Raw genomic sequence first — 72,089 nt, 5'->3', positions numbered from 1 at the left:
AGTATGAAGTTGTCGTGCAGATGAAACAGTTACTGTTTTGGGATAACATTATGTTGTATTACACCTAGAATAATAGCAAATTATCAAGATCCCTTGATATTTACAATGATCCAATTATCTGCTACTTATAACTTCCAAATTTTAATCTTTAAGGGAGAAATTTTCCATGATGAATATGTGATCCTCAGGCTATCTTTTTTTCTGGGTATGAAGAAAGTGCAGTCAAATGTTTTAGTTTTTCTTGGAACCCATTCAGTGGAAAAATAGACTGCTAATCCCATCGTGACCATTTCTCTCGCATTCCTAGTTTCTGATCCCATCCCAGTTTTCCCCCTCCCAACCCACTGTCCCATCAGCACTTCTTCCTTAGTGTGGTAAGACTAAGACTGAACAGGAAAGGAATGACTGTGACTTGGAGATGATGGAGAAGTAGGAAAGAGCAAGAAGGTTAAGACAGGCTGGGTGAGTATTTTGAGAGGGGCTGGTGAGAGCAGGCTGGGAGTGGGGAAACTGGGAAGGGAGCAGAGACTGGGAGTGCTAGAGAAGTGGTCATGGAAGGAAGGCTGAGAAGAAAACTAGAAATTAAGCAGCATCCTGAGATTAGCGGGACAAAGTGGCTGTGCTTAGAAACCTGATGGGAGTGGGGAGAAGGAGCAGATACTGTGAAAAGAGAGAGTTCCTTGTGAGGAACATAGGGAAGGAGACTGGCATTGTGAGACCCTGGGAGGCAGAGAGAGAGAGATCAAACAGGGAGCCAAGCATGCTGAACATGAATATGGAGATAAGAAAGGCAGAATGAAGACATTGAAACTGGGGTAACAACCTCAGTCTGAATGCTGGGATAGGAGGGCCAGGGGACTGGACTGGTGAAGAACAAGGCTGGAGGGGCAGACTAGGACTGAATGCATATGAAAACAGAAATCAGGGTGAGAAACCTGAAGAGTGGAGACTGGAAGTCTCTGGCAAGAAGAGACTGGAAGAATGAACAACGGAGACATGGGACTACAGCAGGCAGAGTTTTTGAAGAGACAAGACAGAATAGGTCAGAGCAGAGGATTCTTTTGGAGGTACCTGTGTCCACTGGAATATTCTTTCATCATGAACCTGGATTAGGGGCAGTTTTTCTGGGCTTCTTTGTACCTCTGCTGGTTGCAAACATCTATAAGAGCCATTAGCAAACTATTTCTTGCCTTCTGTGTTTGCAGTTAACTTGAAGGGTGAATATGTTACTGTATTAGCTCAAGTATCTAGATCCCTGCCCTAGAGCTAAAAGTCCCGACCCTGTCGATGTGTATGTTGTTATGAGTATATTGCCACCTGGCAGAACACCTGAATTGTTAGTACAGAATTTAAGAAATCACAGAAAACTTTAAAGGAGTTGCAAGTTTGAGTGTTAAGAAATGTCAGTGTGTATGTGGGCTATACAGCCCTGGTCCAGCCCCTGTCTCTGGTGTCCACTTGAAGACAGAGTGGGGTGCAGGCTTGCTCCTTCAACACACTCATACAGAAGGGACAGAAGAGCTGGGGAGCAGAGGACCTGACAAAGCTGTCAGGATTGGCAGAGCTGGTTAAGCAAACCTGGGGAACTCAAGCAGATTAGCAGGAAGGCATTTTAAAGGCAAAACAGAGGCTGAAAGACTTCCTCCCTTCTCCCCTGTTAAGTTTGGCCATAGATTGATGTGGGGCTAGGACTTCATGCAAACAACTGAAAAAGGAGAAAGAGAAGGCCACTGAGGAATTTAATGGGGCAGGATGCTGAAAGACAAACCTTATAAATTGGTAGATTAGTGTGTGCATTTACATCATTGTAAATGGTCCTGAAAAGGCAGTCAGGTTTTTTACTCGTTTTTTACTTTTAAAGCCTGCAGACTTTTATCTTTGTAGATAAATGGATAAAGGTAAATTCCTTGTCTCATAAAAAGTTCATCAGGTGAATGATGTAGTTCTTTCAAAATGTCATCAGTCTTCCTGGTCCAAGTGGTATTCACAGCAGGTTGTCAGCCAGTGGAAGTCAAAATGCCAACTCCCTTTGAATAGCATAGAGGCAAGACATGTATAATTGAATCTCTTATTTTCATTGTTGAAGCACTGATTTTATCCAGGCTGCCCATGTGCTGCACTTGCTAATCTCAGGGGAAGACATTTGTGATTTTCTAAGGAAGCTTTAAAGACCTTAAGTTCATATGTTGACAGTGCACACATCCGGGAGGTCCCACCGCATCATCTGGTCTGATCTTGTGTCTGTAAGAGGCTCTTCCCTGTCTGTCTATTACTCTTGTGCTGAGGCTGGTAACTCAACTGAAGTCTGTGTTTAAACAATACCTGCCAGAAAAGCACTGAAAGACTGGAAGTCCAGCACTTCTCTTGGCAATTTGTTCCAGAGGTTTATTGCCTTCTGTGCTAAATAAGAATTGCTCCTCATTCAAAATATGAACACATCTGGCTTCATCTTTCAGCCACTGGTTGTTGGTTCTGCTAAAATCGTCAGTCTTCTAGTACTTCATACTTTTCCTTCATGGAAAAATTTTTCTTCACCAACACACACTAATCAATAAATTTTCAGTCTTCTTTTATGACTAAGCTTCTTAAAGGTCTTCTCAAAAGCTTTTCTTTCTCATGTTTAGGTACTTTTTCTGACTCTTTTTGACAGCTTCTAATTTTGAATAGAACCATATATGCCCTATGACACTTGATGTCTGTGTTCCGCTACTTGCCATCCCTGTATCGTAAATCCTTTGCAGAGTCCATCTTTATAAAACACGGTTCCTCATTCAGTAGATACAAACTGCATTCCTTGTTCCTGAACCAACTTCTCATTTGGCCCTGGTAAATCACACAGGGATAAGAGTTGTTCATATATGTTCCTGATTGTTCCATATGCTTCTCCCAATTTCATTTACTGCTACATCCATCTTCATGTTCTGCACCCATTTTGTCTTCACCAGAAGTGGCTGTTGGAACACAGCCACCACTATTCAGAGAAGGATTCAAGATTTGTTGGTCTGAATGTACAAAGGTGCTAGTAGGAACACAGCCCTGAATCCTGTTCAGTTTGAAGGGGATACCTGTGTCTGCATTTTGCATTAAACAGTTGTATGATAAAATAAGAGAAGAATCACAGACTGCTGTTTCACCACTCATAGCCTCTTAGCAGTGAGGCTGCGTAAGAGCAGGTTCTCGATTCCCTTCATGCTGTACCCCAGGAATCTCTCATGTTTCTACACACTGGTACAACTTGACTAGAGAGGGTGGAGTGTGGGATGCAGGGAGAAATCCTACATGTTAACCCCTAGCCTGGTAGCTGAGGTGCTTTCCTGGGAGACGAGGTTTGCCTTTCCTTCAGCTAAGAAAATGGATCTGGGATGGGGTCTTCAGTTGCTGCACAGCTGAGTAGAACAGGAGATTAGTTTATAAAGAGGACAGTCCATTAAATTGTACTCAAAAGTGCTTTTGGGTGTTGCCTCTTTGCTGGACACCTCTCTTACTCCCTCAACTCTTGACTCATACAAAATATCACACGATGCATGCATCTGGGGAAGCTCTCCTCTGCCTCTGCCTGGGGCTATTGCTGGTCCAAACTGGATAGATTCTTCATATTGTATTTCATTCTAAAGAGTGTGAAATTTATGTTTCAACATTTTAAATAGTGTAAAATCCAACTTTTTCTACAAAATTGGAACTCCATCACTCTATCTTTCTCCCTTCAGGACAAATAAAATGAATAATGGTCCATGACTGTAGTTCCCTCCAATATTTCTTTGGTTTTCCTTCTCTTTTTGTTCAAGCATTTTTAACTGGAGAGTGAACAGGGTCACAAAAGAAAGACCAGAGACCTCTAAAGTTTCCAAATTTAAAATGGCAAATTTAGTGTCTCATTTTCATAGGTTTTCTTGCTCATGGTTTCCATAAAGCATGCAATGGCAGGGCTGTATTCAGGCATCACTTACAGCAGCTACATGCCACCCACTTTGGTGGGTTTTATTCCTAACTTTTAACCCTTCTGATAAAACTTCCTTGCAAATCCTGGAAAGGACTCTTCAGTGATGTCTTAAAATTTCAACTTGTTTTTGGCAAGATTGGTTCATCAAGCAGTGACACGTCAGACCTTTGCAGAGAAAGAACTGTATCTATCAGTTTCTGGCAGACTGATTCACAATGTTGCTTGAAATGTGAATTGTATTGCTAGACTTTTCCAATGTGACTGAAAACACATTAAATAGGAAGCAAAATGGAAGGATCAAAACACAGTGTAGAATCCTTCTTTTCAAGTGTCACTTGTAAATCCAAGTATAATTCACCTAACCTTGCCGGCTACAGAGGAGATTTCCTTCCTTCCTTCCTTCCTTCCTTCCTTCCTTCCTTCCTTCCTTCCTTCCTTCCTTCCTTCCTTCCTTCCTTCCTTCCTTCCTTCCTTCCTTCCTTCCTTCCTTCCTTCCTTCCTTCCTTCCTTCCTTCCTTCCTCCCTCCCTCCCTCCCTTCCTTCCTTCCTTCCTTCCTTCCTTCCTTCCTTCCTTCCTTCCTTTTCATTCTTTTTTCTTTTCCTTTCTTTGTCTCTGTCTCTTTCTCTCCTTCCCTTTTCCCCTCCTCCTTTCTTTTCCTTTCTTCCTCCCTTCGTCCTTTCCTCCCTTCCTGCACTCCTCTGTCCCTCCCTCCCTCCCTTGTTCCTTTCAAAAACTATTAATTCTGGGTAAAAGGAGGTAGTTTTTTAAATTAAAATTGGCATAGGGAAAAGTAAAATGTCCTGCCACCTCTCAGCCTCAGTTCTGAGGATCCCAGGATTGTACAAAAATAGGTTTTGAAAGCACAGAATTAGCTTAGAAGTTTGAGTCAACTGCTATAGATACCAGTGAAAAGTCAGGTCATGATGACTAAAACTGCTCTGTAACAATAATCTCAAAGTAATAATCAAAGTCTAACTCTTTGCTCTGAAAACCGTGGCTGAGCTCCCGGACTGTGGTTTGGGACCTGCGTGCCTCTGGCTGCTGGCAGAGTGCAGCCGCTGGTGGAGGGTGCAGGACACAGACAGTGGGAACCAGGCAGCATCTGCTACTCCTATGGGGTCTGCAACACCTCCTGGCTGCTGTATGCCCCCAGGCCAGCGATGGACTTCACTCAAAAGGAGCTTGTATCAGAGTCAGCATTAATGCAGGTGAAAGCACTTGAGGAAAGCAAGCCCTCGAGCTTGAGACCGCTGAGCCCCCAGAACTCATGGCGGAGAAACCTTGTTGTTAATAAGCTTTCAGTCCAAACTCTTTCCTGATAACAAGGAAGTTACTGGAAGGTTGTACTGAGCTCAGTGGCTGGGAGGACCCCAGATGCAGAGAGAGGAGTAGGGTAGGACCAGTGCCAGCCTATGGCTGGACACATTTTGGTGCCTGTGCCAAGCCCATTCCAACCAGCGTCTGGCCAGCTGGGGTCTGTAATCCACACAGGTGGCTTTAGAATCCCCTTTGCCTTGGGAATAAGCTGCATTGGCACTAACACCCATTTATCACTCACATGCTGCTCTTATGGCTGAACTTCACAAGCCATGGCAACAGACCAGGTGTCCTCCCTCCTCGGGCTCTTCACCCCTTGCTGAGGATGAGCCTGGGAAAGGCACTTGTTTCCTTGCACCACTGTTTGGGTTCATGGGTGTCACCTCCTTACCGCAGGAGTTCATGCTGCCAGTCCAGGGACATCACTGGCAGCGTCTGTGGACTTGTTTGTCTCTGCCAGAGAAACAGCACCTTTCTTGCGATTGCAGTGAGATGCCATGCTGCCCTGCACACCCTGCTAAGGGCTAGGGACAGGTACTACTTATGTGTGATGAACTCCGTTCTGTGTGTTTGTGGTAGATATGCCTTCTGCTTTGGCTTTCTATTTCTGATGCGTAAGTGTGCTCCTAGGGTTTTGGACATGGGCAACCATGGGGGATTAATGCCTTCTGGCTGGAGGGGAGCTGGCCGGGCCTCATTTCATCACACCACACATCCCACTGCCCCACTGACTGTGTTTTCCCAGATGAACCTTCGTGCACAGGAACTGCCCACAGGGTTGGAAACGTCCTGTTGCTCAGATCATCGTCTTGCGTCTCAGATGATCTCTCTCTGCAGCAGGGCATGACAAGAACTTCAGGTAGCCAGCAACCCTGGTGAGCTGGTAGGTGCAAAGGACTGCAGGGTGAGTTCATGAAGTTTTCCTCCTGCCTTTCATAGTCAACTCACAGGAATTAATGCATTGTAGAAGATGGCAGCTGTGTCAGAGCAGTACCAAAGGGCTACATGATTTAAATTCTGGTAGGATAAACACCTGTCAGATAGCTCACACTAATCAATAAATGTCATCTAATAACAACAGAATCTGCCATCAGACATGAACTCCATCCATGAGACATTCACCTTGGATTTACAAAAAACCTTGTGAGGCCAGCAGTTGGGCTTGTTACATTTCTTGTGCACTACAGCTCTGAAATTCTTGACTTACTTCTCTGTGCATGTCAAGGCAATTAATGTATTTTTTTAAATTTCAGACTAGGTGAGTCCACATATACATAGCAATGAAAATTATGCCAATAGAGTCACATGGAAGGAAATATAATGTTAACTTGATCCTGGCTGTGCTTTTTATGCTTAACAAGAGAAAATCAGGAAATAAGGAGAGTGTTGGATTTAATTTTGAATTTCCTGGCCCCTTGCTGTTGTCTTGAAGATAACACCATCTAAACATACAGGGTCTTAAAAATTTAATTTCCTTTTTCTATTTCCTAGTTCCTATTGCTCAGGCTTTCAGACTTCTATTGTGGCTCCTCCTGAAGTAGAGACTTTTTATAATTCTGAGTGTGTTTTCTGATTCACACTGCATTTACATTCCTCTTGTTCCTTTCCACTTTGCTCCTGATCGAAAGCTCTCTGTTCCCGCACATCGAGTCAGCCTGTGGTGCTAGAGGGAAGGCACAGAAAGGAGAATTTGTTGATACTGCCAGACCTTTTGTATTTTCCTTTTCATTCTTCTCTCCGTGTCACTGAAGATGACTGTTGCCCAACAGGGCATGTCAGTGAGCCTTACGTAGGGCATGTTTGATCTCAGTGTCCAATATGCTCTGCAAGAGCAAGAAAACCTCTTTTTAGAGGTCAAAAATAAACCCCATCTGGTCATTACACCTTGAGACCAATAGGCACAAACACAGATGCTTTCCTGTTATGTGACTGAGCCCACCGATTTAATTTCCAGCTGCTGCCACCTCAGTGGAGGAGGGACCTCTGTCAGAATTCTGGCCACAGCTGTGTCCTTGCTGTCCTTGCTACCTGGGGGCTGGCAGTTGCTCATGGGCCAGGGAGCTCACTTCACATCTCACAATTGTCTGCAAAGAAAGACCAGCAAATTCAGAGGGATTCTGGCAAGGAACACGGTCGCCCCATCCAGGCCTCTTTGAAGATTTGGAGTTTACCCTTGCTTGGTTAAAATACAGGGTCCACAGAGAGGAAAGTGTCTGCTGTCCTCACACATTTGTCTCATAGTCTGTGCTTTTTTATGGTGACTCCTTCAGTGATTTAAACCTTCACAATGTTTCCCATCATTAGATTTTTTATATGATCCATTCTTTTTATTGATGCTAAAAGGGCATCACCTATTCTTTTAGTGTGGCCTGGCAAGCAGCACTCTGCAGAGAAGGAGATAAAGCCACATTTTCATAACGGAGGATCTTTTGCTAATTCTAGCCAGGCACACTACTTCCCACTTAAAATCTAAAACAAATTAAACTAAATGGCTTGGTATATGTGGAAGTTATTTTCTAATAATGGCTAGGTATTCTTGTTTATTATTTATGTGCATATAATTCCAGTAGCAATTAACATCTTAATGAAATCTTTATATAGTATGATTTTTTTAATGAAAACACAATTGTGAATATGATTTGCTGCTCCTAGCAAACCAAGCATAATTAGATCCAGTTTAATAACGTGCAAAACTATTAACACATGAAGAATGTACTCTGAAAACATTCATGTGATAACACAGGATCATCAGAAGAAGCTGAACTTACTTTTCCCAAGGAGGTCCTGCAACACGGATGAGACTGAGATGCTCTTGCAGTTACATCACACTGATCCCATTGGTGAGACACTCAGGCGTTTATTTGCAGAAAGCCTGTGCACTGTGAACTTTTATTTACCTTTTCTTGCCAGAGGATTTTACCCCTTGAGCAAGGGATAAAACCACCTTCAAGTGTAGATTTCAGGAAACTCAACATTCAATGGGAAATTAAGGTCTTGTTTGGTTTGGGGATTTTGCCATATTATATCCACTGGTGACAGCCGCTGATGGGGCTTTGTCAGCATTGTTCCCAAGTGCATACAGGCAAAGCTGCTATTTGCACTGGTGGAGATTAGCTGGCCCCCAAACAGGAGTAAATTGCACAAATGCAAATCACAACTTGCTGAGCCTTGCTGACTTATGTCCCTGCCCATGACAGGGTAGGGGGTTGGACTAGATGATCTTTAAGGTCCCTTCCAACCCAAACCATTCTGTGATTCTGTGTTTCTGTGACTTGCATAAAGGGTTTCACCAGTGTCAATACATTGGGTCTGCAAGTGGAGCATTTCTCCAGAGCAGCTAAAGGCTAGTGGCTAGCACGTATTTGGATGCAATATATCACACATAAAGCAGAGCAGTGGAGAGGACAGGCAAGCCATGAAACATGCTTTGGGATGTCTTGATGTACACACAGGCCAGGTGACTCATGGCCCACCACCTTCCCTCCCAGAGTACCCAGAAGCCTCTGCAAAACTTCTGATAAACGTGTCCCCAAGATGAGCTTATAGCAAAGCTTTCATGAGGCAAAGCTTTCCAGGTTCTTGTGTGATTTTTTTTTAAATAAAATAATCATCCTGTTCGGCTCAAACTCACACCAGGCAGACCAGGAAAGGACTGAGGTGAGAATCCTCTCTGGATGCCTTAAGAGCTTAGAGGCCATTAGAGGCACTTTAGCAGGCTTTGGTCAAAGTTAAATCCAGATGGGCTTTCTCTTGCTGAGATCCATTTTGCTATGGCCTCACAATTTTTTATACATCAGGACTCACATTTTCCAGTGTGGCTGTGTACAGCTGTTTTTACACACCTAATTAAGCCCAGAAATGCATGTTTAGTGGTCTAGCGATGACAGAACCACCCAATAATCTTTAGCACTTATGTACATATGAAATGGTGCATACAACATCAAAGCTGTGTACACACATTAAATAATTCATCCTTATAATAACTGCCGGAGGCGGGGGGGAAGAGTCATTAGGTAAATAGCTCATCCCCATTCTTGCAGCAAGTCAATGGCAGAGTCAGGGTTAAGTGCTGTGAGGTTTCAGTGCTGAGTTTTGTGCTTCATCTATTAGCTCTCACTTCTCTGCGGTGGATGTACATAGCAGCTCATATGTTATTTGGAACATTTCCTACTCCAAGACATTCTCCTGTGGGAAGCAGCTACGAGTCCACATGAACAAAATATTCCATAAAAATAAACTAGCGATCCCTGGGTTGGAATGGCTGGTGCTGTCGAGGAGAGGCAATGCTACACAGATTAGCGATGCTGCTTGAGTTGCTTGTGACGCTAACACCCACAAATGTGTTGTGACACTGGGAGGCCACGCACCCACGCACTCCAGCGGTGGGCAGGGGCACCCGGGTGCAGGAGCATCGGGGAGCGTGGAGCAGAGGAGGGTTGGGTGCTGGGCGGTGAAGAAAAACCCAAACCAAGATGAGTGTGGCAGCCATGTCAGTGGCTTTCTACTCTGCTGTGCTCACGATCAAAGAGTACAGCCCTACCTTGGTTGCCCTCCTATTAGCCGTCATGATCAAATTCAATCAGCTGTCACCAAAAATGACATAAAAAGTGACCCCCAAATCCCTTTCAAAACATCAGGGTTTTGAGACTACTGGGAGCAACCTTCCCCCTCCCTCAGCCTTCAGCCAAAGTGAGCAAATGGAACACTACTGGAAAACTGAATTTCTCTGTAGACATCCTGTAGCTTTATGATCAGGATGCAACCTCTTACATGGAATTATTTGCACGGTTCAGTTTTGTGTCACATGTGTAGGCTTTTGTTTGTCTCTTCCCCTGAGCGGTGAGGTGTACAACACCTATGAAAAAGCCCATCTGCAGATGGCAGCTTTCTGAGGCTGGTAGAGACAGTATCCAATGCTCTGGGAAAGAGCCAGCTCAGATGCAATAATAATCTGATGTTTCACTGGCTGAGGATGGTAACTCTTGCTATTCTGCTGGCAATTTGCAGGGATATGGTTCTCCACATCGTGTGTTTCTAACAGACATGGCTATTTTTCCAAGAAGCCTTTGGACTTCAGACATTATAAATGTGTTGCTGTTTTATTTTAATCTAGGTTGCCATTTGGTGTAGTTATCTTTCTGCTCAATACAAGTTTACTTGTGAAGTTTATATTGCCCCTTTGGGATGTTAGCACTGAGTCCACATATTCTTTAAAAAGACACTTTATCTTCAAAGAAAACACCCTAAAATTCCGGTACATATTCCAGAGCTTCATACAGCATACAAGAGGCTCTGGAGAGACCTAGATAACAGGGACCATTTTCTATCTAGATATGTTTGGACATTCCTTTATAGAGCATGTGGAAATATATTCCATTTTCAGATAGATACGCCCTCCTCCTGTAACATGAGTCAAGAGGAGAAAGCCCACACAGTTGTTTTGGTTACTTAGGAACTTCCATGCCTGATTAATCAGTTTCTCTCCTCTGCTTCGAGGAACCTAATTGAACTTGTCATTTTATTCCTCTGAAATGTACTCATAGATTAAAAAAATTCTGGTATTTCTAATATTTATTTTCCACACTGCAGTTGCCAAACGTACCTCCCTTGGTGATAATATAGATTGGCTTCCATATTAACTCAGATCATCCTGTACATTTTCTGGTCCTTGCCTATGGGGAATGGAGCATCTTCTGCTCTTTTGGTGCAGTTTGGCAGGAACTGAGCCCATTCTTATACCATGGGGTCTTCCATATCAGCAGTGCACCTCCTTCTCTTGCTCCCACCGTATCTTTTCCCTCCAGCATCTTCCAATTACAGTATTCCTCCCATTACCATTAAATTTAATATAATCCATCAAGTAGTCCCAGAGGGGATATCTTTCACTTTGGATTTATCTGCTAATAGACACATGGTAGCAGATGATCTCTCGCTCTCTCTTTTCTGGGAGATTATTAATTACTAACACAATTTTATCGCAGAAAACTGACAGTCTCCAAACATAGTCTCATATCTTCCCGTTTCATTTAAATTTCTCCAGTGTAAATTACTGCCTCACAGTCCTGGTTTCTATAGGTACTCATGGCATTCCAGCATTATTCATAAAAAAATAGAAATAAATTATTTTATGGGTGTGTTTCTTCATCCTTAGATCCCCATTCATCGTTTGATTCTATTCTCTTTGGCGCATTTATACACTCATTTTTCACAGGTTTATAAATGTTGCAGTGGGGGCCTTGGATCTAATTCTCAGCTATAGGCATAGGCCTCCAATCTAGATGAAGAGCTTCTTAGGTTTAAGGCCAGAAGAAAACATTAGATCATCTGTTCTTACTTCCTGTATATCACAGGCCATTACATTTCACACAATTACCCATGTATTGAACCTAATAGCTTCTTTGGCCGAAGTACATCTTCTAGAAAGGCATCCAGCCATGATTTGAACCTCTCCAGAGATAAGAATTCACAGTCTCCCTTGAGGATTTGTTCTAGTGGTTAATTACCCCTACTCTTAAAAATATATGCCTTATTTCCTATTTTAATTTGTCTGGCTTCAGCTTCCAGCCACTGGCTCTTGTTATGCATTTTTCTGCTGGTTAAAGAGCCTTTTAGTAGCTGGTATTTCCTCCCATGGAAATACTTCACATGCTACAAGAGAGTCATCTTTCAGTCTTCTCTTTGATAAAACAACAAATGTTACAAGCTAGGTCTCTCACAGAGAAATGGATTCTCAAGCCATTAAATATTTTCTATGGCTTTTCCAGCCCCTTTTCCAATTTTCCCTCACAAGAAATGACATTCGTGTGTCTGGCTGTGATCTGCAGGAGGAAGTCCTGCTGCCTTCTCCTCTGTGAATTTAGGATATACTCCAGGTGCCCATTTTTAAAAAGAGAAAAAAGGAAGATTCGGGCAACTACAGGCCAGTCAATCTTACCTCCAAGCCTGGCAAGATCATGGAGCAGATCCTCCTGAAGGCTCTGCTAGGGCACATGGATAATGTGGAGGTGATTGGTGGCAATCAGCATGGCTTCACCAAGGGAAAATCCTGCCTGACAAATTTGGTGGCCTTTTATGATGGAGTGACAACATCAATAGATAAGGGAAGAGCAACTGATGTCATTTACCTGGACTTGTGCAAAGCATTTGACACTGTCCCACATGACATCCTGGTCTCCAAATTGGAAAGACATGGATTTGATGGATGGACCACTCGGTGGATAAGGAATTGGTTGGAAGGCTGCACTCAAAGGGTTGCGGTCAATAGTTCAATATCCAAGTGGAGACTGGTGACAAGTGGTATCCCTCAAGGATCGGTACTGGGACTGGTACTGTTTAATATCTTTGTCGGTGACATGGACAGTGGGATTGAGTGCACCCTCAGCAAGTTTGCTGATGACACCAAGCTGTGTGGTGCAGTCAACACGCTGGAGGGAAGGGATGTCATCCAGAGGGACCTGGACAGGCTTGAGAGGTGGGCCCAGGTCAACTTCATGAAGTTTAACAAGGCCAAGTGTAAGGTCCTGCACCTGGGCCGGCACAATCCCAAGCACAGATACAGGCTGGGTAATGAGTGGATTGAGAACAGTTCTGGGGAGAAGGACTTGCACGTGTTGGTGGATGATAAGGTCAACATGAGCCAACAGTGTGTGTTTGCAGCCCAAAAAGCCAGCCAGATTCTGGGCTGCATCAAAAGAAGTGTGGTCAGTAGGTCGAGGGAGGTGATTCTGCTCCTCTACTCTGCCCTCGTGAGACCCCACCTGGAATACTGTGTCCAGCTCTGGAGCCCCTAACACAAGAAGGATATAGAACTGTTAGAACGAGTCCAGAGGAGGGCTACCAAGATGATCAGGGGGCTGGAAACCTCTTCTATGAGGACAGGCTGAGAGAGTTGGGCTTGTTCAGCCTGGAAAAGAGAAGGCTCCAGGGAGACCTCATAGTGGCCTTCCAGTACTGAAGGGTGCCTACAAGAAGACTGGGGAGGGACTTTTTCCAAGGGACTGTAATGATAGGATGAGGGGTAATGGGTGGAAGCTGAGGGAGGGGAGGTTTAGATTAAATATGATGAAGAAGTTTTTTACAGTGAGGGTGATGAGACACTGGAACAGGTTGCCCAAGGAGGTTGTGGATGCTCCATCCCTGGAAGTGTTCAGAGCCAGGTTGGATGGAGCCTTGAGCAACCTGATCTAGTGGGAGGTGTCCCTGCCATAGCAGGGCAGTTGAAACTAGACCATCTTTGAGATCCCTTCCAACCCAAGCTGTTCTATGATTCTAAGACATGATCACTTATAAACACAACGCTTGGGGGCAGTACTGGGAGGTGATGAACTTTCTCAATCAGTTCAGCACTTAGAAAACTAAGTGCTGTCCTTCCCAGGACAAAGAGGCTCCAGGACAGTAACACAGTCTTTAGCCATGTGTGTATCCTCCCTCCTGCCCTCCCAGCTCATCGCGAGATTGGCAAGAAGGGCCATGCTGCCCTGTGTTTCCTTGACCAAGCTGGCTGAAACTCTGCTGAACCTGGCAGAGTGTCTCTCCAGGGGCCAGGTACACATCAGGGGACTCTCCTGGCCTCTGCTGCTCTCCTTCTGAAACAAACTTCCTGTAACAGGGTACAAAGAGTGAGGTGACTGATGAGCCACCACACTGTGGTGTGGTAGATGGGTTTCCTGGGCATGGTCCATCTGGGATCCACCACAGAGAATGTCTTTTGGTTTTTTGTGTTGTGTTTTACTTCCCCAAGAACTGACAACTTCTCTGCAAATAATGGTACTTCCAGAGAAGTTCCAGGATCTTGAGTGGTGATTTCTGTCTCGTACTCAGGCAAGGAAGGAGCAGCTATTGAACAAGTGCACTGATGTACCTAGCCTGTCCAGGCCTAATGTTTATTTTTATTAGCGAGAAGTAGCTGTGAGCATCTCTGAATGTGTCTACTAGGTAATGAAAGCTTCACTTCAAAAAACAAACAACCAAAGCTTTAAGGCAGTTTTATGACTGAACTGGGAAGCACTGTTGGTTTTGTGGCTTGCAGACCCTAAGGAGAAGCAAAGACTGGAAGCACTTTGCATCAGGCACAGGCTGCCTCAGTTCCATCTGTGTTGAATTAAATCCTGGCCAGCTAGCGATACCCATCGTTGTGCCTGCTGCTGCAAAAGGTTTAGATGTGGCTGGAGTCTAAGGCGAAGAGTCTTATGATGACTGAGGCAGCCATCCCTTGCCCAGCTATTCAGACCAGGACCAGGGTGCCACCCCAGAGCTCCTATCTGGGTGCATATAAATCCTTATGCTTCACAATGGAGGTGCTAATGGTGGTTGCTAAAGTGCCTTTAGATATTAGATGCTGCCAATCCATGCTGAATTAATGAGGTTTAGTGTGCCTGAAGTTGGCATATGGCAGAATGTAGATCTGCTTATGACTTGTGGCAGTACAGGATAGGGAAGGCATCAGGCAGAGTTGCCTGTGCAGGGATGCACAGCCCCAACCCTGTGCCTGTCCTTGCTGTGCAGTGTTTCATGGCGTTGTCTTCTAGCATGCATGCAAAAATGGTGATTGGTGCCAGGCAGTTTCCTCCACCTGTGCCAGCCAGCATTGAGAAAGTGCTTCGGCTCTGCTCTTCAAGCTTCATTAGCAGGCTCCAAGCACACATCCCCAGCCAGGAAATCAAAGGCAGTAAATACATTCAGACTTTCAAAGCAAAGTTAGATACTGTGAGGGGCACTGGAAAAGATTGTTTGCTGGCTGCTGAAGGCAGCGGAGAAGGAAGAGGCAATGCTGAGTGCTCTGCAAGACCTGCCCCTGGCTGACAAGCCATCAGCCTCAAGGTTTGGTTTTTATCTTGGAGCCCCACCAGAGGGGTTGATATCTGGTTTGCTGTGTCTCTCCCAAGTCTCCCCTGGAACCCTGAGCTCATGGACGTATTAGAGAGAAAATATCTGTCCTAATGGATAGTCCTTAGACCTTGATCTTCTGGAGACCTCGTGGCCATGCTGTAAGGTCCTCCCTTTGGGCATGTGGAGGGGGAAAGATGAGTCAGGGAAGAAGCTTTCTTTGATATTGAAACATTTTATTTTTCAGGGAGGGGGGATAGCTATTTATTTACTTTTGATGGAGCCAGGGCAAACCATTTGTTTGATGGATTAGGCAGTTAGTTTTAATTTGTCAGGTTGCCTAGGGTACAGGACAGGCAGGTTAGCTGGAGCAATTGTCTCTATACAAATGGAAAGAATAATGTCCTGAAAAGACAGCATTAAGGGGACTGCTCTCTCCTCTGCAGACCGTTCCACAATACTTACCCTTTAAATCCCAGTCAAGTCTCTTGAGGAGATCTGACTTTGCAGTTAGAAGTAAAGGCTTGTGTGGCCTTTTAGCTGCAGACTAAATATCGCTTTAATAATGCAGCCTTTGACATATGCAATGCTGTTTTTTTCCCTCACAGGAATGGTTTGATAAAGGCTGTGTATTTTTTTTTTTTGTGCTGTTGCTAATACCTTAAACCTCTATTATCATGAGTTGCCAGGTGTAACAGCAGTATATGTAAAAACAGGCCATAAACTCAGTGACTTGCAAAGAAGAATATTATGAGTCTACTCCTCTTTGGCCAGAGAGCTTACACGTTACTGGTAATGTCTGGCTCATTTGGTCCCCAGTTTAGTTTAGGATGGCTTAAGGGTACACGAGGTACACACGTACGTTAGTGTGAGGAGAGGAATGGTCTGGGCTGCCAGGGATGATGATGCCTACCAGCTTCCCATGTGCATCTTTGCACCCCAGAGAAGATATGGGGTACTTTGCTCTACTATGAAAGATATGGTTGCAATTACTTTTGTGGAGTAAACACATCCACAGCTCAGCAGTGTCACTGACTGATGTATGACTGGCCTCTACTGCTCTGCTTGTGAATGTGGTAGAGATCATCTCATTTACAGCAGCTTCTCCTCCTGATTTATTTACCAACCTAGCCTCTAGAGAAGATTGATTTTTTTGATACAGAGCTAGACAGTTTATTTTTTTAAGAATACAGGCCTGTAAAATCAAAGTTTGACTTGTTTTTTCTAAGAGTTAACATTTCCCAAGTGCTCGTGTTGTCATTGGTAGGGATTCAAATAAAATTTGAGAAGCAAAAAGGCACTGAGTGCTCATGCTGCTGGGGAGGTTGCAGTGGTTGTCCTGCCTGAATGCTGTGGATGCACCTGAGATGTAGTTTGCTTCCACAACTACCCACCAATTGGTCAGCATCTCCTTCTGCAAAGCATCTCCATGGATCTCTGCAGTGATGAGAAACTAACTGCTTCAGTTCCCAGCAACTTACCACTTTGATTCCCAGTAGTAACAACACAGAAACAGATACAGCAGTACAGAGGGGCAACACAAAGCAGGCAGTGAGAAGAGTTTGCCCCAGACGTGACATGGGCACCTGCGCCAAAGGGTGCTTACACTGCAATCTGAAGGCTGCTGCAGCACCAAGCTCACCCTGCCTGCTCTGGGACTTTGCATACCAGTGCGGAGAGGTGTTCATCATGGCATGCCCAGAGCAAGGTGCGCCCGTGGCAAGTCGGCCATGTGGCTGGATGGATGACTTGCATGTTCTGCCCATCCAGCTGAGCATGGGCATTTCCAAAGACTCATCATGAGCACAGGCATCTTTCAAGAGAAAGAAAAGACAAAGGAAATTTTCCAACCCAAGTTACTTTTGTTGTTGGAAAAAAAAAAAGTATATTCATTCCAGCAAAGTCACTGACTGAAAATGGGGAGAGTTTTCTTAGCTCTGGTGAGGACTTTGCATTTGAAGCACACAGATGCAGCCCCTGCAGTTTTGGTGCTTCAGTGGGCTCTGAAACTCATTTCCCTTAGCACTCCTGTTTGGAAGTGCAGAATACTTTTAGACTGTTCTGATAATGAACAAGACCCTGAAAGTCCCATTACACGCTTGGCACAGCAGGAACCTGGTCTGATGGAGCTGTTGCATTGCCTGTGTGACAAATCCTGTGCCAGTTCCCAGCTCTGAAACCCAGGTCACACAGTCTGGAAATGATCTGGCAGGCATAACACGTCCAAAAAAGAAAAAAAAAAAAAAGTTATTTTTTAGCTGGATCTGCTCAGCTGGATCTGAACTGCAATGCATCAGCCATGCAAGCGCTTGTGTTGGCACTATGGAGGAGGTAGCACAGAGAGAAGGAACAAACTGCCAGAGGGCAAGGGACCACAGAAAATGTAGATCAGCCCATGCTCTTGTGCTTTGCCATTATTCACTTTCCTACAAGAAACACTTTCCTATTCATTCCCACCTCCACACTCTGCTCTCTAGAAGGCAAGTGCCCTGTTCCTTTTTGAGACTTCAGTCTACACTTTCATAGTCAGCAGAAGGATTTAAGCCTCAGCAGGGGCCAGCTGACACAGCAGCTAAGATTAGATCCTGAACAGCTATTTAAAAACCTGGCGTAATCAGCAAGAAAGGGCAAAGAGCAAAAGCGTAAGTATAGAGCAACACTGAGTTTGAAGGCCCCCTCTGTCCTTTCTTACGATAGCCAGTAGCTTCATCATGTCTGCAATAATAAAGCATCTGCAGGGCCCAGCGGTATTTTGAATGGGATTAAAAAGAAACCAAATGATAGATACTCTCACTTCAAGTCAGGGCAGAACATCTTGAATGAGAGAACCCTAAAGGTCTCAGCTTAGATATCTGTTTAGGAGATCAGCTGTCAGTCACTATAGGAGTGGTCCTTTCCAGCACCAGATGCAACCCCTGCCTGCGTTGCCATTGAGTGAGACAACTCAGTCCTTTAACTAAGCTAAACTAGATCCTCAGCGTTCCCAGGGAAAATGAGGTTAAAGGGTTTACTTGCATGTATTGCTTGCATAGTAAACTGTTGGGGCTAAATGCCCAATTTGTAGGTGGTTAATGTGGTCTTTTTTGAGTCTTTTATGACATATTGTTGGTAAGCTACTCTTTCTGTAATTTATCTATAAGGACTGTAGATGTTGGGATTTTTTATCATCTGCACATAGCCACATTTTGGTCAGCTCCAGGATTGTGACTGAGGAACATCAAAGCTGAAAGTGGAAGCTTTTCTTAAAGAACTATTTGGTGTAAAAAAGCAGACGTTCAACCTATGCACAACCCACACTCATAACTGATGAAGCACAGGCAGGCAGAAGGCAGCTCCCTTTGCAAGTGCCTTGACGTGGTCACTAACCCTTGGGTGCCACAATTTTGGCTATGTCCCTGCCAAGAAGCCCATCATCAGCTGCTGAGGTGGGAGTTGGGGGGTTGAACCTGAAGCTTTCCTCCCCCTGCAGTAGCATCCACCCAGCACCTTCCAAGCTGTAAGGGGATGTAGGATGAGCCTGGGGAAGGAGCTGGGCCTGGAAGGCTTTGCTCTTTTCTCATCTACTACTAGGCTTGCTATGAAGTGTCAAATCCTTTCTCTTCACCTCCTTGTCCAGATCAGTGTTTCGCAGCACCTGGGTGCCCTGGCCCCACTGCTGTAGGCAGCTTAGCAACACCACTGGCTGCATGTGTAGAGACGGTCGCTCCCTCTGCCAGAGCTGTCAGGTTTTGCTAGTGCTATAATAAGAATAAATAAAACTCCTCAAATAAATAGGAAAAGATAAGGAGGCAGATAACTGTAATTCTCATGACTGATAGTATTACTCAATTTAGACATTAGCATTCTAGCTAAAGCTTTAAACCTTGGATTTACTGAGCATGCCTGTTATCAATTTTGCCTACTCAGACTGCACTGGTAGCAGGTAGGTGTATAATTAAAAAAATGACTCTGAATTAGGTTACAAGTTAAGCATTGCAGAGACAATGATCATATTTTTTCCCAGGCTGCTGCTGATAGTCGTTACAGGATTTATTATTACCCTTGTGAAGTTTTGGGAGGAGTGTTTACTGATGGATCCATAGCCTGTATAATTCCACACGTTCCTCTATTAAAATGATACCCCTAATCCTTGTTCTGTAACTAAGAAATGACACATGGCAGGTCCCCACCTCTGCATCATTACCTTGCTACATCTTAAATCCTTTCTTTTCAGAGTTCCAACCAGAAATGATTATTCTTCACCCCTCTTGATGAAGCTTCTGTTCTCAGCCAGGTTACAGCAAGCCCTGCAGGACAGGGAGACTGTGGGGTAGTCCCCAGAGATCCTCACAGCATTACACACACAGTGGCTTTGGGAACAGTCTGCTGCAAACAAGAACTGGGGCATTTCCAGCTCCCTTCCCTTTTCCCTCTCTTCAGCTTGGTGGAAAGTGGGGTATCCCTGTGGTCCTGAGCCCTGGAGGGACTTTCAGTAACATCCATGGGGGGAAAAAAAGCAATGGCAGGGCTGGATCCATCCAGTTATGGCTATAAATGGCAGAAGTGGTTTCCCCTTTGTGAAATCAGTGGCTGTGAAGTTGTTTATTATTATCATTACTACTGCTACTACTACATGTAGAGGCTCTTCTTTATTTTGGGTAAAGATTTTGAATATGTACGTGGCCTGTTTTCACCATGCACACACATATATATGCATCTAGATGGAGAGAAGGAAAGAAAGCAGCGTCAGAACAGCATCAGTGCAAGCGGTCAGGAAGTGACTCTGTCAGCATTACTGAGAGCAGTTTTGTTCATGATGTTCTCTACCCCATCTGTACACATATGGATAAATAAATTGCTTCACTCCTATGACAAGTCCATCAAACTCCTGCCAGACTTTATGCTTCTGCATTGACCCACCAGAATTTGAAATAGATTATCTTGGAGGTAAGAAAACCCCAATGAATATAGAGGCTGCTATTTATTCTGTCTCCTCTTTGTTTTAATGTCAGTGAAAATGCAAATATGATGGAATATAAAATTGCACTTTCCAAATGCAGATTCATAGTTTGAAAATCTGGGGCAAGATATAATTTCTGCGTAAGTCAATAAAAAATTCTTAGTGACTTTAGTGAGACAGGATTCCATACCTTAATATGCTTTAACATTAAACTGAGTGCTGCTCTGAATACCAAAGATGATTTATTGGAAAGCAATACCAGGGCATGTCATACCTAGTCATTAAGATTACCTTGGGCTTATTATAATTTTTTCTCCTAACTGAATTTTAAACATTAGTACTAGATGACCATTCATATTAAGGAGCCTTGTTACAGGCAATCATGTGCTTCATATCTTGTGCTGCTATTTAAAGAAAACTCTTTATATCCTAAAAAGACCAATGGACAAAGGCTGAATGGAGGAAGACATGTATTCTAAACTGTCAAATAAACCCCCCACCCTATGCTTTCTTAAACACAGGCAAAATTATTCTTTTCTCTTCTTTTATAATCTGTTCCCAGATGTTATAATTTAATTTTTAAATCGAGCCAAAGTTGGACTTTCACTGAAGACAACACATTTTTTTAAAAAATAACAAAATGCAGATGTTTTAATGATGATGTGTGTGCACTATGATATTGTGACTTCTTAAAATAACTGTTAGAAGAGAGGAAATAATAATCGATGTTAATGTGAAAGGCTGAAACGATGACAGTATATTTGCCCGCACGTTTCCTGAGCTGGTATAGTGTGGGAAAGCAGTTGCTTGGAAAGTTGTCATTATTTCCTCTTGTGTTGTTTAGAATAGACTTACAAATGCAGTCAGGTGTTACCATCAAGAGGAACTGTCGGTTTGTGGCAGTATAGCCCTTATTTTCTAGTTAGCATGCAAATACAGTGGGAATTGTCTCCTGGCTGCTTTGGAAGTCACAGCTTTCAGCAGAAATATTCAGACTTCTTCATTTAAATGTAGTATGCAGTTAAAGATTAAGAGTTAATATTTCATTTCTAGTTGCTTTTTTTTTGTCAAGACATTCTCAATTCTTCAGTGACCTAATTTTTAAAAATACAACTATTGTGGTAAAACCATGATCCAAGGGCCGAGGACATGCTCAACTCATCCCCTAAGGACCTCCACTGTTTTCAGAGGAGAAGGAAAATTGCCCAAGTAACATGAATCTGAGATTAAGTCATATGGAAAACTGATCCTTTGAAACAGGCAGGGACCTTTCTACAGCATTTAGTGGGCTTTGCATTGGGCGTGTGGGACCACACATTGTAAGTGTTTTTTAAACCCTTCCTTTCAGCTGTGGACGAGCAGCGATGGGAGCACTTTAGTGTGCCCCACAGGCAGCAGCGTGGCTGAGCTTGCCCTCCCTGAACAGCTTTTGTGCATCCCTGTTGGACCACTTCATCATTCTCCTCTGACACCCATAACTCTGCCCCCCACTCACACTGGCCAAAACTAGACTAACTTTTTGTTTGTCTCAGGTCTTTGATTACATTTACAAACCGCCAATAACTATTTAGGTCATCATTGCTGCTAGCAGCACTATTTTAGTTTGTATTCCTTGCTTCTGCTCTTTTGTGTTTTGTTTTTCTGAAGTATATGGGTTTGTCTTAATGTGACATCTCTGTGCAAACATATGCATCTGAGGAAGGCAAAAGAGATTTATTGCATTTTGGCTAATACAGAGGAAAGGGGAAATTGCCTACATAATGAAACAGGAGATTCAGTTTTAACTATGTCATTTCTCTCTTGTCTCCATAGTACTGAATACACAAATATAAAACATATAATCTACCTCCTCCTTCAAACATATCAACGTACAATTAAAACCCACAAAGCTTGACAACCTGTTGTCAAGTTGTTTAAGCAGTTGTTTCAGAATCTGACAGACAAACTTATAAACAAAACGTAGAGCACCAGATTGTGGGATGAGGCAGCATCATCACGTGGCTTCCTCAGTTATCTCAAAATTTGGAAAACAAAAAAGTAGAGGAATACTTTTTCTCCTTGAATAAATAACAGTTTAATTACATTATAGAAATAAAATATGATATGGTAGGAATACACTGGAAATCTTACAGAAATACTATTCTGCTACTGGTAGGTAAATGGTCAAAGCTACTTTTCATGACAATCCGAACAGTACTTGTGTACAAACTATCATACAGGTTGCTAATGAAAAATATTGCAGCAGTTGCAAGGATGTTACCAGCTCAAACAAACATCTAATGATACAATATTCTTCTAAGAGGAAGTAATAATGTTAGATTTACAGACAATAAAGAGTTATGTTCTCCACTTTGAAACACTGGAAATAAAAAGCTCAGGTAATCCAATTTCTTTACCTCGTATTATCACAAGGAAAGATTTTCCTTCCACTATGAAACAGCATCCCAAGAGACCCTGTAAACAGTTTATTCAAAGGTAGTATTTGAGATGTCACAGCAACTTCAACAATTATCCTAGTCTACAATTACAGACTTTTTAGGCCACTGCTTGTACAGATGACTGTTTTATTTTTCACTTATTTACATACATTCAGCCCGATAACAGCAGGTAAAATGCGTTGTCTATCTCACAATAGACACACTAAAATTTTCATCGAAAGGCCAGTGCAAGAAGATGTGGATAGTGACTGCACAGCATCGAGAAAATTATATTATACAAATATACAATTAGACTGTTGAGAATCTTAACTCTGCACACATGTGACACAGATGGTTTTCTTGGTAGATACGCTACACTTGGAGTTGGTACGTATACATAACTGCAACTATCATTGGTTGGTTGATGATGATGGTGTGGGTGACGGTAGAACACAGTATTGTTTGGCTGTGCTATCACTAAGTGAAGGTAGGCAACTGCAAATTAGGAATACCTAAAGCTGAAGTTTAAGTACAGTTTATCTTGGAACGGCAGCAGATTTTTCTAGTGAAAGATAAGTTCTACTTAGTGTGCAACATGTAGGGAAATTGTTGCCACCTCTTTAATAAATGGTTCTAAGTGAACCGACACAGTTCCCAGAGCTTTAGAAAAACTCATTATGCAAATGAAGATACTGATGATAGACAGTAACATTTCACAGGATGCTATTTCTTATTATATCAGTAAGCACCAAGTTAAGTGCCAAGACAGCCCCATTGTCCCATGATTTATCATGTAAAATTTAGAACTCGAATGCACAACGAAAGTCCACAAAGTTTGCATTTAATTCACAAGAAGACAGTTTCAAAAATGGCTCTTAAAATACCTTTACATTTCAAACGGAATTTCCCCGCCTCCTCCAAGGGGACAACTTTAGGATGGACTAGACCTAGATATGAAAAAGATCTTTCAGAAGGAGGACTTGCACATCCTCTGGGAATCCTCTGCAATCTGCCAGTTTCGGCTGACTGACGTGACCCCCTCGAGAGCATGGTGCCCTGTCCTACCGCCCAGGTAATGCTGCAGGGGAGGGGGCGTGGAGGAGGAAAGTACTCCTGTGTCTTCCAGCTGCTGCTCAGCACCTCACCTGATGAGATCTTTAAAATGTGTTCCCCCTTATCAAGCCTGAACTTGGAGCCACTTATGCCTCCACAGCACCACTGGCTGAAATTGTCTGGGCCCTTTGCATTACTGGCTGCTCTGGCCTGTACTGAGGTGCGAGAAACACCATGGGGACACCACGGCAGCCAGAGACCCCGGGCTGTCGCACCCCTCTCTCTCCCTACGTAACACTGAGGACAGGCAGCAGGGCAGCATGGATTTGGCTCCACTCACTTGGTGCCATGGAGGGAGTCACCCCTCTTGCGGCAAGCATCAGGCAACTAACGGGCTAAGCTGCCTTTGCAGCTATTTTGGCAGAAATCTGCCAGAAGAAGGGTGAGGAAATGGTCCAAAAAAGCAAGGCAGCAGAGAATAGGACCCCAGACCTTCCAATTCAGCATGGAATTACAGAATATCCATGTCTGAAAGACTATTCAGTAACATGCTCCTTGTGAAAGTCCCAGGCTGCAGAAAAAATTACACCCCGGAACAGACTCACCATTTTCCTTCAATAACTTTCCTCGAAGCTGATAGTGTCAAACCATGTCATCTGTATCCTGCATTCACAGTGAGACTCACCTCATTTCAAGGAATCAGATTTGAATACTGACAACCTTAAAACAATTTATCATTTACTTCCGGCTTTCTCAGTTTTCAGGAACACCATCGACAGCCACTGCAGTTGTCAGTGCAGGCTCATGCCAAGCTCGGCCTCGTTTCCCCTTATTCTCAAGTGCAACTGCAAGGTTGCTTTCTCTAGCACATAAAAACACATCTCAGAGTGGATTGGGATGTTCTTAATACGGTACTTTCATCAGTAATCAGTTGGAAGAACTCAATTTTAGAAACAGAATTCGTGTGCAAAGCGTGCAACAAGAAAAACAGTTTACATTTGGTCATAGTGTCCTATCTTAGTTATGCTACCATAACTCACACTGATTAGTATACTTACACACACACACGCACACACACACACCTACACACACATAGATATTTATTTATATACACGCTCACACAATAAGAAAATGTCTGACAATACTTCCTTCTCTTTTAGTGAAGACAGGAGTTTGGCATCTCAGGCTCTGAATCTGCTTAAACCTGAGATACAGGAATGCGACACACTTCAAGTATACATTGACTGCACAGTGATAACATCACACATTGAATCTGACACATGCTGTCTTCAGTGGTCCAGCACCAGCACGTGGCTTAAAACCAGTTGCCTGTTAAAGGAGCCAATATCCGGGACCTTCGCTTTTCAGTGTTCGTATTCATGCGACGCCCAAGGGCAGGGCGATAGTCTGTAAAACCATAAACGTCCTTCTGTATAAACGCAGTGGTATTTAAAAGTCTGAACCAGTGCATTCCTCTCTTACATTCCTCCTCTATTCCTTTGTTGCTGTTACTCTCATATGCATGTGAAAGTAAAAGGTAGTGGGGAAATAATTTTAGTAGAAGAACACAAAACCTCTCCTCTAAGTCCACAGAAGACCACTAAAAGTGTAAAATTTCCAAAATAGCTCATAGGAATTCTTCAAATACAGTTAAGTGTTTTCAATGGGGTTTACATATCACGTTTCACATTATTTCCACGGAAGTCTACCTTATCACTTTGTTTAATCAGACAAATATCAATAACACATAATAAAACAGCATACAATTCACGGGACACGACACGTTTTACAAAACCTCTAAAACTCAGCACTGCCGCTTTTGGAAAAAATGAAAAACTCCTATTACTTACAGACATGAAATACACTTCACATTGAAATGAACAGTATGATTACAAGGCTTTTTTTCTTATCTGATTATATTGGTTTAGGATGCATTAGTTTTCAATTAGGTTTCACAATTTTTCTTCACACCCCCAAAAGAAGCCTTTGCTAACCTGCTATTTTCTCTGTGCTCTTTCAGGAAAGTTACTATTATTCAGTAAACACTTTCTGAGAAAATTTTTTTGAAAATTTAGCTTGAATCCCTAATTGTAAAACCTGAAGAACTGGCTGATGGTGATGCTCTTAACACAATCATCGCTCAGCTTACAATGACAAACCAAAAAAATATTACAGGAGGGTACAAACACGTTAAGCCACGGGTTTGGTTTTCTCTGTTGTTGATTTTTTGTTTTTTGTTTTAAACTAACTCCTTTTCTGACAACGCTGAGAAGTCTCTGACTTACAACGCTTCAGCAGTCGTGTCTGTGGAGACAGACATTGTAACTTTGGCAATCTTAACTGTGCTCTTAATGCAGCTCTCGGCAGCCCTGTGCACGTTCCCTGCGTTGTTGGCATGTTTGTGCTGGCAGTCAGACTCCATGCTGTTATCGAGGGGCTGCGCAGTTCCTTCGCAGGTGGGGAACATGCTGCGGAAGGCGTGTCGCAAGTCCTTGCTCCTCAGAGCGTAGATGATGGGATTCACTGTTGAATTCAGCAAACAGAGCATGCTACAGAAGGCAAAGACAGTCTTGATGAGCTTGTTCATTTTCCCAAAGACATCGTACACCATGATGGCGAGGAGAGGGCCCCAGCATATGATTAAAACGACTAGAATAAGGACCAAGGTTTTGGCTAACCTGATGTCCATACGAGTTTGATCAGGCCTAGTGATCTGTACCTTACCATCCTCCGTAGACTGAATGATTATGCTTTTCTGTGTGCCCCGCTGAATCATGCGAACAGCGTGGCTGTGAGCCTTCCACAGTATGTACATGTAGGCATAGACAATGAACAGCAAGAGGACGCTGGTGACCCCGATCCAGAACATCAGGTATGTCTCGTCGATGAGAGGGAATATGTCCGAACAAACGGAATTGAGCTTTTTGCAGTTCCAGCCGAGCAGAGGAAGAACGGCTATTACAATAGCAATGGTCCACATCACACAAAACGCTACGACAGCCTTTGGTCGGGTAACAATCCTTTTGTAAGCTAGTGGCCTGTGTATAGATATGTACCGGTCTATTGCCGTGAGGAAAAGGCTACCTACAGAGGCGGTGAAGGAGGCTGTAACTCCACCCAGTTTGAACAAGAAGACATTGGGGCTGTCCTTCCGGTGGAAAACATGGAAATCCACAAAACTGTAGACAAAAATCACGCTGCCCAGGAGGTCAGCCACAGCCAGGCTGCCGATGAAATGGTAGGAGGGTCTACACCGGAGGCTTCGAGAGTGGAGGATGACGCACAGGACAAGGAGGTTCTCTAGGACGGTGAAGGTGCCCAGGGTAAGCGACAGCACAGCGATGGCCAGCTGCTGGCTGGGGTTCAGGATCATAAAGCACTCCATATCCATGAAGTTCTCCCCACACTGTATGTTCTCCTCATTATCCTTAAACGTGGACAGGGACTTGTTGTAAAACTCTGTGATGTTGACCTGATCTGAGGGAATAATGCTCAACAGGGGATCATCTCCCGCAGTCATTTTTTCTTGGAAAGGATCACCCCTGAAGGAAGAGAGAGGGAACTTCTGGGGGTAGTATCCCAGCTTGGATGCCATGTCGCCTTTCATGTCTTCGTACTGGATATCGTTGGAGCCCACGTAAAGGAGATCTGTAGTGATTGTTCGGAAAGTTGTATCTGCGAGGCCATCTAGGATTGACTTCATAACCCCAGTCTTGTTGGTTTCAGAGAGACTTGGGGGACGGAAAAATGCATCAGAGGAAATCCTAGAAGGGGAAAAGATCAGACTTCATTAAGATAAACAGGGAGACAAACTCCACAAACAACTTAGTTGAACTGTGTCAAACAAAATCTACATTTCTCTTGTATTCAATGCAGGCAGGTCTAGCATTTGCCACCTGCAGGAATCGGGGTGAACCGAGCACTTAGAAAGGAATCCCCTGGATTTCACTAAAACTGAATTACACTAAGAAGTGACGTGAAAAACGCAGGCACAGGGAATTGAGTATTCCACAGGAATGTAATTTTCATTTCTCATCAAAACCTTCCAAGCTGCTCCACCAGAAAGATATTTTTCTCTAGACCTGAACTTGGCTTCTGATTACAAAGTGCGTTGGAAGACCAATATTCCTTGGGCTTGCTTCATTTAGATAATAGCAAGTGCCACTGCAGGAGCAGCATTAAATCATCACCTTCACTGCTTTTCTTTCAAAAGGCACCAAGGGTATTGAAAACCTGACAACACAGAGGGAACGGGTAAAGAGCCATGCACTCTTAAGTTCCACAGTTCAGCCAGTATCCTATATATTCACATTACCCTGTTACAGCAGTCTGAGGTCTACTAACATCATGAATTTGTTATTACAAATTTATTAGCAAGGTATTTACTCTACAAAGACAGGGATCTGGATATAGCTTCATTATTTGTTCCTTCTGCTACGTGAACCAAGGTAACTGGGATGTTTGGGCTATATTGGGGAGGTCAGTTGTTACCCAGCCCTGGTCACAGTTTCAGGAAAGTTGACCAGCACTGCTAAGTCAGTGAGTGCATCAGTGCGGAGTGGTCCGCGTAGATCCGAAGCCTCAATCAGGGCAGTTCATGCTTGCCTAGAAAAACATAGCACCAGGTTTGGGTCAGAGTGTAGCTCTGGCCAAAAATCCAGGCAAAAGGGACCAGGAACCATTGCTTCTGTGAGAAACATGGAAAAGTAACTCGTCCCACTGGGACACCCTCAAAAATATTCTGTCCCCTCAGAAATGGGGAGCCTAGCAGAAGTCCCCAGGTAGCTGGTGGTCTCTGAGTCCCGCCATGCCCAGCCTTTGCTCATGGATGGTAATTAATTGCAGGGTGTAACTCCTGGTCAGGGTGCCCTTGGGAGAGCACCCTCATCAGCATCTGAGCATCTTAAATGCATCAACATGTAAGACAAGTCTTACAGCTCTTCTTATGCTGTGCTCCTTTATGTAACTTCATCCATATAACATGCCTTGAATATGCATTGAACATCTGCTTTAGGGCCCCCTTCCACTGCCAGAGTGGCTGAGAGTGGTCTGAATGTAAATAAGAGCCAGAATCATTGCTTTGGTGTGCTATGGGTATTCTGCATCTGCTGTGGGACATCTTGATGATTACATCAGCAACAGGAGCAAAACCAAGCTTCTTCATGCTTTTAGAATGGAGGAAATTGTTTGTGACACTCAGGAAATCCCAGATGCCATATAAAGGCTTGTACTGACTTAACCTGCTCACTTTACACAGCTGACAATAAACGGCCAGAAAGGCCACAAGAGATTATCTGCCAAAACCCAGAGTACTGATCACCTCAATTCCTAAAGAGGAGACCTGAACAGTAGGTACCACAGCTGTTTTCCCATGAAAACTAAAACAAAGAAGGATTCCTCTCTACAACAGACCAATACTTAAAAACAGAAGAAATCATGAGCATTTCCAAAAGAAGCAGAGATCATTTGGCTGATATTTATACTGCACTTACACATAGCATCTGAACACTCAAGACTTTTTCCATAGTTCTTTAAAGTTTTGCACTTGACACAGCAGGCCTGGGCACTGAGTATTAAAGGGAATATATGAACTTAGACCTCCAGAAGACAGTGCAGCTCCAGTGCTGCAAACAAGGATGAGTATAAACAAACCTTACCAGGACAGTCTAACACACAACACATACTGGCTGTGTCCGCTTTTGCAGACATTGTTTGCTCAGCAAATAACAACATAATTATTGAACAAACAGACAATATTAAGGAATTTAATTTTGAGGGCGTGAGCAGTGAGGGAGGGAAATGTCACTGAAGTACACATTAAAAATGAACAGCAATAATCTAATACGTAAGATACTTTTTTTCCAGAAGGTGCTTTACAGCCGTTCCTAGTAAAATTTGCAGATGTTGCATGTTGCAAAGATGATCCTGCTGACAACTGGCAAATCTTCTTTGGGTGAAGTCTGGCAACTTTAAATTTGGCATTATAACACCAGCTTAAAACCAGAAGTGAAGAATGTGTTAATCATTTGAAAACTACCCAAAAGAACCCTAAATACATCAAGTAGTTCTATAAACATGTAAAGATTGCTGGGGTATTCTGTTTTTCCAGCTTATTTCTGACAGAAGAAAGACAACCATTTTAATGACTAAAGCCCCATGTTGAGAAGATTATGTTTGAGTAAAGCTTCAAAAATTGTATGCAACTGCGTACTTCTGCTAGACAGACAAACAAATTGTTATGAGGTAGCTGGTCCCTGCTGGAATCATGTTAAGTATAGACTTCCTCAGCATAAGGTGCAAGTCACCGTGCAACCCCTACCTTTGTTTGAAATACAAATGAAAGAACACAAATTCCTGCGTGCTCTTTTGAAGGTGGCAGTCAGTTATGTGACAATATCACTATGCATGCATATGCTATGCTAACAACATGGTTAATGGGATCAGGAGAGGAAAGTCTTACCCTGAATTTCAATGATTTTTTTCCCTCTGTATTTTTACATTGAGATTATTACAGTAATTTCCACCTTATTGTCTCTGCAAAGAGAGTTTTCTTTGAGAGTACTTGGGAGTTCATTAGTGGTGTAGTTTAGGCTTTGGGGGATGCAGCTGACATTAATCTTGTTTTTGTTTGCTGCTGGGAATATCATAATTGGAAATTTCTAGCAGTTTGTGTGCATGCACCTATTCAAGTAGCAGTTGATTTTTATTAAAGTTGCAGTAAAACAGCCATTCGCTTGATCTGAAATTGCACTTTACTGGAATTTTGTTTATTTTAATTTAGATACTAGCTTGTCCCAGTATAAGCTACAATACTGAAATACACTGAAGTCACCAGTGAGGTTTTTCATGGCTGTCTAGTGAAAACAAGGCTGGACCTTTGGCACTGCGGTTATCAGGAGAGTCCAGGTCCCAGTCTGAGACATTGCATGATTTGACATAGACTGAAAAGCCAATGACAGAAACAGTGGTCTGGTTCTTGGTCTTTTTGTTCACTCAGGTGCACGTGCCAGTCCCACACAAATTTTGGCTCTGAGCTCTTCTGTCCAAGCCTCAAGTGGTGAGCAGGCACTGCCCATGAAAATGGAACACCCCATGCCACACTGCTCTTTGCAGTTGGCTTCAACACAACCCAAACCCATACTGCCCAAGATTCATGACCATCTCTACATGAAATACCCTGAGAGCCTCAGTGGCTTCTCACAGGCTCCCTAGAGGACAAGGGTCCCCTGCAGAGATCCCTCCTCTCTGGATGGGTCTGGGGTGACAGCTGTGTGCCACAGCAAGGTCCCCTCAGGGACAGGGCAGCAGCGAGGGAGAGCCTCCCTGCCCTCCTGGAATCCATTTTTCCAACAGAGCCTTTAAGTCTTCAAAGCTCTCAGCTTTGTCCCTTCCTTAAAGGAGCTCTACTACCTCACTCATTTTAAAACAGCTTTAAAAAAACTGAAACATTGACTAAAGATGAGGAAGAGCCTGCACTGATGCCAGCACTCAAAATCTTTGATATATTTCCATAACTGCGTGCAGCAATTCACAGTAAGTAATGAACTATGATTACGGCTAAGGATTAAACAATAGATAAAAATCTCAAGAATCTTTTATCTTGAAGATGAAAACCAAAAAAACCTATAGCTGAACACCATTTCAGACTTTTCTCCCATCAACTGGGGGCTGGCTGTTGATGGGCACTCCCAGACCAGCTGTGCAAAGTGACTGCCACTAGATGGAGTGGCTTTTACAAACACACCACATAGCTCTCTGCAGAGACCTGGATTTAACTTCTTCTAGCCCTTCTTTCCAGCCTGCTTTACCGACGTTCAAACACATGAGGTGTTAAACATCAGCTGAAGGTTAAAGACACAACTTAGTGAGGCTTTGCCCTCAAAGTGAAAGAATTAGTGAAGAGTTGAGGGGCAAGTCTTACTACTGCCCTCCACTGTGTGGTTCCATATAGCCTTTAGAGAAGCTTGGATGCTATCAGAATATAAAGACCCCTTAGGTAAAATATAAAATATACAATACGTAAAAGACTGGCAACTAATCACGGGCAACAGGGAGAATTAGACCTCCCCTGGATTTCTTGTTGGTCCACAGGACCAGTTCACTCAGGGAACAAGAACGTGACTTCATTAAAATGCTATTACCTATCTTCTCCTGCTGTTCTCGGGGGGAGGGCAGGCTGGAAAGTTTTTAACATCTAAAAAAAAGGCTGAATTTATTATAATTTTCAAACCAGGATGACTGATAGAGCGATTTTAATAGCCTGAATAGAAACAGTGAATATTTGCATTCTTCCTCGGAAAGTAATTATGAGCAATACAATGATGCTACTGATAACTGCAAAAATGTTGACGTGGCAAGAAAAGGAATTAAATCAAGAAAGGGAAATCCGCAGTCAAACACTTCTAGCTTTTATTTTAGAAAATATTTTGATCTCCATGTCTATGCATTTCTTCTGATACCCACAGCCAGTTAAGAACAGGCTAAAGTAGGTATAATTGAAACATAGTTTTTGAATGCACAAAAATATGCAAATGCATTCTCCTCGCTTACATGTTATAAGCCTTGTAAGTCCATCAGAGAAGGGCTTTATCTTCTGTTAAGTTTGCATAGTGCCTAGTACACTGGGTCCAAAAGTACTACCGTAGGACAAACAGCAGTAATTTATACTTGCGTGTAGTCAGCAGAAAAAGTGTGAGAGAAATGAGATCTACCATAGTAACTGTTGGCCTCCAGGAATTAGAACTGTCCTATAAAATGAAAATTTATATGGCTAATAATTACCTTATCCCATATGGCGACGAACAATACTGCTTCGAGGACAGAACAAGGTTTCTAACCCTTGGAGAAAGAAATGTGCAGTCTGAGAAATGGCACTCTAAGACTCAGTAACACCAAGGAAGGAAAAAACACACGTTGACAAGAATGCGAAAGCAATGTTACCCCTATCCTATTTACTGTTTTACTACTCCATCTCCAACACTGTGCTACTCCTAGGATATAAATGGCAAATATGCTGTCACTCCTAATTCAGGAAAACTTGAATTCACTTCAGTAGGAATTTTCTCTGCGTGAGGGATTGGGAAGAACAGACACTAGGAGAGGAGCAAATGAGGGATGCTATCTTCTAGTTACAGCGGGGCACTATTGGCTATGGGGTAAACTAGGAGATGGCAAGTACTGAACCAAATTCTGTTCTTATGTAATGTAATGATATCTTTGGCAAGTTGAACCTTAATTAGCAAGAAAGCACAGCTACATCGTTATTTATGTTAATTAACATACCGTTTGCACACTAGCAGGATAGGGGCTGGATTGTTCTAATTTGGGGGCAAACTGCCCCTACGTGACACCCCCCAGCATCCAGCAGCTGACAATCTGAATGACAGAAACAAAACAAGGGGGAAAACAGTATTAATCAGTGAGAGACAATGTTTTTTAAAAAAATAACATTATTTCCTTCCTCCAAAGTTTTATTGGTGAGATACATGTATCAGTTTTAGCACAGGTGACTTGCACAGAGAAAAAGAGGCTGTGCCTTGCCTCCCAAACAGCCAGGGCGTACACGTGTGGCTAAGATCAGAGAGGTTCAAAAGTGAGGTTGAAGTCCTGCTTGGTTTGGTGCAGGTGAAGGACCCGAACTTTGCTCTCCTGCGAGCCAGATGAGCGTGCTGGCAGCCTCCCCGTTCTGCAGCCCGTCTCTAAACTGATTGAGTTGTTCCACATTGGATCAAGAGTTAAACATCCAGAAATAAAGGCACTAACTGACATTCCAGCAGGCAGGATACATGCCTGGTGAGAGGCTTAGCCTGAAGCCCCTTCTCTGAATTAAGCAAACCAAGGATGTGTCTCCCACATCCCATCCCATCCAGCCACAGGGGGAAGAGCAAGGACAGTTGCCCCATCTGCTTGTGAAAAAACCCCAAAGCTCCGGAGTTTATTCAAAACCCCTCAGCTTGTGAAATACAACACCCTACACACACATTTCCTACTAAGTCAGAGACAAGATGAAGTACTGAAGTCACAAACCAGCAAGGGCCATCAGGGTCACGTTAACGGGAAACTACAGCTACTTGGTCTGCCCAGCTTTTGGGAGAAAGGAAGGAAGGCAGAGATAGCTATCTTAAAACAACATGGGATTTTAAGATTTTTCACAGTTTACTTTATATGTCTTAATTTCATCTAAAGACAGAATTTTGGGAGAGGATGAAGAGGCTTGCTGAAGTGCGAAAAGCTCAGATGAAGGGGAAACAGTGAAGCAAGAGTGACCTGGTATTTGCTTAAAACCAGCTCCAGTTTAGGGACCCATTTCCCAGTAAAGCAGAATGAACAGGTAATACGAAAAGTTTGATACAATGCTATGGTATTTACATCTTAAAGAAAATGGAAGAGAACTCATTAAGCTGGTCAATTTTGAACTCTCAAACTTTTTCGCAAAACGGTTTATCTTGGATTTCAACATTCCGACAGAAATTGCTTCATTTACAGCCTCTTTTCTAGCCATTCTGTAATGCCAAAAGGTGCAGGTGCTTATTACTGCTGAGCAGAATTGACATAAATGTTAAATGGAGACAGAGAAGCCCAGCCAGGTGCAAAAGAGATGGGGGCTGAACACTCAGTCTCCTGGAAGTACCTAGAAGAGACAGCAGCTTAGCCCACAATGTGTGTAGTTGAAGGGAGAGAAGACATTTGAAAGAGCAGAGCAGGACATAAAAGACCCAGGCTCCACTGGATACTAAATGCTAAAGGTCCCCAGAAGAATGTAACATCTAGAGGATGAAACCGGGGGAAAAACACATTTATTAAGGGGTGGAGGGAAAGAAAACAGCTTCCATGTAAAGGCCAAAGCAGAACAAAAAAGGTCAAGAATTTGTTGCAGCAGAAAATACGAGTAAACTTTATTGAAAGAGTAAGGATTAGAGACAGAAAGGTAGCAAAAACATCAGGCTCCAGGGAGAACTCTCATAAACTGCATAGAGTGCATGTCTGCCTGTACTCCCCCTGCAACAAACTGTGGCCATAACAAGTTTTAATCAAAGACTTTGTGAGATAGCAAGGAGATGCTGAGAGCAAAGGTAATGCAGGTTAAGTGATTGGTGTGAAGGGGATTGGGAGGAGAGAGAACTGCAGGGAACAGGACATCTCCAGGTGAGATGGGAGCAAACCAGGGAAAGGTAAGAGAGGAAGATCCAAGTGGAAGGAGCCCCTGGGAGGCAGGGATGCAGATTTTAGGGGAACAGAAGAATTGCCTTTGTGATCAGCTTGGGGAAAGCAGATCAGGTGAAGGAGAAAACTCACGAGAGAAAACCTCCCTCCTCTTCTGAGCTATGCAAACTTCAGAGACATGTCCGTAAGATGAAGGATATAGCTAGTGGGATTTTCAGATCTCACCATAAAGAAAGAACAGACCCACTGCTCTGCACGCAATGACTTGCTCTTTTGAAAGTCCATTTCAGATCTGTATTCAAACAGCAAAGGAAGATGCAAAGGGCTCTGAGAAGCCATCCTTGGTAAGGTCACAGAAAAGGACAGCACTGTATGCACTGACACATGGGACCGAGCTGGGGACGCTTGGGAGAGATCAGCTGAGCAAATCTGGCCAGGGACATTAATAAAAATCAAACTGCTCAAGGAAAATGAAGTACAGCATATGGACCCCAGAGGTGGAAAGGAAGAGAGAGTGCTCAAATGGAACCACTGAGTGACCCATAGAGCAGATAAACACACCAAAAGGGGAAAAGGGAAGAGGGGTTTACAGGCAATGACAGAAAGTTAGTGCACAGAAGGTCAGCACACATTGCAAAGCAACATCCCTTCTACCTCAGTCCTCTGGAGTCTACTTCTCCTGAAAATTGTGTTGGCAGTGCTCAAAAGCTAGGACAGGAAGGGTTTTGGAAAATGCGATGTCCCACGCCATCAGCATCAGTGAAGGACGAAAATATGCACTCCAATTAAAAAATGTAAAACATTCTTTCATTTCTGGAGCTGTCTGGCCTTTCATAAAATTTAAATAAGCTCAGATAACTCTCTTCATTGCTACATTCAGAATATAATGATATTCAAATATACTGCCTTCACACACACAAACAACTTGTGAAATTATTTGCCAGCATATTAAGCCACTACACCAGATTGCTTGGCAATGGTGCATGTCTTCGAAATATGCAGATGCTTTTCTTTTTTAAAAAAAGGAGAGAGGGAGAGAAGAGGAGAAGTGAGAAAGAATTACAGTAGAATATGATATCCAAGTAGCCAGAACAACAAATTGTGGAGACAATCCAGCCAATATTACATCAGATTTGGAGAAATAGTTAAAAGATACTGAGGGATGAGTTATGACTTTTTATTTGTGTGTGTGTGCATATCTATATATATATTACTATGCATAAACTTACAGATAGACATACACAAACATATACACATGCCTAGAGGAACAACTAAAGTCTCACAAACGCTGCAGTAGTGTTTGTCATGTGTAAACTTAAATTCCCAGTGCCAGAGGACAAGCAGACAAGCTAGAAGTGTAGATACAAAAAAATATAGGCGAGATGACTGATTTTGAATTCCCTTGTACACAGCCTTCCTGGGGAAAAGCAAGAATCTAAACTGAGTACATCTGTCACTGAGATCCTGTAAAAATTATTTTGCATGTCTACATACGTATAGGTACCTAGATACACACTCCAAACCTATGCCACCTAATTTTCCAGGCACATGCATGGTCTGGACTCCAGTACTGCATTGTTTAAAACAGAGGCAGAACTGACTAAAACCAGTGCTTTCTGAGAGGATGTTTCACATATTCACCACAACGGGAAGGTGGGAGCCCCCTAAGCCCCTAAGCACAAACTTTGAAAGATTTCCTAAAATGAAGAAATATAAAAATTACTCCAGTGAAGGCTGAAAGGGAACTGACAGTATCCCCTATGGAACTGCTCCTGCTCAGTACCTTGTAGTGAGTAAGCACGCCTTTCTTAAGAATATACAACTGCCATAAAACAGCTTAATACAGGATGAGGTACTATTTGAGGCCATCTAGCCTTGATCTACACAAACAAGACAACATCTGAAACGTATAAAACATCCAGTTTCACCAAGTCCAGACAAAGTATAAGGAGTGAATCATACTAACACACAGAGTAGTGAAATACCTATTTTATCTGTAATTTGGGTGTGGGTAGCTTGATCAAAAAAAGATGTTCCTACTGAAGAGAGGCAGAACCGGGCTTGGTGTGTGCATCACCATAATGCCCCTGCATGAGGCACAAATGGCAGAATAAAATGTGCTCCTACCTTATGTTGCAAACCCAATCATTTTTCATAGGCAACAATAGCACCTTCGGGAAAAAGAAAAAAAAAAAAGTTCTTTCTAACAAGAAATTGATTTATAAGTCATTATAACCATTTCAAAAGGACAGGTCGTGGCTGGTTTCAGCAATCATTAACAAAGCCACGCACTTTCAAAGAGCCTGAGTTCTGGCAGGGAAATTCTTATCCCACCGACAACGATCGGATGTGCACTTTTTGCAACAGTACATGTCAGTTTAGAAATGGAGACGTAAAGAGCAGTACTGAGAAGACAGGTTGTCACATTTTTAACTTTGCATTAATAACAAATGTTGTTGCTGTCTATCCTGGCACGTTTGCAAGCTTGCTTTTAAGTATGAGGGGCTGGCATGCATTTCCACTATAGACAGGAAAACAAGAGCAGCCTTGTTATGATTAAAAGGGTCTATTTCCCTCTGCCTTCTGTCTTCTGTGTCCATCTGCACAGCTGCTTTGAACTTGGCCAAACCCCAGTGTTAGGGTCGCCCATAGTACATATTTTAAATCAGCAGCAAAGTGTGTGAATTTGCTGCTAGAGAAGAGAAAACTCTCCAGTTTCTCACTTAAATGGTCGATGAATGGTTTTGCAGAGCATTCATCATTTTACATAGCCTAAACTATTTGGGAAATTGCAGCAAAACATATCTAAAATCATTTACTGTTTCAGGAGACTCAGATAAAGCCAATATAGACATCTGCAAAGAAATGAAGAGCAACTACCGTTGAGAAAAATGAATTCTGCAGATGCCTAGGTAGCCGACAGCATGACTAGAGAGAGGTCACAAAGTTTGCATCGGATCAAGTACAGAAATTTCTCTTAAAATGTGCAGAAGTAGAGAAACTAGGTGAATGGAAGATAGTACACGAGACCTGCAGAACCAGGAATGGCAATGTATTTGTAAAATTACTGGGCAATACTAAGTGAATATATGGGTTTGGGTTCTTTCTTGCCTCTTAATCTCCTCACCTACCTCTACTCAATAGAAAGGAAAGCCATCCCAGCTCTCCCTCTCTAGTGCATAACACTTTCAGCATGAAAATTCCCAGCGGGATGACAGTCTGCAAGCATTTTGGGACAGCCACATTAAAGGCTGAAAGTCAGAAATTACTTAAACAAAATAAAAAAGTTACTTCATGTCTAAACTTCGGTTGCCCAATCAGAAACCTGTGAACAGAGAAAGGGAAAGAAAGACTTGCATTGGCTAAGACCTGTCATTCCTTCAGCAGAGCATGAAAGCCCTTAATGGGGTCCTTTATGCAACTGAGCTAACATAATTCACTGAAGAACAACAGCCAGGATCAAAGGCGCCCACCAGCTCATCCTCACCATATTATAACCTGCTTCTACCTTCACCTTTAGTTTTAAAGGTATTTTGCTTTGATTACTGTGGGTTTAGGTGTTATTGAATGGTCAACGATGTAAATTCACAGCAAATAGTCAATTTCTTTACCTACCCAACTTTCCCCCCCCCCCCCCCCCCCCCCCGGCAATAGATGCCTGCTGGCTCAAACAGTTATTGCTTTTATCAATTCTGCTTTAAAATGTTTTTATTCAAATGGTTCTGCCTCTCATTCCAAAAACCAACAGATAATAAAGCAAAGCTGTTCCTGGTTGCTACAAAACTAATTTTAACCTCAAGCAAATCAGGAATTACACATTCATCTTCTAAACTGTTTAAAGATGTTACGTTCATTTCTTTTACGGCTGATTTAATAAACTGCCTGCATAATAAATATTCCTACAATAGTCACAAGGTTTTTCTCCTTTCTTGAGAAGGGAAAACCAGTGCTGACAGTTGATATGAGGTGTAATCCAAAAAGAATTAAGCACACCCAAGTAATTTTTACAATGTTGCACATTTTGTTATTAAATATCGTATTAAATATCACTCTAATCCTTTGCATGATCTTGGTACATGTGAACGGCAATGCCACCCCCAGCAGAGAATGCTATATTCCTTTAAGAAAAGGTGAACAATAACAATGAAAACAAGATGATACATCTAAGGGAAAAAAAAAAAAAAAAGAAACATTACTACACCTTTAACAGGTTAAAAAAGCCAGACTATGTTTCTTTTTGAAAAAAAACCCAAACTTGCAGATACTCAAGAAGGAGTATTTTGCTATCTGGCTCTATGTTATATATGTCCCTTTATCTTCTGGAAGAAGAAAACATGTGCTGAAACTGTCAATATGATCATTTGCTGCCATACAGAAAATAACACTGATGATAATTCTAGAGAAAGAAGGAAAACTATGGACTTCATCTTCTGACACCATTTTACTTAATCAAACTGAAATCACAGTAACGAGCTCTCTCCTACCAAAGGCTTGGTACATACCTCATCCAGGGGTGTTCTCAATGGAGATTTGCAGACGTCTTTGAGACAAAAAGATGCCCATTTAAAATAAGCCCATTTGGTTACTCAGAATTATTTCTCAACAGCTGAAGATTTCACATGACAAACACTGCGTGAAGTTTAAAAAGCTCACTCTTTTTCGGCAGTTTTCCCCCCAGAGCTCCGAATTTCAGACAAAAACAAACCAACCAACCAAAAACCCTACCGGGATATTCTGAAGATGCTGGATGCCTAAGTGACATCTTCTAACGGAACATCATTGCGCACAAAATCACGAACCGCCTTTTATTTCGGTTACAGCCTCAACGGCAGAGTTTTGGGAGGAAAAGTGCACCGGCAAACCGGGCTGAACGCCACCCGCTGTACATCACCGGTGGGCTAGGGCGAGGGGAGAAACCCCCCGATGTCAGATAAGGTCCTGCGGGAGCCCGGGAGGCTGCCGGCTCCGCGCACAGAAGAACAGACGCGTGTTAACCATAACGCCGCCAGCCCCCCGCACCCCCGCCCGCTGCCGGGCCCCCCTCGGCAGCCGGGGTCCCCCCGTCCTCCGGCCGGGCTCACGACAGCAAACCACGCACCCCGGGCCACCGGCTTTTCCCGGGTGGCCCCGGGGCACCCTCCAACTCTCCCCAGCCGCCCGAGGCGACGGCGGCGGCGGGGGGCCGTGCCCGGGGCAGGGGCGAGACCCGCGCTCCCCCCGGCGCAGGCGGCGCCGCGGCGGCGGATCCCGGGGAAGGATGCGCGGATCCCGCAGGCAGCCGCCTCCCCTCCGGCCGCTCCGCCGTCGGGGCAGGCGGCGTCACCCCCCGGACACCCCTCACCCCCCACCCACGCCGCCAACAAACTTTGAGGGGGACGACAGCTCCCTGGCCCCCGGCCGGGGGGGCACCCGCCGCCCCCTCCCGCCCCCCCGCCCCGCGCTGTCCTTACCCTCCGCACGGCACCGGCCGCGTCCCCCGCCTGCTCCGGCCGCGCCGACCCCCGGCAGGGAGCGGGAGCGCCGCCCCGCCCGGGCACCCCGGCACTGGGGAGCGCCGAGGAGGCGGTGCCGGCGAGGGGAAGGAGGAGGTGGGAGACTTCTCCCCCCGGCTACCTCCCCTTCTTCCCTTCCCTCCCCTCGGCGCCTCCTCTCCGACCACCGCCGCCGCCCTCGCTCGCCCGGCTCAGGCGGCGCGCCGGGCTCCGCCGCCCCGCCGCCGCTCCATGTGCCACCCGTGCGCCCGGCCCCCCCCCACCCCAGGCCGCCGCCCCCGGCCGCCCTCCTCCTCCTCTGCCGCCTCCGCCGCCGCCTCCGCCCGCCGCCCGCCGCCGCCTCGGCGCGGGGAGGCAGCGCGGGAGCCGCCGGGCGCCCGGCGCGGCTCCGGCACACGCCGCCGCCGCCGCGTCCCCCCCCCGCCTTCCGCCCCTCTCCGGTCCCATTTATGAAGCCCGGCTCCCATCACGTGTCAGTGTGCCTTTTGTCCCGGCCCTGGCAGCGGCGGAGGCGCCCCGCACGCACGGGCAGCGCCAGGGGAGACGGGCGGCAGCGGCGGCCAAACTTCGCCCCGGGGGAGGGACACGGGGACACCGGGGGGAGACACCGCGGGGGCGGGCGGCGGCGAGCGGGCCCCGACCGCCCCGTCCGGCTCGGGCCGTGCCCCGCGCCCCCGCCCGCCGCTCGCCCCCCGGTGGGGCCGCGGGTGCCGGAGTCGCGATCGGCCCCGCGGTGCCGCCGCTCCGCCGCCGCGCCCCGCCGAGCGCGGGGGAGCCGGGCCGGGCCGGGGGAGGCGGCGCGCGGGGCCTCCAGCCAATGTGGAAGGCAGCGCCTCCTCCGGCCCGCGGGGGCGGACGGCGCCTCCCCGCCGGGGGGGCAGCGCTGCCCCGCCGCGGGGCTCGGCCCGGCCCGGCCGCCCGCCCTCTCCGCCCCGCCGCGGGCTGAGGCGGGCGGCCCCGGCCTCCCGCCGGCGGGGCCTGGGGGCAGAGCGGCGGCAGGCCCCGCGCTCGGGGGCTGGTGCGCGTTGGCGGCCGTTGGGCCTTCGGCCGTGGCTGCGCGCGCGGGGCGCCCCTCAAGGCCGAGCCCCTTCCCCGTGCCAGGATTTCCTGTGAAGCGCCAGAGTTTTACTGTCGTCTATTTCCCTTTTCCTCACAAGCCTTGAGTCCTGCCTTGGGGGGTTTGGCGCTTACACGGCAGCCGTCATGGCAGCCCTCAGCAGTGCTGGGGAGTTCCTCATCGCCAAGGGACGAAATGGCTCCAAAGGCGGACAGGCGATGGGCAAAACCAGAAAGCTGGGCTTTATTCAACAGCCGGTTTCTAAAGACTCTGATATCCAGCTGGCTGTGCTCCGCGTGCTTCTGCCTCTGCAGTGTCATAAATATGTATTCGCCTTCACACGTATTAATACAGAAACATGATAAATATTTATCATTTGACATAGTGTCTAAAGACATTAACAGGACCATCTACCACATTCACCCACAGAGGAGGAATATGCCTCCTTCCTCAGGGAAACAAGCACTCCACTCCTCACAAGTGAGGGTTAAAGATTTCAGGTGGCTGTATTTGTCAGGGGTGCCCAACTTGAGATGTGTCTCCATCATCTGGCAGTGAGTTTTCCTCTTGAAGGTTTCTTGAGCTGTGCCACCAAGGCCTGAGGCACCCAACGTCTTGGGGCTCCATCCAGGGAAGTGCATCTGCTGAGAAGCACAGACCCATTCTTACTATCCAGTGTTTTCCTTGCATCTAGTCCCACGGAGAGTCTACAAGATCATAATTACTGCCTATATTTTTTCCACCGATGGCTCTTTCCAATGGTGATCGTTAAATTCACAAGAAAGGAGATAATTTCAAATGACATTTCTGTGAGAAAAGGGGGGGGGGGGGAAGAAAAAAAAGGCTAACTCATTTGTGTCCAGCTCGAGTTTCTGATATTAGTGAGTCTGTCTGTTTGGTCATTCAGAAGTGGTGGTGTGTAAAAAAACCTTTATTTAACACTGCAGTAAATCAGAACAGATTTCTCTTTGGCTGTGTGTTTCAGGAAGTACTGACTTTTCCTCCTCAGAGGGCTAAGACTTTTTTTTTAATTCTTTCAAAGAGTTGGGTACTTTTGCTTTTAAAAGTGAACCTACCAGCTTAAGCTTCTCTTCCACATTCATGGAGGGACGTGTCCCCTCGGCAAAGGCAAGTCACATCCAGTGGACATCGGCCGGACTAAAAGCAGCCCACGCAGAGAATTTAAGGGCATGTGTTCCTGCTCGTCCCACCTCCACATTCGTGGCTTGCTGAAGATCCCCATCCTGAACTGGGAGTTACTCCAATCTCGGGGTAATCCTTCTTTCTGTCACTTCTAAACTCGGATGGTAGAGAGGGAAATTGCAGTGTTGAGCATGTAGCCATGCCCACACACTGAGGTTTTTTTTTCCCCCTAAAATCCCCCACAGTTGCTACTGCCAGTTCAGCCCACAAGCATAGCAGTTCCACAGGAGACGAGACGTATGGGTAGCCAGAGGTGATTCAAGCACCAGGTTCTCAACCTTCTTCATGGTGGGGCGTCCTGTGACTCCTCATGCCTTGTACAACACAGCCACTTTTCCAGGATCTTGCTTTTAATTTAGCAATTTGGCAAAGGGAAGGTTGTTGCAATCCCGTGACACCTGTTCCTAGTGGAGCTGGTTGGAAAACCTCTGAAAGAACAGCTTTCCACTGGAAAATGCAACCCTGTCAAAATCGAAACGCTTTGCAAACTTGTGTCGGTTGCACTGAAAATGTCATTTAAAAAAGAGTAAGTGGTGAAGGGATGTTCCAACAGTGTGGGAACATCTCGTTTTGACATTTCCAAGCTAAATGTTTCAATTTCTTCCTTCAAAATGAGTTTTGGTTTCAAAATATTTCCTTTTATATTATATATTACAAAATAATACAAAATTTGAAAAGCTGAATCACGTATTTCCATCTACCTGAAATTAATGTTCTCCACAACTTTCTCGAGGTAAAGAATTCTGCTATTCTGATTTGGAGCAAAATTTTAAACCCCGAACACTGAGGGAAACTAGAATATCTGAATTTTGTTGTGCTCTCAACCACAGGATGGAATCCCAGAACGCATCGACTGCTGCCTTTTTAAAGTGCATGATTAAAAAATACCTAAAATAGTGGAGGGCTACTTGCAGTCTTGTCTTTACTCGCAATTTAAGCCTTGTTGCCAGTTGAGAGAATAACAAAGATGAGGTCTGAAGGAGAAGGTGGGGTTGGCCATAGACCCTGAGAGCAGAATTTCTCACTTTTCTTTTGGTGGCTCCCAGTTAACGTATTTCAAAGCATTGCATCAGCCAGGTATCTGATGACCATGCCCAGTACTATTGTAACTGGAATTTCCTTCAGTCTTTATTTTAGGAAGAAGAGGAAAGAGGGTGACAGATGATATAATCCGAATGATCCTATGCTCTTTCTAAATCACAAATTCCACCAATTCTTGCCCTCTCAGTCAGATTTTTTTTTCCAAATACCTGTATTTCATATTTTTATGAAAAATAAACTTTGCCACTTTATGAATGTTGTCTTCCATCCATGAAGCATTTTATTTCTCTATTTGGGTTGATCAGAGGTGCCTAATGATTGAGACTGATGATTTACTTCACAGAAATCCATACAACAATCAGGTTAGATGCTTCAGTTATCTCAGAAAGATTGCTTGCTTTCTGGCTTTACAGACCCTGAAGTTCCATGGCTGCTTTCAGAATTTCTCCATCTTTTCTTTTCAAAAGCATTTCCTGTTGCTGTGTCATATAAGCTTGGAGGTTTTCCTCACTTTTGTCCCTTCATCCATAGGTAGATACAACTATCAAAGAAGACATAAATGATCTCCCAAGAGGCACTTGGAAGTACGCTGGCTTCTAACACTCTTATCCTGTGTCCTGCCCACAGGCAAATGAGTTTTCACAAGGTTTATGTGGCAGTTTCTTAAATCGTTTTCAAGTGAGGACAAGATTTGGTCTTATGTCCAGTTCCTAATTTAGAAGACTGGCTGATTGCCCCAGAAGCTCATCTTTATCTGTCCAGTTTGGGAGACTTTGCTGCTTGAATAGCAGTGAGCACCATGGGTGCACACAAGCTCTTCCACAGACATAGAATCTCTGGAAAAAGTTGAAGAGGGACTTCACCATGTTCTTCTGTTCACAGTTCTGCCCCTGCATATCTTGAAGGTCATGATAGAAATTCCTTTGGACAAGGAAAAGAAAATGTTGAAAGACAAGACCTTACACCTTGAGCATTTCCTGTGCTAGCCTTCTCTTCCTAAACCACAGAGCCTGAGGACCTGACTTGTTCAGGTGCTGCTGCAGCACAGACAAGCACTCTTAAGGCAACATGATTTTCCAGCTTTTCTATGTTTTCTCCGCAAGCTATCAAACAAGCAAGGTCGGAAGGTCGGGCTGGAACCCACCAAGTCCTGATTCTGCTCCTCACTTGTTATGTGATGTTGACCCCCTTTTTTCAGTAGTGTTGAATACCTGCAACTTTCACTGAATTCATCAAGAGCTCCATGAGCTCAGCATCTCAGGATGTCCTGCTGTTTGTCTTTCTGTGCTGGTGCTCTCCAGCTGTAAAATGAGGATAATAGTATCTCCTTTCTTTCACCACTCTCAGGCTTTTCTGTTTAAACTATAAGGTCATCAAAGCAAGAACTGTCTCTTACTAGTAGTTTGTGAGCACCTATCACAACAAAGTCATAATCCTGTCTGTGACCTGCAGGCACTAACACATTGCAAATAATAACAATAAAAACCCAATCAGAAATGTTATTGTCCAGCAGTAGCTTTGCTGCCATCCAGCAAATAAAAAAAAGCCATCCCAGGGAATGACAGAACGCATGAAAGTGAGTGGGTTACCCTGGGGCTTTGCTAATTATCTAGCTCCATATTTAGTCAACTGTTGGTCTCTTGTGAAGGAGTTGAGCTGCCAGCGGGCAGTCACAGTTCATGTCACTGGTGAGGCTTGGCAGTGTCCCTGTTTTGGGCTGTCCCTGCAGCACACTTCAGCCTGTTGCTCAGGTGGCATGGTAGCCCTGCTCCTTCCCGAAGCCTGACCTTGGCTTTTTGACTCTGCCAGCTGCTGAGAGTGGGAGATGTGCTGCTGGCTTTGGTAACGCAGACTACCAGCTAGGAACAGACTGAGACCACCAACTCGTCTCATGCAGGAAAACAAACAGCTCTCATACAGTAATGACTTTGTGTCACTACTGCCCCTGAACCAAATTAAAACCAGTGATGCAGGCATTCAAGTCTCTCTATCCCATCATTAACTATCCCCTGAAGCCATCCAGTTCCCCAAATATTATTCTCTTCAGCTTCTTGCTTTGTCCTTTTAAATTGGAGTTGAGCAGTGATGAACCAGTTTAGCCACTCTTCTAGGTAATTTAGGTTATGAACTCTACAAATTAAGAAGAGGAGAAAGACATGTAACACAGTTAAGAATGCATGCGTTTTAAAAAAATTCTCAGTTTACTACTGACGGGTGTTAGTAGCCATGCCAAGCAGAATGCATTTGAGCTTAATCTTCTGCTATATTGATTTTTTGTAATGTTTTGCCTATTCTGTTGTGGGTGGCACTGCAGGGTACTAACAAGGTTTTTTCTTTTGCTCTGATGGCAGCGATACTGTGCTGTATCCCATGCTTTCCACCAGCTCCTGACAAAGATGACAGAAAAGAAGAAGAGCCAGAAGACTGGTGAGCACTTGCTGTGGATAAACCTCTGTTTTAAAACAAAGGCTTTCCCAGATTCAGAGGCGGGGAATTGCTTATCTGACATCTGTTGCCTGTCACACATTTGCTGATGCCTGGGGAAGGACTCTTAGAAATGTTCCTTTGGGCTGAGGTCCATGATCCCCTCCTCCTTCCTTTCTCAGTCTCCCTCTGATGCTCAAGGCTCCACTGGCACACTGGAGAGAAGCTGCTGTGTTCAGTGTGAAGCCATGACACAGTGCTCCCGTTCGGAGCAGTGCCTTCTGGCTTCAGCGACTCTAATTGGCTCTGTGCTTTGAACTATTCAGCACCGTGTGCTCTGCTCAGTGTGGCTTAGTATTGACTCACTCTTCATCCCAAGTCTCCGGAGCAAATGGCAGTAATCTCATGAGCTTAAAGATTTGGGAGTCTCTTTTTCTGCAGAGTTTGAATCTGTGGCTGCAGCTCTGGGTAAGGGTTCGTGAGCCGCTCCGTTAATGGTGCATGCAGCTTCGAGCGCCTGCTATGGCATTTTTGCATGTTCCTTCAGAGCTAAAAGCTGGCTGAGGCAGATGAGTTTCTTTTCTCCCCACCATCTGAAAATTACAAAATGCTGGTCCAGGTGGAAAAAGGAGGTTGTCAGGGGGGAAAGTGAGTATACTGTGTTAGAGAGGATGGGCCTCTTTGACCTTGGGGATGCTGCTTTTGAACCTTATTTTTTGTATTTTTCTAACACAAAGGAAATCACTGCTGCTCCTAAGTGATCTTTCAATGTAGAGAAACACCCTCATTAGTTTTTTTTTTCACCTTCTCACCTTCTTTCATTAAACCATACTCTTTACAGTCCCAGTCGAACAGCAGGGAACATTATGAGCTGACTGAAAAGCATTTTCCTTTGTTAACACGTTTTTTCATCATCGAGCAATAGAGCAGTAATGAGGACACAGATCATCTTTTCATTATAAATATGCATAGCAAAGTATTAAAAAAAAAAAAAAGTGGGTTCCTAAAATAAATAAATAAACAAAACAACTGTGGTGAAGGGAAGGAATTGAGAAAAACAAGATGACAAAGCTTTTTCCCAATGCTCTACCTTTGCTAGTGTACAGAGGCATCAGAGTCAGGAAAGTCTCCAAGTGTTGTTGGGTGCTCTGAATGTTGCATTTAATGGAAATAGGCATAGGATTGTATCTGCAACTTCTGTGCGATGCAAATCGATATCATTCATCAGTATGGCAAAAGGAACCAACAAATAAACAAACAAAACCCAACTAAAAACACAGCCTAAGATGACTCTAAAATAGATTGCTTCTTTCATGGAAATATACAGATTTGTTTTCTCTCTTGACTTTTGTTCGCATTTTCCTTGTTCCTGCTAGATGTGAAAACAACCCATCATGTCAGTTTTTAAATAGGGACAGTATATGTCAGTCTGTGTGGCATACATGTTCAGTTCCAGAAAAGAGAAACAATTACCGGTTTGGATGAAAACTACACATTTTCTAGCTCAAGTTCGTTTGGAGATGTAGCTGTGCGGAGGAGGCACTGTTTCTGTGTATGTGTTTGTACAGCACTTAATAAAATAAGGCCGTTATTGGAGGGTGAGGGAAAGAGCTCAACTGCTATCGTAATGTCTATAAAACCCAGCTATGATAAAACGCACTGAAAGTAGCAGTGCATAAGTGCTATCCCACTGAAAGGCACATTGCTCTGTCACTGCTGCAGAGGGAAAAGGGACTTGGTAGCTCATAATCTACTCTCCTCATCCCTCCCCAATAGTTGCAGGGGACTGCAGTGGGTCTTCTCCCTGTCATAGCACACTGCTTGGTGCACTGGTGCAGCCATGCTCCTGGGTAGCCTGGGGTGTATGTGCTTAAGGGTCCTCTCAGCCTCCTCTCCCTCCCCAGGCTGGGTCTTCCCGTCAGTTTGCCCTGCATGGGGAAGCATAGTGAGTCTGGAAAACCTGCTTCCCCCTGCTTTTCTGGAGAAATATGCAATGACTCCAAACAAGAAAGAAGCACAAACTTCTCTCTCTTCAGTTGTGCCAGCCTTCAGGCTGTATCACAGCCTGGTCGTCAAGAGACAGTCAGACTTCTTTTGCCTCTGACAGCTTTTCTATGCCTTTTCCACAATTAATACAATTATTGTGGCTACATTTGTTTGTATGGTCAGAGATTGCTAACGGAATTCCATCCTGCCCCACAAATCATTCATTGTAGTGTCATATAGAATCATAGAATCATTCAGGTTGGAAAAGACCCTTTGGATCATCGAGTCCAACCATCAGCCCTACTCTACAAAAGAGTACTCAGCATAAAATGTACACCTGCGTGCTTGTTTTCATTTAATAAAACACTTTGGTTGCGGAAGCACAGTCAGCTCAGGTTTTGTTATTTCAGAATATTTGCCTTAAATCTTGTGGCACCTGTGTGATGGAGGGGTCACCTAGCATTTTCAGCTCTGTAAAGCAGAGGAGTGTCTGTGTGTATGTGCTTTACAACAGCAAGTTTAAACAACAAAACCCAAATCACAAAACTCAAGCCCACTCAACATTTTCTCTACTAGGATAAGGGGGAACTGGATGATGACAGCTGATCACTTCACAGCCCCACACTGTCCCTGGATCCACTGGAAAGTAAATCCACCTTAATGGCAGTGAAGTTCTGGACACAGATCAACCTGGGATCAACTCACATGCAACTCACCTTGCGGCATTAACTTAAGGAAGAGAACAGGACAAACAGCTAGTGGGACAGAGGTTCTTTAGAGGAAGCCCTCCTGTGATTGTGTTTTGGCATGACTCCATCTTGAAGCCCTGTTGAGAAGAGTTAGATTTCTTGCATCATTTTGTGGTTGGGAAGGGGTTTTTGGCTTCCAGAATCAATTTGCTTTATGAAGAAAACACTAAAAGAATTAAGGGCCAGAAGATGTGTTTTATCTCAAGAAAAATCAACATGATGGCTCCCTGAGAGAGCACTGTCTTGGAAGCATCCTTTATGGTTGGCTAGGGAAAGCTGACTTCTGAACTCCAACCTGGGGAGTAGATTCGGAAATAAATTGTGCTCTTTTCACAGCTACTGAATATTTAGACTGCAGAAGATTAAAAACCAAAAAAGATCATTTAAGGACTAGAAGATGGACTAGATTATTTTATTATCTACATTCCAATTTTCCTCTCGCTGAGTCCTGAGCTTATCTTCTGCTCATCTGTATTGGCTCTGGCTCAAAGGGTCATATAACTGGCTGAGTCAATAGCAGAGCTTTTAGCACCAGCACCAGGAGCCATCTTGGACAAATGGAATTGTGGATAAATTCTTCAATTTCCCCCCTCCCTCAGCCATTTATAAAAGCTATTTTTATTAAAACCTTCTTGGGTACTTCTCCTGCTGCAGCTGGGAGACCATGTGATGAGCATTTTCTATTAAACCATAGAAGAAAGAGGCAGAAGTGCTTTGTTTACTTCAGTGTTTGCTTTCCTTTGTTTCTGCAATGCTAGTTCTCTTTAGGGTGACCAAGAATACTAGAATGCAGCAGAAAAGCCCTCACAGATGCTGCAGCAGCAGAATTTCTCTGTTCAGAGGGTATTTTTAGATGGAAAGGTGTAAGGCACATTTAGCCTGGTTGTCAGAAAGTTGTTATTTGGTTAACTCTTTTTAAGAACATCACAGAGAGATCATCTGTTTTAGACCATTAGGTTATTTAGGAGGATAGCCTGATGGACCACACTTGCCTATTGTACTGAGTAGAAAATTAAATAGTATGGTGAATTTGCTTTTTTGTCACCACAAACTAGGGATGTCTTCTCTCCTTAACAGTGGTGCAGTTGTGGTTAAATTATTCAAGACAGGAGAGTGACAAAATACATAAAGCTTTCTCGTGTATTTACATCGTCTAAAATGTGAAAGAGTCTTAGCCTGCACACTTGCCCAAGTCAGTTTTCTGCTGGATTCAGTGCAATAGGATGACCTTAAAAGAGGAATTTCTATAGCAAGGATCACAGAATCAAATTCTGTTGTGCCTGATTTTTGTCCTTTATGCAAGTCTGTGTAACTGTGCCTCCCACTTGCTTTGTACTCTCCCCCCAACACACACACACCTTCACCCCTTTGGAATGGGTATTACTATGGAAACAATTGTGTCCTTGCTATTGTTAAGGGCAGCTGAGTGACATCCAGAAATCCCATATACCCGCAGAAAATTGTAATAGTAAATCATCTGACCAGCTATTCTTAGCCGTTCTCTTTCTCATGTAAGAGAAGGACGATATATAAAGGGAGATTATATGAAGGAGCTTTTTTACTTGTAGAAATTTATGACTGCTCAGCTGAAGCACAAGAGTAAAGGTAAAAAACCCAAAGCATTTCACGAGCAGCAGAACTAATGAAGCCTAGTTCCCTATGGATTTGTATCCCATGGTTGGATTCTCTGATGACTAATACAACACTAGCCGTATGATCACATCTTTTCTTTTAGCTGGGGCATTCAGAATGCCTTTGTGCCATGTGGCTCCTCAGGTATCTAATAACAATTGAGTTCAAATTGCAGCTTTTTGTCAGTGAGGGTACTGTCTATCTCCTCTACTCCCACACCGGTTTTCATCAAACTTGTAGAAATCTAACATCTGAGATTGCTATACTTCCATCATACTTGGTTGATACAAACTATCAAGTTCAGAAAGTATTGGTGAGGAACTGACAAAGACATTGACTATGTGGTCTTGTGAATCTCTTTTCCGTGGGAAATCAGCCTAAAATTTTGCTTGAATTCCTGTTTCTTGTAATAGTGTTTCTCTGCTCAGGTTCTTCAAGCTAGCAGGTGGATAATCCTTCCCTACTTAATAAGAGATGGCATAAACAAAGTTGCAGCAAGGGAAATTCACATGAAATATTAGGGGTTTTTTTTCACAGTGAATGTGGTGAAGCTGTGGAGCAGACTGCCCAGAGAGTGTGCAGAGTCTCTGTCCTTGGACATATTTGAAAGTCGGCTAGGGAAGACCCAGAGCTAACCTTCTGTGATGACCTCCAGAGATCCCTTACGATCTAGAGTTCCTGTGCTTCTGTATTACTTTAGATTTAATTTCTGTAGGCCTCTGTTACCCAGGAAGAACCACAGTCAAGGTCAAATTCTTGAGGAACATGATGTTCTGATAAACAACGTGTGCATGCTGACATGAACAAAGTCTCCATGGAAAGGTTCAGATTTTTACTGTCTGAGACAAACTAGAGCTTTGCTATTGAGTCTTCAGTATTTTCTGAATATTAGTGTCCTCATTGTTTCATTTAAACTGTGTATAAAGTCACTGTGAAGCTTCATATTGTATAAAAATCTCCAGATTTTGCCACCTCCCTCTCTGATAAACTGGAGAATGCAATGCAGGCCGCAAAGCCACTGGAGTCAGTGTCTTGCAGATAACAGATACTTTGTAAATTCACTACTTTTCTTGTATAATTTTGGATAGTATGCTCTGGAAAACTTGATTGAAGTGGGAGGAAAAAAAAAGAAAGTATTATTTTTATGAAACACAACATTATATAATGTGATTGTCTGTCCCAAGTGCAATTGATCTGTCCATTGAGCTGGCAGTGTTTAGAAGCAGATGAAAACCCCTACAGAGCTGAAGAATCCAAATGTTCCAGAACTCCATATTGGGAATATATGGACACAGGAGCTTAAGAAAATGCATACAAACCCATTGTAAATGTGTTTTTTCTCCTTACTGTTTTTTCTTTCCACTGACAGTGCAGTGAGAGATGGTGAAGTAGTACATTAGTAATGAGCCAAATGACCATAATAGAACATGCCCAGTGACAAATCTTCCCACCAGAAATCCAACTTTTCTTAACTTAAACCTTTTCACCAACTCCTGAAGCGCTGTTCCTAAAATAATTGTGTGCTTCTTTATTTATTTCTCACCTTGTGGTAGCACACGGGGGCCCATGGCAGGGTTGAAGGGAGCACACTGGAAAGCAACAGCCCTTGTAACACAGGGTTTAGGAGCTCAGACCAAAGGCAACAGGTGGATACAACAAACAGCCAGAGGCAGCACAAGGTATCAATGGGACAATTATGAATGGCATGACAAGCAGCTGTCACAGCACACCAGCTGCCTAGGCACTGACGTCTCACATTGAAGAGAGGAAAGAAAGAAACCAATCCACCAATAACTGACCCCCCTCCCCAAGCCTCACTGACAAAGACAAGTCTAACTGGAGCTGCTACATCATTGTTTTTTGGATACTCATGTCCTTTTTCACCCCTACCCACTTCCTGGTGGATGTTGTACCCTCATTTGCCTGTCATCTCTTGTATTTAGGGCTAGACTGTTCCGCATGAAGGGCAAAGAGAAACTTTCCTGACCTCATCAGGAAGGAAGGGGAGGTTTAGATATTGGAAGGTGTGGGACAGGATACGATATGTAAAGGGCAGGAGTACGGGAGTAATTTTTTTATGTAGTACAGCCTGGAACTATGTGAGCATTTGCAGAGGTGAGGTTGGTAAAGATCTTGGGGACCTGAGGAGGAAGGAAGGGAGAAGAGTGGAGTACCCTTATTTGTGAAGTGAGACACTGCTGTCCACCAGAATGGGAAGTCACTGTGGTCTGGTCCTTCAGTACAAGCTGAAGCCTACATCCATCCTTTAGGGTCATCACAACAGCAAACTTGCCCATCAGTATGACGTACTCCATAATCACACATTGAGAGTGATGGCCACCTCCATATTAAGACACTTAAACGTGACTACTAGTAGGTGTCTGCACGTGGTGTGTCTTAGCTCCCAGGTGACCCACTCAGGTGACCCACTACTGAACATACATAATGACACACCTCAGGTGCAATCCAGTCCTCTTTAGAGCATCCCATTTTGCCTACAGTCACCTGTTCAGAAGTGCATGGATCTTTTATAGGTCGTGATGATACCTGCTGCTCCAGGGTAGACACCTCCGATATCCAGGCACTTCAGATGCACCTAGATTTGGAAACCTAGTCAAGCTCTAGGTTTGTAAGTTGGAGCTAGTTCAATTACTCTGCAAATTCCACTGGCTGCACTGACTGCCTCTCTGCTGACTTACCCTGGGGGCTTGGACAGCTGTGGTTAACACCTAAACACTTTCACATACATACCAAAATATAGGTGTCTTAATGTAGAGTTGATTCCACTTTGGCCTCTCTTGTAGTGAGACTCTAAAAAACAACAGATAAAGTTCATAGCAATTTCTACAAGAAATTGAGAATCAACTTAAATTAGCACATGTAGACATCTGTGCCACTGCAGTAAATCAGCTTCCAATACCTGAGCTAAAGTGTTTAAACCTGTCTGATATCTTCATGCTGCATTGCTGCCTGCAATGGAAGAGCACTTGAAGATTGCTGGGCCTTAGGCCAATGTTGCTGTTGAACCACTTTCTCCAAGATCATGAGGTCTGCACTTTGCAGAAGTGAAGGTTAACTTGGTGATGTAACCTTGTGGTTTTTTTAACTGATACTGAAACTATCAAACATGTAAGTCAGGATTCAAAACAAAGTGTCCTGTATTTTTCCTGCAGTTTCTCTTGGGAAGAAGGAAGGGAAAAAAAAGGAAAAGTGCCAGATTATTAATGCTAGCAATCACTTGACCAGCATTTCTACTAGCATGGAAGGTGTCCCTAGGCAGAGGCTGATACCAGCTTTAAGATTAGCTTCAAACTTAAACTAGCATCAAAAATATATGCAAAAGGAGAGAAGATGAGCATTTGGAGATGCCGGAGTAGATGTTAGTTCAGAACTGAAGAGTTGGGGGAAGATAGAAATCTAGGTCTTTAATGTTGTGCTTCTTAATAAGACTTATGGTTCTCTTGTTTTTTCCTGTGTCAGAAATAAGGTATCAAATCCTTCAACATTGCCTGTAGATTAATGAAGGACAATCCCACCCCTGCAAAGGAGTGTGGTATGATCGGCCCATACTAATACTTGCACCGGGTCCAGAAGCAATACAGTATATCCATAAAGCATGGAGCCAGAACTTGGTGCACATGGGCTTTATTAGGTAGAATGGGGCACAGGATGGCTACTTTGTGGTTTTGACCCCAGCTAGTGTCTTTGTTGTGTAGGAAGAACTTCTTCAGGTATCTTCATCATTAATTTTGAAGGACTCTCTGCCGTGGGCTCCAATGTAGACATAGCCAAAACTCTTACATGTGAATAGTAATATGTAACACACATGCTGACCAGTAGCAATATATCATGTTTTCTTGATGTATCTCAAAATAAATATGAAAGACACAGAGACACGAGTAAATGTGGGTTTGGAAGATGGAAGAGTAGTAATTGCAGGCTATAAGGGCATTTGCAAATGACTTGCAAATGTCAGCCAGGCTTTATTTGCATTAACTAATTTTCAAATCAGAAATAAATGGATTTTTAATTGGCTAAATTAAACAAGTCTTGGGAGTAGAATAAGAGAAAGGAGAAGTGTTTGAAAAAGGTAGTTGCACACGACAAAATCCATGAACATTATGTAAGGATTTACAAATCAGTCTTGAATTACTGGGTAGTGGAGACAAGCATTTTGAATTGTTTTGCTGAAACCCTTAGAGAGCTTGAAATAATTTAAGAAGGATAAAGGTGGTCTCAAAAATGGTGTTAGAAATGCACCCTCATATTTCAGTTTATAAGGAGCCCCTTAAAAATAATTCCCCATCCTTATTATTATTTGAAGTAGAGGAAACAGAAGAAAATCTCTCTTGGAATTCAGGTAGGTGAAATTACAAGCAGAACTTTACAGTTTGAAGATCAGGTCCTCAAAATGTCTGTCTTAGCAACTGAACTCTCATCAAAACTCCCGCTACTCACTGAAGGAGGTTTGGCTGATGGAAAAAACCACCCAACTCTGAGGAATTTCTGTTCTGTAGTTAAAGGTTCAGATTACCTTCTGATTGTCTGAAATAGATTCAGTCTCAAAAATTATACTCTCTTGCTAAGCGGTGGGTCTTTTACTTTGAAACACAGGCTCTTTGTATTCAGTTCATAGCTTTCCTTTGGCTGCTTCCTCCGTTTTCCTTTTGTATGTATCACATTGAAATCTCCCTTCTTGTAACTGGATGCAATCCCAGTCCCAGTTCGTAATAACAGTGGTCACTGGTGGTGAGCGATTTTCCAGGGGTAATCCATTATTTAAGGCATTTATAACTGGGCTGGATAAAACAGTCAAAAATGTATAGGAGGGAGAGGGAACAATTTGCAGTGCTGAGACTTGGGCTGGATGACCGAAGGGGTCTTTTCTATCTTGGATTTCTATGCTGATCATGGAAACACACAGTCTAATGAGCCAGATATTCAAACATCTTCAGGCAAACCATTTTGGCCAGGAAGAATGTACATTGGATGCTCAACTTGATGCATCTGAAAGAAAATCAATAGTTTTCCAAAGGCCATAATAGGACAGAAATAGTGCTGGCAGTGCTGGGTATTTCTCTGTGAAAATTTGTACCATCAGTTATATAAGCAACCAAGTATTTTTGCATCAAAGGCTGTAGTGAGCAATTTTAGTTACTCTTCCCTTCATATCTTAGTCTTGCTGTCTTTAAATGGATGTCATTAGCATATCAGCAGTCCAAAGTCTTTTTTTTTTTTTTTTTAAACTCACATGGTTTCCCACCCAGTGGATTGCTCTATGAATTCCCTGTATTGCAGAATGTCAAAGGACCCCCAGTATTGGAAACAATCATCGCATGTATATGGGAAATGAGGAACAATCTGTTTGATGACCCAGCTTCTTTTACCATAGCTGACTTCATACAGCATTAAACATCCTGGTTGAAGAGCAGTCTTGGGGAAAATTCTTCCTTGTCTGCAGGGACATGCGATGTTCAGATGATAGTTCAGGGGGGGGATATTTCAAAGCAGGATAACAAGGAAATGCTCCTCTGGGGACCATGTCCAGGAGGTCTGCATGTGGGTACTGTTGGGGCTGGGTTTCCGTAGGACCAGTTCAGCCATGGGACTGATCCCCTGCCATGTGATCCTGCACATGCCAGGTCATCTTAGTCAGAGGAGAGGAGACCCCTCACCCATTGCCCCTGTAAACTTACCCTTGGTTCAGTAACATTTATGACTTTCTTCAGAGGCAGCTATGCTGATGCCATGGGGATGTGAGTGATGTAAGTGGCTACAAACCTGCCTATGTACCTGCAGAGATGCTTCACCCCACAATGTTATCCCACAGAGGTAGCAGGCGGGTGACAGACCAGCTCTGTAGCAGGTTTGAGTGTTGATGCTGCAGGATGGTACAGTTAAGCCAGTCAGAAATTCTCCAGGAGAATAGTTATTTAATGGAAAATAACTATTTGCTGAAATTGAAACATTGAAAGGATCTTGTTGATTTCCAATTTCCATTTTTAAAAAGAAGTCCTTAAAATTAGGCATGTTTCTTAAAAACAGACATTTTACTAAGGGTTTTTTGGTTTGGAAACATTTGATTGTCAGTTTCCTAAACTAGCTTTCATTTCAAATTGTTACATATTTTTATAAATTTTATATACAAATTTATATATTTTATATTATTAATAATTGAGTGTTTTGATCACTTATTTTGTACTTGCTACAATGCAATTGCTAAATCAATTACCAAATCAATTATCTGTTACAAATGACCACTTTGCTCTGTTACCAATGAGAAAACCAAATATGAATTACCAAACCAATTAGAATACCAATTAACAATTTCCACTGTAATTACCAGTTACTAGTAAGAATTACCCCAGTAGCCATTTGGAATAGCAATTGTCAATTAAAATACCAATTACCAAAGCAAATACCAGTTACAGTAAAACTTAACAATTAGAATACTAATGAATTATTGCATTACCATATCTGATATTGTTTATAATTAAAATAATTATTATGCTCTATTCATATATAAAAATTAAATTGCAAAATTGAAAAAGCTCTCCAAATCAAAACAGAAGCAAAACCTTTCAGCTGATGGCCATTATATTTCCTCACAAAAATCTGCAGTATGGGAAGTTAACCCGGGGGCTTTTTATGCCGACGCTGAATGGAAAATGTTGGAATTCCCCATAGAATGGAAATTTGAAGTTACAATTTGCAGCAGCAAACTCCAGATCTGTCAGAAAGCCCACCAGCTCCTTGGTGCTATGGCATTGGACTTTGGCTTTCCAAGTCCTGAATCCCTGGGGTAGGAACCAGGGCTACTTACTCATTCTCCATTGGAAATCTGGATAGTTGGGTCACAGCTGTCACTCTGTCCATGCATGACGCAGAGGTGCATGTCTTGTCCCCCACACAAGCAACCCACAGAAAAACACTCCTGCTTCTAGAAAAACAGCTGATGAAAACATTGCTGCTCACTGCCCTTCCTTTTTTGTGCTAAGATAGGGCTGCAGACTCAGAGTTAGACCAGATTTAGCTGGTGTTCTGTGTGTTTGAGGCCAGAAATCCCCAGTTCCAGGAGAATTTTGTGGCCACTGGGATGTTGGCAAGGCGAGGCAATGTCTTCTGTTGTGCTGGTGGGGCAGCCTGGCCTGGGGCTGTGGGGCTCAGCAGGGAGGCACAGGTAGGAGCTCCAGGAGGAGCTCCAGGCTATGAGCCTGGACCTGAGCTTTGGACTTATGTGTGTTGAATGCCAGGTGCATAAACCGGAGTACTGAAATCCTTTCCCCTTGTGGTGCCTAGTCACAAGAGCACTCTGGTCTGTGGCAGTCCCTGACCCTGGCCGCTGTCTGGAAGAGCACTATTTGATCCACACCAAAACCTTTCCAGGGCCCATACTAACCATTTGACAGTGCAGAGAAGAGCATGCAACTCCTTGTGCCTGCGCCCTGGACCTGCTTCACTAGAGGAGATGTAACCTATGCCAGTTTTTAGTTAGACACCCTGTGGAGCTGGGATTTAGCACTGTCATTTCTAGAATGGGCTCTAGGACTTGATGCACATAGACCTAAAACTGGTGATTTCCTTCAGTTGTCCATTTCTGACCAGTCTCACATCCAGCAGCATCACTGCAGGGCTGTGGCAGCTCCTCTATTTTTGTGGGGACATACAAGCTGAAGGACTGCCGCATCACACTATATGAATATATAACCTACTCCTCAAGCTGCATGAGATCCCAGCAATACACAGACTATTGCTCATTACATAGAATCTGTGAGTCCATATGTTCGAATGATGATGTGTGATACATTATTCACCCTTGCAGTTACTTTATAATTGCATATATTTGACTTGTTGGGGCACATAACAGCTCCTAGGTACCAGTCAGTGTGTTGGAGGCTTCTCTGAGAAATCCAAATTATTGCAAGACTGTTTTTTTACATAGCTGAGCTGCTGCCATGTGATATCCAGTACAGAACAGAAGCCCTGGCAAAAGTCTATTGGTCCCCCTGTCTCGGGGGGCTTCTTGGCAGATGCCAGAACTGACAATTATAACCATCCATGGCAGAGCTTAGGAAATTACAGGCAAGTCTGTCTGTCTGACTTGGGGATTCAGGTATTCAAAAAGTGCCTGAGCGGAATGTCAGTTTGTATAACACAGATCACAGCAGGGTGTGTGTAGGAGGTGAGGAGGTGGCATGGGAGGGAAAGGAACAATATGGTTACGGATTATGCTTGTGCCCTCTCGGTCCTCGGCTGTTCTGGAGAGCGTTAAGGTCCTTGGCAGTGTTTTAGCACTCCTGAGGGGCAATGTGGCATCTCCTCCAGGCTCTGCTGTGGCCTCAGCCTGGCTCTGAATGCCCACAGCATCTCAGCAGAAGCCTTCAGTGCTTGCCACAGACACCTTCTGGTGGTCTCTGCAGCACTTGAACTTGAGGACTGCTCTAAGAGGAGGGTAAGGGACTTCTGGAGCCTTGTAGCACCTCTGTAAAAGAAATGGGAAAGGGCAGGAACAGAGCAGACACCTTCCCTCAAAGTGTCACAATCTTCAATAACTCCTGAGAGAAAAATATCTGAGAAGGGAAATATTTATTTGGATTAGGAGTGGAAAAAAAAAAAAAAAAGAAAAAGAAAAAACATTATCAGTGTTCTACTGTTCTACTGCAGCTCTGGTTTATCAACAAGTCCTGAAGTACTTAATCTCTTTCCCAGACAGGGTTTAAATGATCTTTGTCTCTTTCAAAAAATGCAAGTGTTATTTCCTTTTCTCACATTTCCTCCTACAAAATCCAAAGTTTGAGACTAAATTCTGGGACCCCTGAAGTCCAGCAGAACTTTGATTTTTCCCTGTGTAAGTTCTATTTGTGACCAACAAGCCAGAAAAGGATTTTCTGTAAGCATTTGACCAGGGAGAAACATACCATCACTTTTTGCTCCATTAGTAACTTTTATCCAACACCAATGACTTACAGTACTAAGCTGGCAATATTATCCACATCTTCATCATTAAAGACATAGATTAATTGTCTGGTCCAAACTCTCATTAAAGATTAAAATGTATCCCTATGTAACATCTTTTCAACAGAGCTAAACCAGAACGGACTTTCCCTGGACTCCTTAAATTTAGGGATGAATGATCGTATTTTACCTTTGCAATATCAGAGCATGGTCAAATAATAGAGGTCTTTGCAGTGCTCTATTATTTCCTCTCCAGTCTATGAAAAGGTGAATTTGGGAAGTAGAGAGCAGTTGGCCAGCTCAACAAAGTCATTCCACAGGATTTTTTGGTGCCTACTGGTCTGCTTCCACGCTCAGTTCTTTTAGAAATATTTCAGCAAGTGTAATGGGTTCATGCTGCTAATAGGTCCATGCGTTCTGGTCTGCTTGTTGTTACCACATCTCCGAAAGGCTGATCTTCTTTGTCATATTTACAACTACAGTGCTGCCTAAGTTCTTTCTGAAGTCTGTAATTAAGCATCTTTATTCATTGGAGAACCAAAAAAACCCCCACCTCGCACATCTCTTGTTTAGGGAAATATGGGATTGCCCTCTATATTTATAGACTTCCAGATGAGTTATCAGACTGAAAAGAAAATATTTTGCTCTTGGAAGGACCATACACTGCGGGCTTACCAGCTTACAGCACATGCATTCATTATACCATAGTGGCTTTGGAGGCAAAATTTGATTCAGCAGCTTCATGAGACTTAATAAAACTGATTGGTGGTGGAACCCTATTACTGTGCTATGAATATGGCAAGGCTCAAGTCTGGAAAAGGATATGGGCAAATTCTGGTAACCCAGTACAGGATTAAGAGCCTATAAACCTGTGCTTGCTCCCGTGTATGCCTCAAATCTTTAGCTACCTTTCTGACAGCTATATTCTCTAGGATCCTTAAGTACCTGAGTACCTTATCACAGCTTAGCAACTCAACCTTTATCACATGCTTAAGCCCAGTGACATCCACAAACTATATATTTTCCCCATGGTCCAGACTGGAAAATGGATTCTTAGCACAAAGTGGAGATAGAGAAAACAGGGACATATTATTTACCTCCTAGCAGCATGGTGAAGGCACTCACCCTAGCTGTTTAGTCTCCTGACTGCAAATCCACATTTTCCCACCTTCCTGAGGACTACCCTGCACTTGAATCTTGCTTAAAAAAAAAGCCTCTTGTAGCAAGGACTGGCACCCACATGTCGCCATGCTAGGAAAAGTAAAATTTAACAAATTTCATATCTGGTTCTGAAGAATGACGGGTTTTAAGAGAAGGGACTGGAGATTCAGAGAAAAGAGATTTTTGCTTGGGATCTCTGCCATCCCAAGTCCTTATCACAAGGATACTGTGCAAAAAGGAAGAAGGGAACCCCAAATGCATTCAGCTTTAAGAGCATCAATTGGAAATCAGCTCTTTCTTGCAGTGTGCATGCATCTGCATCCTATGAGGTGGGGGAAGAGATGCTGTTATGTTATACAGCCAGTGTCAGCATTTCATATGGGGTAACCCACACAGAGCTGTATACTCAGCCCACTGGCTCTTCTGGCTTTTATTGAGAGGTGCAGGGCACTCAACACCTCATCTCTGTCTCTAGACCCCACCCCAAGGACCAGGCACCTCAAAGTCCAGCATCAGGATCCATAAATTGTCTCCAGCCCTAAATCCTTGCCCTATCTCTTAGCAGAGCACACAGCCTTTAAACCAGAGCCCAGGTTCCTGCCTGTGAGGGGTTTGGCTCGCAAGAGTCACAGCAGAAGAGAAACTGAACGTGGGGCTCAGCTCTAGGGCCTCCAGGAACTAGGCTGTCCCTTACATTTCCTTCCCCTGCTCCTAGCACCTGGTTCTCCTCCCAGATAACTAATTCTGCTTCCCCAGCTACCCAGAGAGGATTTAACAAGCTGAACCTGGAGCAGCTGCCAGCAGGGTTTGAACCTGTGCTAAGAATATGGGTCAGCAGAAAAGCATGATTATACAAATGCTATTTAAGGTGTTTCGCTAAAATATAAAGGCTGCGGAAGAAAGGAAGGGAATCTGCTGGGTCAAGTTGAGAGCTGTCTGTCCATCCATGGAATAAAAAAATCTGTTAGAGTTTGTGGCCAGAGTCAGTAGCCGACAGGTGAGATGCCAGGTGGGAGTGGTGTGTGTGGCCCAGTCCTGTGTGGGTCTGAGCACTTTCCGAGAGGTGACAAGAGCTGTCAGCACCTGTGAGCTCCCGCAGTGCTTCACAGGTTTGGGTGTAGGGTGCCTGGTGCCATAAACTCCCACTGATGGCAGCTGCAATTGAGGAGCTGTGAAGTGTAGGACTGACTGTGCCACGCATCCACCCCCTCATTTTGCCACTACCCACCAGCACCCTGCACCCAAACCTGCCGAGCACAGCGGGATCACAGGCAGGATCTCCAGGATTGGGCCCTGCATCAGCCGGCTGCTTCTCCCTCTGCCTGCCTTTGCCTTCGTGGCTGACGGCCTTTCAGAACAACAAATGCCACTAATTTTATACTAATTTCTTACAGGGACCCTGCCAAGGTCAACAGGCCTAAAATTTCACACACATGTGCTACACTAAAAACATTTAATTTGGTGTTGGTTCTTTTTTTCACATCTCTATTATTGAGGGGGAAAAATACCACTTTCCAAAAGGAGGGATGTAGCTGTATTAAAATCCCAGCTGGGTGAACTGCTCACAACAGATTCAGCAGATGTGGGCATGCTGATGGCAGGGTTTTGCATGCCAGCTGTGCCCTCTCTTGCCTCTATGTGTCAGCTCTGTCACTGATAGCTGGCAAGGGACGCAGGCCATTAGGATCCTGTGTGCAGAGTTCAAGAGACTCTTCTCCAGGCAAGTTTCTACTGGCTCGCACTGGGTACCAGGGAGGAGAGGACGTCAGTGCTATTGAGACTTGTCGACAGCTTAACCGTGCTAACAGAAAACTCCATGTGCTGAGTTAACTCTTTGGCACCAAGCTGATGAGCTGGGGTTTTTTATCCTCCTGCAGCCTCGGTCTCACTGCATCCTTCAGCCCAAAAGGGGATTCTTTCTCCTGCTGCCTCAGCACTCACTTAGAAAAACCCAGTCAGTTGAAGGAGGATCAAATTTTGGTCTTGTCAACCTTGAAAATGTTCCTTTAGCTTCTCACCACCCACAGATGCTGCATGTATTCGTACACATATGCAAATAAGCAAATATAGTCATATGCAAGTGCATACACACAGAAAGACATACACTTGCACCTACATGGGCTTTGCATAGTAAGCATAACATTAAAGTATAAAGGATCAGAAGGATATACAAAACAAGAAAGTCTCTCGGATCAGTGCAGGAGGTTTATGCCCACCAGCCTGCTTTTTGTCATCTTAATTCTCCAAATCTTGTCAGAAACTGTGCTGCCATCTTCATTCTTTTTTTTTTTTTTTTTTTTTCCAAGAAGTCCTGCAGTTACCTGTGGGATGGACAGATAATTACAAATATTGACTGACTTTAAGGCAGAGAGCAATAAAACATTGCCTAGGGGATAAAAAAAACTGCTCATCAAGTTGTCATATGTTGCCTGAAGGCAAAGAGCCAGCAGAAAATACACAATCAAAAGGAACTATTTTTATCCAAAGACAATTTCATTTCCCACTCTTATCCTCAGAGACAGTCACTGTTTGTTGTTATTACCTGTAGGTCTGGTGTGCCCAAAGGCCCAGTCAGATCAGGGATGCACTGTGCAAGGCACTGTACAAAACATAGTAATGCTGTTGATTTTCTTTTCTCCGAAGATTGCCTCCTAGATCAGACTTCAGGGATGAGGGCAAGCCATGAGGTCTTATCCACTTCCAGGAACACCCCTTGAGGAGGAGAGGAATAGATGCATTTATCTAACGCTGGCCTCTCACTCCTCTCCCGTGTGGATGAAGAGTCTCTGAGGTTGCAAGTTTCTCTGAGAAAAAAGGGGGCCAGAGTTTTTGGATCAGTCTCAGAGGGGGCGGCTCCATCACTCCCGCTGCCACGACTCTACTCCGACTCCAGGGCAAAGAGCACGGGGGGAGCTGATGAGATGGCAAAGAAAACATGTCTTCAGTCATCAGCAGCAATTTCTGTTCCCAGTTCTGGTCTCCCCAGACAGCTGATACTTTGCAGTCCCAGAGAGCTGGTATTTCTTAGCAGCATCTTCTTGCTGCTGGCACCTGCACTTTATGTTCTGAGTCAGACATCCATGCTATATTGGCACACACGGTACCATTCGCTATGGCCAATAAAAATGTGTTTGTGCCTGTGTTCTTGGAAATGAGTCCCCATCTCTCCTTGACAGCATTTAGTTTCTGAGTTAGTGTTCAGATGGGAGGTAATTAGGTCCTACCAGGGGTCTGGATTTACCGCTAGCTCTGAAACCAAACAAATGCATGACTCATAACTCATGTTCTCCATTCCTGAAAGCTGTCTCCAGCATTTACCTCTTTGGTCCCAACTCTTCTCCTCTTGGAGCAGGTACCACCAGTCTTTGTGTCTCAGCTGTAGTTAAGGCACCTGGGAGAGCAAGTGAAGAGGATGTTGTCATAGATCTAACATATGTTGTTAGCACAACACACAAGCATATCCCTCAGGCTACTTCACTGCCATCTCTAATGCAAGCAGTGGAGTCTTTCATAACAGAAACATCATGCTCGTTCCCTTAGCCAGACTGAGGGAGTGCAGGTGCATTAGCAAGGTTTGCTCTTTCATCTCCCTGTACAGATTAAACAGAGACCCCACCATATGCCTGTGATCCCAGAGCATGGTCTTGGGAATCAGAAAAGTGAAAATATTATGGTAAACATTCAGGGGCTGTACACCATATTGCTGAAATTTTGGTGGGTGCCTGCCATCAGCTCCCAAATACCTCAGTGTTAAGTTTAAATAGCCTAAGTGCTTGATAGATAGTGATCATCGTCCAGCCAGCTAAACAATTAAAATCAAATGCAGAGTTATTTCTGTGAGCATGTGAGAACATTATCAGGAGTACTGGATATAAAAAAGCACTCTGGTGCACTTTAATTCCTCTTACACTCATGGTATATGCCTGTCTTAACTCCCACAATAAATTTTCATCAGTTGGTGCTCAATAGGTTGTGCTGCCCCGGTGATGCACATCAACATTTTTTAACCTTTCTGGTTCTGCTTTTGTAATTAACGCAACATTTTGAAGCTTCATTTGCTAATTCTGTGATATGTTGATAAAGTAAATCTAAGGGCTTCCAATATGAATCCGCAGAACATGGCAACCAGAACAAACATCATTTCAGCTCCGTGTACAGAGATACTCCCTTTAATTACCATAATATATACTTACAAATATTCACATACATATTTGTACAAATGTATGCAAATACACATCTTTACACATACATGTGTACATTTCCTGCAGCGAATGCTAAGGGACAGATAGACTGATATTTGGCATGTACAGAACCTACTTTCCTAAGAAACCCAACAGGGATATTAATTTCCTTGCTGGGAGAGACAGCTTATCAAAACCTATATTTTTTGAAGTACAGAAACCCCTGGCCACATAATAAGCCCATAATCTCCCTCTTTCCCCACTGAAAGAGCAATGCTAGAGCTCTGACATAAATACACAAAAGCAGAAAAATTTCAAGTTAAAGCTTCCATTCTCTGAATGTGTGCGACATATCATACTTTAGCCTAAAGATTGCTACAATATCTAGACATGACTAACAGAATTAAGGTCAGAACAGAAGATGAATCTCAGAGGATTTTTGTACTGGGCTTAAGACAAAGAATATTACTGACTTTTCAAAAGCTGAACTAGTGGGGAAAGATATTTCTATGTAGATGTCAAAGAGAAAGGGATGCCCTTGCTTCATAGCTCCATGCGTATGTGCACAGACATGCACTTACACATACAGACATAAGACATGCATGTGCTTGCACACTGCTAACAGAGAACATATATCTGTATTTTTTAGCTTATTGTATTTACAGCTGTATTTTTTAGTACTATTGTGTATGCACTGAAAATTTGTTAGCTTATTTCTTAGCCTATTGTATTTGTATCTGTAGTTTTTAGCACTATTGTGCATGCATTGAAAATGTGTTCTTAATGGTCATTCACACTTTTTTTCCCAATCCTACCATTCAAAAAACTTCACCTTCTTCTGAAATTTTTCCTATAAGGATACCAGTTTCTATCACTAAGTTATTACTTGCACAGTATATTTCAGTGTTATACTTTAGTGTTCAGTTTGATGTCAGAATATTTAAGAACAGAGCAGTCATGATGATAAAGTATTGACTCTCCGTACCCGAAATCTATCAGGGAGTTCTCATGGGAGCAGTACTGTCCCATACATTTTGAAATGTAGCATTTCTTATTCATTTCAATCATTTCACCTTTCACCAGTTGATAATGATGCTTAATATCACATTCAAACCATTAACCAACTAACCAAGAATGAAAATAAACATCTTGGGACACTGTTTAAATTTGGGAAACTGGCCACATTTCAAGAATTAAGAGAGAGTATCATTTGACTGACTGTTCAGCTAGTACAGTGTTGACAAATTGCATGACTAGTGCTGAAAAAAAAAAATCCCCTAGAATCTCCATCTTGCTAAAAATGCAAATATCTTGATGCTTTTTTAATACTGCAATGAAACAGAAAGTTTCCCCTGGAATGTGTTGATTGAGAAATATTAAAGGTTAACCTTCCCCATGCTGCAGAAGGTCAAATGTACCCTCTTCCTGGGGATTAGCTCTCTGGTAATTCAAGCTACAACAAAACATATGCCTTTGCCTCGCTTCTCCCCCAACCCTGGCGCTTCTTAGGGTTTCCTGCAGGACTCCCATCTGTTAGACCAGTCATTTTCCTGGTGTGTATATAGCAAGAGCTATAATTATCTAGGTATAGATATGTAAAAGATAGATGATACACATAAATGATACAGATACGTATATTCATACACACGTACCTACACATTTGTAATTCTGGACTCTTTGAAGCCTCTGACAGAGTTACCACTGATTTCAACAGAGTCCAGATGTGTGAGTTTATTTGCAGGTGCAACTGAGCAGTGCATTCAGTAGCACTGATATGAAATTTTCTAAAAGAATATTTTCATTAGAAAATGCCAGTTTGTCCAAAGGGAAATATTTCATGAAAATGTACTAATTACAATGACATTTCTCTTGCAGACAGAAATAAAAAAAGCATATTGATTGGGTCAAGATGTGATCCATTTTGGACATTTTTGGAATGGAACATACTGATACTTTTTCCAAACTACTTTGCATTTAGAAAAGTCTATGTAGCGTTTGATACATTTTTTTATTAATTAAAATAGCAGAAGGAAATATTGTGAGTTTATAAAAATAAAACTCCTTAGTCAACATAAGTTGGGGGTTTTTTGTGGAGAAATGTTTTTGTGAGAAATTTGAGAGAGTTTTTTAGATTTTGCTGCAGCTTAAGAGATTTTTCTCTTTTTATAATGGTTCAATTCCTAGTGAAACTCGGCCCCAAAGAAACTAGTTCAATCATAACCACATCTTACATGGATTTTCCATGGGGGAAGGCTTGAAATGTCTGATCTTGAATGAAAAGCTGAAGAGAGAGCCATGGTCATATTTTCATTAGTCCTGCCCAGGGCACTGTAGAGACATCCTGGCTTTACACTCTAGGCAGCCTCTGGATGCTCTGGGAGCTCTCTCCAGAGGACCACTGACACCAAAGGGAACTGGTTTAGGGTCTCACACCTAAACATATTAGCTCAGAGTTTCTCTTCACCTGTATCTTATAAAACCTTCAGCATATTGTCAGTGCTCAGCCACTACCGGCATCATATCAACAAGGGAGAATGAAACTGCCTGCAGTGCTTTTTTAAAAATGGTATCATAAAGCAATGGTCTTCTTTTCTGAGACACTTGCCAGTAAGAGGCTGTTATATTTTTTTCCTTTATCCTTTAGAAACCTTGTGAATAGATTTATTAAATCTCATTTGCTGTTAAATGTGATACATGGCACTTCATAAGTGGGTTGCATTCGGTGCTGAATAAAAGAACAGTATGTCATGAACCTCTCATTATTTTAATTTTGATATCTATAGTTGGCATTTCAAGTCGATGAAAGACATGTAGTATTCACAACAAAATCGTATTGTTTTACTTCATTTTGAAACATTTTCACAGAGAAAGAAATGACCGTATTTGAGTCCTCAGTTTTCCATTACAGATAGACAATTTTATTGTCAGGCTGATAGTTACGGGATTATGTCTTTTCTGGAAATGTTGAAAAACCTGTCACATTGTAGATAAATTTCAATCTCACTAGCAGTGGAAATTCCAAAATACACTTCAGGTGATGCTATTATGAACAGCATAATAAATCCAGTAGTTTGGAAAGAGGCAGGATTAGGGAAAAAGTTAAAAAAAAGAGCACTGCTCACATATGGAAATTAAAACAGTCACTGATGACTCCACAAAGAGACAGCTCAAATTATCCTCACAATTATCAGGTAGAAGACTGCAAATTATACTCCCGGTTCACAAAGAAAAAGCAATCTAGAGGAGAAGTGCTGATTTACATAATCAATATAATACAAATTCAAGGAGGCCACTTTTCAGCACACACAAAAAAGGAAAGCAGAGCAGGAGACAGGATTTGCAGTAGGCAGATAATGGAAGAAGAACCCTGCCGAGAGAAAACTGAGATAAAAGAAAAAGGACTTTAGAGAGAGGAGGCAGGACAGCACCACCTTGCCTGCGTGCCAACCCAAGTGCCAGCTCTAAGAAAGCTGCAGTGGGGGAGATGATTTAAAGCATCTTTTAAGTTTCATAATGTCATCTGAAAAGGCAAGTAAGCCCTTGGACTGGATTCTTGCAGTCTAATATGTTCTTTGGTGGAAGTCATAAGCATCTGATGGTTTCCAGGAGTTATAGGCAGATCCTGAACATGTCTTTTAATTGCAATATTCAAATTCTAAATTATAATGTTCAATTATAATATTCAATTACAATTACAATATTCCAAGTGCCTTTGAACTGTGATGATCCAATGAATCAAATCTTTTCATTCCCCACCCCACCTCTTTTTATGGTGTACAGGCTCCAGGAGATGGGTTAACAGCTCAAGAAATTGAGAAGCGTGCCACAAATTCAGTCACAGTGGAAGAGTTCTTCCACTGAGCATCAGATAGGCCTGAAGGAGCAAATGTCTCACAGTTACTCCCATACAGATATTTCTACCTGCGACTTCTCACTGCTGGGGAGAAGCTGAGCATTCAAAGACATTGCTGAGGCCAACACTCATTTTGCAGATGTTACTAAAAAGTTGATGAAAACATTTGTTTGGGCTTGTAGCTGAAACTGCAAAACCTGTAAATGACAATGGACTCAATTATATGGATCCCAATTTGGCCATGTTACACTTGGCTTGATCCAGTGGCAGGAGGTGATTCCCATAAGATCATGAGCATTGATTATCAGGGAGCTGGTCCTGTGAGATAGGCTTTGGACTCTGTCCACGGTCTAAAAAGGGCTTGGACACATTCGTAGCTTTAAGCTTATTTCCATGGCTCAGTGGAGTCATTGCGATGCAGCGAGCTCAAAGTTGGGATCAGACCAGATGAACTTCTGGAAAGCAGTAGTGATGAGAAAGGGTGTGTTATAGTGGAGTACAAGTCCCAGAGCTCGTCGCTTTACAACTGTGTGTGGCTGGCCGGGCTTTCACCCTTGCATAGTCCTCCCTGATAAAATGGCAGAGGACACAAGCTGCAGTGAGTGCAAATGTGTGCGTGTGTAAATAGGTCACTGAAGATAGAGCATGGAAACGCAAGTGGCCGAGCATGGGTCATCTGACTCTGTGCAATGGAAAAGACTTAATTCTCACTAGGCTTCTTCCTTTGCTCAAAAGCAGCTGAAATGCAGTGCTGGAGCCAATAGACTGGGCTGTAAAAACATATTTCGGTGCTGTGGTAGAAACTCCATCCTGCTTCCACTGGCAAAACTCCCTCTGACTCTCGTCAGGGGGTCCCAGCCCAAGCGCAGCATGCTGCATCCTCTGGATTGCTGAAGTAGGACTGAGGCAGGCCAACATGAGCCGCCAGAAAGCTGACCACAGCTCTCTGCCACTTCAGACCACGGCGAATAATGTAATATTCACAACCTTGGAAGGAAACTAAAAATAAATTTACAGGGAAATAATACATTCTTTCTAATCTGAGTCAAACCTAAAAATTAAACAGCTATAATTATCAAACCTAATTTAATTAAAACTAGCTACTCACCATCTGGTGTTATTTGTATAAATTTGGAAATCTACTATTTCATATTAAATTCCTCCATTTAACAAATTATGTTAGAGAATGTATTTCTCCACTAGAATCATTATGTAATTGATCATTTTACAAATTATATTTCCTTCCACTTGATAGAAATATATTTTGTATAATAACAGGGCAGATGATCAGCCACTTTTTTCATCAAAACTGGATTTAAAATTAAGACTTGCAACATCAATAAAAAATAATTCACTGGAGTAGAAAGATGTATGATGAGGCAAGATTTTTTTATGTCTCAGCTTGGTCATTGAGAGTATAAATGAGAACTCCATTGAATTTTTTCTGCATATGTAAGTGTATATGCAGATATATAATACTATCTATATGTCTATTATGTGTATACACAGATTCTATAATAGCTAGTGAAGGACAAGAGTTTGATTTGAAGAACGCTGTGTACTTTCCTGATTCAGTGTGGAAATGTACAGTTGTAGGCATTAAAAAATGTATTGTCAAAAATAAATTTCTCTTTCTCTCCAAAGACAAGTAATGATCATTTATACAGTGATATGTAAAACTGATGCGAAAATAATGAAGAGAACATCATGAGAAGACTGCAAATTGATTAACACCAAAATATGTATGTTTCACACAGCTAGCATGGGAGTCATGGGTTTCTCAGTGACTTCTTAAAAAATTTCCGTAATTTTTGACATGTAGGTATTTCTGTAAGAAAGTAGAGCACTGTATAAGTATCATTAAAAAAAATTCCATTGCAACAGGCTCAATGGTGTGTGTTCACAGAGGGATAGACACAGTGGGCATCCACAGAAGGCTGCAGGATGGAGAGGAATCTCAGCGAAGTGTTGAGACATCAGAATGAGTGTGGTTTAGTGCATAGGCTAGCTAAATCAGATTTGGATACACGGAGTTTATCCCAACTTGGCTGCTCATCTGCTGTATGAATTTGAGTTAATCTCTTCACGTGTTCCCAATCGATGCAGATTGTAAGCACTTCTGAACAGTGGATGGTTCTCCAGTTGCACTTGCTCAACACTTGGGTCAAGAAACGGGAGCTCTTAGTGGTGGCCTCAAAGCAGAACTGTAAAAGTAAGTAACTGACAAAACACAAAAGACCAATGCATTGTTCAGACTGGATGGCGAGAGAAAGGAAAGGAAGCAGTGGAAAGAAAGCAGAGGAAGAAAAATTCTCTCTAAATCTTAAAAAGACATGTTTTTCAAAAATATGTTTCCACCCACAGTTTTGGCATGCCATCACCTGTGGCTGCAAAAACACAAGTTAGTCCGTAAGTCACCTGTTTGCAGTCCCCTAAAAATAAATGCAGGGAATTCCCTAAAAATAAACACAGTGACACTCCTAAATCATCCACAGTGACCGGAGACCTTCCTCAGAGTGAAACATTCATTCGTAACAACAGCTTTTAGAAACGATAAGGGAAAGAGTGCTCATGTTTAGCTTGTTTGATATACAGTTACCTTCTACGTAGGAATCTTGGCTGGTCTAAGCTTCCTGGGGTTTCCTATGAAGCAAGATGCTTCCACCCCTCATTCCCTTATGCAGCACCCAGGCTTTTCCCTTGCCAGCCCAGGCTTTGCCCTGGAGATTTCTCATTGCAGTGGGCCGCTCTGTTATACAATAGCTCTGCTTCACTGACAAACAACTTGCAAAGTTTCATCCCCCTTTTACTCATCGGTATTTATAGATTAGCACGCAGCAGCATCCAGTCCATCACTCTTGGTACTTTGCTATTTAACAAGCAAACGAATCCGGCATGGATGAGTTTTTTTGTTCAGCTGCTGTTGGACTCTGCCCTGACGGGAGCATAAAACCACTGATGCTCTTTGGGCACAAGGGTCCGAGCAGAGGGGCACAAAGAAGTCCAAACGCAAGATGCTCAGATGTGTGCAGAGAATGCAACATGACAAAACTGCTAGGTTTGGTTAAATTTGGACTGTTAATTATAGCAGTTTAATTTGGGTTCTGACTCAGATTTTGAATTCATAGTGGCAAGATGACAGCCTGGAGAAGGTGTTTGCAAATGGCTGACTCAGAGGATGATGATCAGCACGACGGTGCCTTCTGCCTGTGCTAGTACTATGTGTTTATAGGAGCGATGTTATAAGGTGACAGTTGCCAGTTCAGCTCCACCCCTTGATCTGTTCACCAGAGATTATGAAGCCTGGAAAGACAAAGTGAGCAAATGGAGGAAGGAGCATATTAATTGGGTGAGTACAAAATGGCAATCTGTCATCTCTCTTAGTGCTCTGTCCTCTTCTTTCCACATGTAATGCTGGTTTTCCAGATTTTTCTGTAGGCATCCAGCTGCTTCTGACTTGAGTTGATGGAATGGCTTCTGAGGGAAGAACAACTGGTTCCTAAATCCTCTCTGTGAGACACAGCTGCAGAACTTCCACTTGGTTCTCCAAATTATGAGCCTGCAGACTTCAGAGGCCACAGCCCCCGGTCCCCGCTGGGAGCCCCCAGGAGCCTAGTGCCATTGGTGGGGCTGCAGGAGCCCGGGGTTCCCAGGACTCCTCTGGCAGCCAAGGTTGCTGGAGCCCAGGAGCCTGGCACCT

The 72,089-nt window shown here is 43.5% G+C and overlaps 1 protein-coding gene across 5 annotated transcripts; it reads right to left on the bottom strand.

Moving 5' to 3' along the window:
* Positions 1–21,716: 21,716 nt before the first annotated feature.
* CNR1 (cannabinoid receptor 1) lies at positions 21,717–40,382 on the bottom strand. Of its 5 annotated transcripts, XM_074819586.1 has the most exons (4): positions 39,158–39,681; positions 32,775–32,867; positions 32,274–32,330; positions 21,717–27,256 (listed from the first exon to the last, which is right to left on the bottom strand). In XM_074819586.1, the coding sequence occupies exon 4, from the start codon at positions 27,193–27,195 to the stop codon at positions 25,774–25,776; it is 1,422 nt and encodes a 473-aa protein (XP_074675687.1). In that variant the 5' UTR covers positions 27,196–27,256; positions 32,274–32,330; positions 32,775–32,867; positions 39,158–39,681; the 3' UTR covers positions 21,717–25,773. The 5 variants fall into 5 exon arrangements, with proteins under 5 accessions (XP_074675687.1, XP_074675686.1, XP_074675685.1 ...); XM_074819585.1 differs by lacking the exons at positions 32,274–32,330; positions 39,158–39,681 and adding an exon at positions 40,106–40,382; XM_074819584.1 differs by lacking the exon at positions 32,274–32,330.
* Positions 40,383–72,089: the final 31,707 nt, after the last annotated feature.

The sequence above is a fragment of the Strix aluco genome, chromosome 3, assembly GCF_031877795.1.
Source record: "Strix aluco isolate bStrAlu1 chromosome 3, bStrAlu1.hap1, whole genome shotgun sequence".
Taxonomy (NCBI): Eukaryota; Metazoa; Chordata; class Aves; order Strigiformes; family Strigidae; genus Strix; species Strix aluco.
Note: the sequence above shows the minus strand (reverse complement) of the source record. Positions and strands in the feature narration are given on the sequence as shown.